General features: G+C 38.8%; 2 protein-coding genes across 2 annotated transcripts; one reads left to right on the top strand and one right to left on the bottom strand.

Moving 5' to 3' along the window:
* Positions 1 to 35,337: 35,337 nt before the first annotated feature.
* On the bottom strand, positions 35,338 to 35,917 carry LOC138884020 (uncharacterized). Its single transcript, XM_070164757.1, has 2 exons — positions 35,723 to 35,917; positions 35,338 to 35,586 (listed from the first exon to the last, which is right to left on the bottom strand). Exons 1-2 carry the CDS (start codon positions 35,915 to 35,917, stop codon positions 35,338 to 35,340), a joined length of 444 nt encoding a protein of 147 aa, XP_070020858.1.
* Positions 35,918 to 39,482: 3,565 nt separating this feature from the next.
* LOC104212369 (uncharacterized) lies at positions 39,483 to 43,096 on the top strand. Its single transcript, XM_009761595.2, has 4 exons — positions 39,483 to 39,854; positions 40,470 to 40,785; positions 42,329 to 42,436; positions 42,523 to 43,096. The coding sequence occupies exons 2-4, from the start codon at positions 40,489 to 40,491 to the stop codon at positions 42,829 to 42,831; spliced, it is 714 nt and encodes a 237-aa protein (XP_009759897.1). The 5' UTR covers positions 39,483 to 39,854; positions 40,470 to 40,488; the 3' UTR covers positions 42,832 to 43,096.
* The last annotated feature ends 28,993 nt before the right edge of the window (positions 43,097 to 72,089 follow it).

Below are 72,089 nucleotides of genomic sequence, written 5' to 3'. Positions count from 1 at the left end.
GCTTCATTTGTTCCAATATTTTTTGGCTATTAAAGAGAAATGCTATTATAGAGGATATATATTATAACATAACATAAAAGTCATTTCGGTGAAAAACTTGGATTTTATAGGGAACAATTGTTATATAGGAATGTTATAAAGAAGTCTAATTGTACTTAAACTCTTAACAAGAAGAAGATTCAAGGCAAATTTCAGAACATGCACCTCTATTTCTTCTTCTTCTTCTTAGTTATTTTATGCTAAAGTTTAGCCAAATTTTGTCTGAATCCTAGCTTGAGAGTTTCAATTTCATTCTCTGCAGTAAAATTTTCAGACTCGTGAGTCTGAAGTTTGATTTTAAAGTGATTAAATTTACAAAATTTATTTTGATTATTCTTTAAATAGGAATCCTCAGAAGTGGCAATTTGTGAACTTCGCCCAATGACCTTTAAAATGGATGATCTTGATTTTTGACCCTCACTTGTCCTATGGGAAGATTTTTAAGGTCAAAAGTCAAAAGGGTTACACATGCGACACGCAATAGGCAACACTTGTTAAACTTGAAGTTCAGCCTATGAGGCAAGTGAGATCAAAATATTAAGAGTGACACCAAATGTCCTATTTGTGCAAATTACGGGCGCCCCTTTTTAACCTGTAGCCGCTTTGTTTTTCTGTTTGTACCCGTACCCGTTTTTTTGTTAAAAGTCATTTAAAAAGACTATTTTTCCCTTCTTTATTAAAAGACTACTTTCTCTCCAAGTATACGCTAGTCCTCTACTGTCTCTGTCTCTCTCTCCCGCTATTCGCGTTTTCTTGATTTGCTCTTCTCTGAAATCAAAGGGTTTTCGTTGTTGTTTCGAATTTTCAACTGCTACTCGTCGTTGTTCCCACATTACGATTTAATCACAGGTACATTGCATTAACTTTCTGGGTTTTATTTTACGATTTAATTTCTGGTTTTGGGTTTGATAGTCATATATTTATGATAGGGTTTAGTTTGATAAGTTCATTAGTTTTACTTTTACGTTTGTATTTTTAGGTTTTTTGAACGAGTGTTTATGTTGTTAATGAAAATTCTATAAATTCTTCTGTGATTAGACGTTCAAATTTTTAAAAATTTTCAGAGTTAAATAGATGATAATGATACCTTAGATAGGAGCTGAAGTTTTTTTTCATGTTTTGGCATTATTTTTGATTTTGAATTTGTGTTTTGTTTTTTTGCTGAATGTTATGTGCTTGTATGGAGAACTAGAATTAAGTTTTTGTGTTTGTAACTGGTGAATTCCATCTTTAGGAACTGAAGTTTTTTGTGTTTGTAACGGGTGAAGTCCAGCTTTAGGAGATGAAATATTTGTGTTTGTTGCTAGTGAACTTCAGCTCTAGAGCTGAAGTTTTTTTTTGTAATTGTCGAACTTCAGCTCTAAAGCTGAAGTTTTTATTTTATACCTGTCGAACTTCAGCTCTAGAGCTGAAGTTTTTGTTTTATACTTGTCGAACTTAAGCCTTCTTAGGTGTTGAAGTTTTAAATGATCTTTTTGATAATGTCCTGATGTTATTATTTGTATCTTTTACTTTTTTGGGCAGATGGCTCCTAAAGCACCTAAAGATCCTAAAGCACCTAAAGATCCTAAAGTAGCTAAAGAAGGCAAAGCACCTAAAAAACCTAGACTACCTGTAGTAGCACCAGGTCCTTATGTCCCTAAGCCTCCACCTACAGTACCAGGACAAAAATATTTTGAGTTTACAAAATGGTTTAACTCTATGGGTTACTGGAAGGGGAACCATGATTTGAAGAGTTTAATTGCAAATTTCTTGACTCCTGCATAAAGGGATAAGCTTAATAATAGTGCATTTAGATACATTATTGCTATGGAGAATTTCAAATGCAGCATGAAGTTGGTTCATTGTCTGTGTCTTTCTCGAATATTCACGAATGATCGAGACTCCATTAGTTTCAAGATTTTTGGGCATGATGTTTCCTTCACCCTTGAAGACTTTCACATTATGTGTTGTTTGCGGATCACAGCACATAATATTGAAAAATCATTTAATCGAGAGAGCACTATTCTGAAGCGCTATTTTGGTAAGTCCAAGGGTGTGAGTTTGAAGGATATTCGAAGTTTTATGACTCGCAATGTAATTCCAAAGAATGTTGTGAATCATGCACACGTATGCGAGAGTGATGATGATGCAATTAAGCTTATGGAAATTCTTATTGTAGAGTCTATTCTGTTTGGGAAAAATACCGAGTCATGTGTGATTGAGGAGTATGCATCTATCGTTGAAGACGAGAAGCTTTGTGCTGAATATCCTTGGGGTAATGTGGCTTATGAGAAGCTCATTTATTCACTGAAACATGCATTGGACAAGCAGAACAAACATCATGCAATTGAGTATAAACTTACTGGATTTCCATATCCGTTATGTGTTTGGTTCTATGGGCACTTCCTAGATATTCAGAAGAAGTATGTAGCAGAGGATGAGTACATTAATATGCCTTAGGTCCCCAGGATGTTACGTTATGTATGCGTGGGAGAGCCTAAATATCCCGAACTTTATTATATGTTCAGAACTCATGAAGTAAGTTACTTTTTTTTATTTTTGTATTTGTGTTAATATGCTGATGTATTAGTTTTTTTCTCCTCATAATATACTTTTTTGTATTAAACAGAGATATCGCGACTTTAGGGTATTGGATATAATTCCTATAGAAGAGGAATTGAATTCAATGCCTTTAATTGAGAAATTACCGTGCAACCAGATTCGTTCAAATGTAGTTAATGCAGTTCCTTCAACTGGTAAATCACCACGTACTTTGAGTCGATCAAAAGAATTGAATCGAACTCCTGTCATTGGTAAATCACCACCTACAAAGAGTCGATCAAAAAAAGCGAATCAACCCATGACATTGGTGAATTACCACGTAGTCGGAATCAACCAAAAGAACCGAATCGAACTCCTTTTATTGGCGAAACATCTCGTACCAAGAGTCGTTCTACCTCGTCTACATCTGACTTTGATAACGATGAATTACTTGATACAATATGCTCTGTAAGTTTTGATCTGAAGTTTTTTGGGTTTGTTTTTGTAAAAGTACAACATGTTTTTTGAGCTGAAGTTTTCTTCTATATCTGAATTTTTGTTGTGTATTTATCGTAGAGGTTAATGACGGAGGTTCAGAGGCATGCAGAAAAAGAAAGAAGCACAATCGTGAATGAAGTTTTTGATAAGTTTAAAAAGGAGGAGTGAACTGCTATTATGGATGCGGTTTTTGTAAAAGTGAAGGTAAACTAATTTATAGAGAAGTCTTTTTATTTGTGTTGATTTTATTTCAGATTAATCATTGTTAGTAATTTTTTTCTAGGAATATTTCGATGAGAAGTTTGAACAGTTGTTTATGATTGTCAACAAATAAAATGGAATGGACGATGGGAATTTTGATTTGAGTAAGCATCAAGAATATGACAGGAAGAACGACTGTTACAAAGATCCATCGGCTTTTAAAGGCGATCAACATGTTCAAGAACAAGTTGAAGAGCACAGTTCCAGTGCAGATAGATTGAGCAGAGATGTAAATGATGAAGCACATTTATCAACTGAGAATATTGGAAGCAAGCAAGTGCACATAATCAAGTTGTTGAGACTGAAGAACATACTGCTCATCATACATTGCGTAAAGTCGCAGATGATAATGCTACACATAATGAAGCGGCTGTTGAAGGCGTTGAACATGTTCAACAACAAGGTGGAGAGGAACAATCCAATGTCTGTAGACAGAGTAAAGGTGGAGAGAAAGGTGCAGATGATCAAGTTGTTGGCACTGAAAAACATGCACCGAGTTGTGCTTTGGAAAGTGATATTGGAAATCAAGCACCTGTTGGTACTTTAAATCTGAAAGACAATCGTTATGCAGGAGTAATAGCGATTTGCAATGAACTTCTAAGTGGTGATACACAGGAAGTTGTTACTACAAGTACAAAGTGTAAGTTTATAATATTTCAATTATACCTTAGATAGGAGTTGAAGTTTTGTTTTCATGTGTTTGTGTTTTTTTGTAAAAACTACAACATGTTTTTTGGTGAATGTTTTGATTTGTAACTGGTGAACTTTCAGCTATAGAGCTGAAGTTCTTTTTTTTATAACTGTCGAACTTCAGATCTAGAGATGAAGTTTTTTTTTGTAACAACTGTCGAAGTTTTTGTTTGTGACTGACTAACTTCAGTCTTCTTAGAGTTGAAGTTTTAACTGTTTTTTTTATAATATCATGTAGTGAAATTTTCACTACAGGTATAATTTTTTTCTATGTTTTATATATAGAAAAACTAGTTGATCTATTCCCTCTCTTTTATGAATATGCAGTGGAAGTTGAAACTAGTCGTGGTTCAATTGCCACAACTCAAAAACTCTCTGATGATGCTCAATTGAATGAAGGTAGAGTTGAGAAAAACCTTCCAGAGAATACTGCAATGGCCGTCGATGTTGGTTCACAATTGAATGATGCTGGAAATGCTGATATTGAGAAAGGCGTGCAGCCTGGGGAAACCACATCGGAAGACAAACGTAAAGGTATTCTATAGATCATGAATTTATTATATTTGATCGAAGTATATTTTTTACATTTTGAAATTTTACATATTTTATTTTCTTTTTTTATGTTTTTGAATGATTTTTCAAAAAGACTGGAGGCAGCTCGAAAAGAATTGGGTGAGATTCTGCACCAATATGAAAAAGGAGAAATACATATATTCACACCTGTTGACTCACAAACAGGTGTGAAGTGTGTTGGTATTATTTTATAAAATTTAGCCAGTATTTTTTTTTGCATGAAGATACAAGATCTGTTGGAATGCAAACACCATCTGTGTCGCAACACTTAGACCAAATAATTATTTTTTTCAATTCGATTACTGGTTGTTTTATTGCCTAATGTGTGTTCTCTATCAGTTTTACTTATGTTTATATTTTCCTTGCTTTTGCAGATCTCATCTGATGCATTGGAACTGCTTCCAAAACCTAAAAGAAGGAAAATTTCTAGTTCTCCTATGTGTGACACCAGTGATATCCTCAACTTCAATTTATGTTCATTTTCACTTGGTAGTACACAAGGGGCTGATTCAGAAGGTAATTCTGTTGTTGTTGTTGTTCGTGAAAAGACAGAAGAACGTCGTGAACAGCAGGGAATTGGTCAAGCATCTCCCACGATAGCTGTAGTTTCCCCCATGCTGCTGAACAACATCATTTAATTGTGACGGAACAACAGGAAGAGCAAGCAAAATGGAAACAATATAAAAAAGGGAAAAGGATGCGTATGGAGAGTATTTGGTTGAGATCTCCTTATGTAGTTTATAAGAAAAAGCAAAGGGGGAAAGATTGGATAGTAGGAAAGAATAGAAGAAGGTGTCCCTTCCATTATGTTAATCAAGACAGTGGATTGATGCAAAGATTTAAAGAGTGGTTGGAGATGGATGCCAGTGAATATGATTCCAATCCATTCAGATTAGCTGGACTTGATATTCAAAAATCATTCTTTACCGAGCTTATGGATCCTGACTCTGATCTTGCAGATGAAGTAAGTTATTAAGTTTATTTTTTGAATTGGTTTTCAACTGTATTTCCCAAAAGTTCAGCTTATTTTTTATAGTATAACTTTATTCATAGTAAACTGCTGAAGTGTTTTAGCTTATTTGCTAAAACTGAATATGCTTAAGTTTTTGTCATGCTGTTTGTAGTTGTGTAATGTATTTTTTCTAAACTTCATAGTGGTAATTTCACATGTTATCATTTGTCGTTGTCCATTTGCAGCATATTGATGTGGGCGTATATTACTTGCGCAAAAAATATTGCTATCACCTTCCACGTTATACAAAATCAAGATGTGCAGTAGCAGATTTACTTTTCGATCAGTATATGACTATCCTGGATAGTATTCATCCTTTAGAAGAAAAGTTGAAGATAATGAGAAAAGGAAGCAAAAGAGAATGGCGGTTCTTAAGAGCAAATCAAAGAGAAAGAAGATATCCGAAGAACAGATTGAAAAAGAAGAAGAAACAGTTATTAAGCCACTTACGGACTTTTATTGGTATGAGGAAGAATCAACGAATGAAAAGGTGGCCAACTACGTAAAAGGCCTCGACCTTTCCTGTGGTATCTCACGGGCATCTGCCAAAAAAGTATTTTTTCCATTTCGACTTAAGCCAAGGGAGGGCCAGATATCTACGCACTACATTTTTGGAATTCTGGATTTTGAAGACAAATTTATATATGTGTATAATTCCATGGGCGATGCAACATACGAGCATGCACTTGAACATGTCAAAATTTATGTCCGGTTGATTCCATACTGTCTCAAATGCTTGAATTTTGGGGAACATAATAAATTTTATGGGGACAGTCCTGTGGAAAAATTTCAAATTAAGTGGATGAACACACCGAAACAGACTACCAAGTACGTGTTTCACATATGTTTTACCATGCATCTTTTGTTTATTATTTTTTGCCCTTGTGTTAACTATTCTTTAATTTCTTTTTCATGAGTTTTTTGTAGTGTTGATTGTGGTATATTTGCTCTTAAGTTTATTGATATCCGGTTGAAGAGAGAAGATGTCTTCAATTTCGATCAAAGTCAAACATTGGCATTCAGGAGAGAATTGGCTGCCAATCTTTGGGCTCATGGAAAGTGGAAAAAAGATAGCGGCTATGAAACTCCAGCAGAATGAGAAGGACATGATTATGGAGATTTTGAAGAGACTCTGTGTGAATTTTTTTATTAGAGGATTGGTTGTACATAATTTGGATTTTGTGAATATACATTAATTATTTTTTTAGTTCACTTTTTTGTCATACAAATATGTTTGTGTCTTTTATCATGAATTTTAAGTACATTTTTTGTTTGAAAAAACTTAAGCACGACTTCTGCTTTTTGAGCTGAAATTTTGTTTAAAAGTCATAAAAACTATTGAATCTGACACAAAAAACTTCTGCTTATCAGGTGATGAAGTTTTTGGAAATATACTAAAAAACTTCAGCACATTGGGCCGAAGTTTTTTGAAAAAGCTTTAGGATAAAAACTATTGAATCCAACAGAAAACTTAGGCTGATCAAGTACTGAAGTTTTTGGAAATATACTAAACAAATTCAACACAATGGGCCGAAGTTTTTCGAAAAAGCTTTAGGACTAAAACTAATGAATCCAACAAAAAACTTAGGCTGATCAAGTGCTGAAGTTTTTGGAAATATACTAACAAACTTCAGCACATTGGGCCGAAGTTCTTCAAAAAAAGCTTTAGGAGAAAAACTATTGAATCCAACAAAAAACTTCAGCTGACCAAGTGCCGAAGTTTTTGAAAATATACTAAAAAACTTTAGCTTATAGGGCTGAAGTTTCTTGTAAAAGCTTAAGACAAAAACAATTGAATCCAATAGAAAGATGTCAGCTTATCAGGTGCCGAAGTTTTTGGAAATATACTAATAAACTTCAGCCCATAGGGCCGAAGTTTCTTGAAAATCTTTAGGACAAAAACTAATGAATCCAACAAAAAACTTAGGTTGATTAAGTGCTGAAGTTTTTGAAAATATACTAAAAAACTTCAGCACATTGGGCTGAAGTTTTTCGAAATAGCTTTAGGACAAAAACTTTAACATATTTTGGTATTTTTTTAAGTTGATACTTATCTTTTTTGCATTTACTATCTACTTTTTGTCTTTTGTCAACTACTTCATCTTTCATTTAAATTTGTTTGACCATATAGTAAATGATCCGAAAAGTTATTTTTCAGGCTGAAGTTATTTTTTTACTATAGAAAAACTGTGGGTTTTACTAGGGCTGAAGTTACATTTCTTTTTGCATTTACAACATACTTGTTTTTACCACCTACTTATCTTGTTTCATTCAATTTCTCTGAACGTAAAACAGTAAAAATAGCTGAAAAGTTACTTTTACATTTATAGATATTAAATTGATTAGTTGAACTCTTTGTCTATATTAACAATCTCTTCACTTGAAAATTTCATAGTCATTCATAGAGTTCTATCATATTTCTTTAAATTTGTATTCATCCTTAGTCTTTCAGTTTTTGTTAAAGAAAAAATGTCTGGTGCAAGCGGAAGTGGAAAGCCTAATATGGATGAAATTTTGCAGAAGTGGGAGAGTTTAAAGTGTGAGTGGTACAATAACAAACCGATTTCTAAGCTTATGCTTTTGTGGAATCAAATAAAGGCTGATTGGGAGAGAATCAGACCACAGTTTTTTGCCAATCAATCATTCCAGAACAGGCTTAACATGGAACGTAGTTGTGGAAGTTATTCAACCTCGTTCGACAAGGTTGTGCATCAGTTTGATAGTTTTCAGTTTCCCAGCTGGAACGACTATTCCAAGCTGCAGAACAACCTGAAGACTCTTCTTCCTCTTATGGATAGAGTAATCGTCGAACAAAGTCAGCTGCGTGATCAATTCAACAAGTTAAAGATTGATCTTCTTGGATTCAGTGGTCTTTTGCCCGACTACCCTATAGTTATCTCAGATAGTGATGATTGTGAACACGTGATTTTTGCCCTATATGAGAATTACTCCCAAAAAATTCCAAAAAATAAAACAATTTTTTGATTGTTTGCAATTGTTGTGAATTTTGTGTTATTTTTCTTGTATTGTTTGCATTTTGTCTGTGCATGTTTATTTGCTAAATTAATAAAAAATACAAAAATATGTCGCATTTGCATTTAGGATTTAGGTTTGCAATTATGAGTAATTAAGTTTGTTTTACAAGAATAAAAATTACAAAATAGGCATCTTTTGCATTTTTAGCCTTTAATGTCCAAATTGTGTGATTGTATTTTAATTGTCATTTCATTTTATATGATAATTGTTGCTAGGAATTAATTAGTATTTTTAATAAGTTAATTTAGTTTGTAACTTAATTTAGAATTTTAGTTTTAGAAAGTAAAAGAAAAGAAGCAATAAAAGAGGAAGAAAATCGGATTGGGCCACCTTCTAATTTAAATCAACCATGGCCCAAACCAAATAAACTCCTACCGGGTCGACCCGACCCGGTCCGCCCCATAACCAAAACTAATCCCAACCCCCCATTTTCATTTTTTCATTTTTCCCAACCCCAAAACCCTAAAAAAAGCTACCCGCCCCCTGTTGCATCGTCTTCTTCGCAGCACCCTCCCTTGCCCCCTCACCTCCATCTCCAGCTCCAAGCCACCACCCCCATGGCAGCTGCTGCCTCACCATCTACCCCAAGCGACCCCTCCAGTAGCAACCAAGCAACCACCCCCATAGTTGTTGCTTCACTCAGCTTCGTCCAAACAACCCCTCAAGCTCCCATGGCTGCCCTTCTCACGTCCACCACGACCACGTCGTCACCACCCCAGCTCCACCATGACGACCAGAAGCTCACCCATAACACACACAGTCGTCTTCAACAGCCTCCCCATCGTCCCTATCATCCCTCATGTCCAGCTCCAACGACCAGCTCCCATGGTTGCTGCTTCTTCTTCTTCATCTCCGCTGCCTCGTCGTCCTCAACCAGCAGCTTCATAACCATCGTCGAGGTCGTCCTCAACCAGCAGCTTCATCCCATCGTCGAGGTCGTCCTCAAACAACCAACTTCATCCTCTTCATCGAGCTCACCCCAAGTCGCCGTAAAAAACTATCGCCAAACCACCAGCTCCCTCACGACAAGCAGCGCTACTGCTGCTGCTGTTGCTTTTTCTTCGTCAGCAAACTCCGTCGCCAGGCAGCACGTCGAGCTTCATCTCACGTCGAGGTCGTTGCCAGTCTTGGTTCGAGTTTTCCGTTTCCGTTCAAGTTCGTTGTTGTTCATTTCCGGTTAGTTAGTTTAAGTTTCCTTTCTGTCCATATTTTGTTTGATATTCTCGGATCTGAAATCAATATATGTTTGTTTCTTTCTTGTTCGTGGTTTATCATTTATTGATTATTTCTTCAGTTTGTTTTTATTCATTTAAAAGAATTTAGTTTTAATATAGAAGTGTATTAGTTTAATAACTTGAATCCTTCATCTTGGTTGTAATATTGTTAGATTTAGTTTGAGGTTCAATTGATTATTGAGTTTAGTGATTTGAATATGTTTGTTTGTTCTGTTTAAATTTAATTTGAATTTGAGCTCAGTGATTTGAATATACTTGTTTGTTATTGTTGTTGAATCTGACAGTAGGTTTGTTGTTAAAAAATATTGTTCAGTCAAAATAATTCCAGTTGTTTCTTTGTTGTTCATCATTTAGTTTAAATTTGATTGATGAAATTTGATTAGGAATTGGTTATAGCTATTGTATTTTGGTTAGATTGATTAGGTGAATTGGTTATAGCTGATGGGGGTAGAATGGTAAATTGCAGTATTTTCAGGGATAGAATGGTAAATTGCAGTATTTTCAAGGGCATTTTCGGGATTTTAAATAATTTTTAAAAAATAGTTAATGAGTGCTCCGTCCACTAGGTACTAATAATATTAAATTAATATATTTTTTAATACGTAGTGGGGGAGAAGACATAATGGTGGGGAATTAATACATTGTTTAATATAGTGGGGGACAAAGCACGCGGTAGTGGAGAATAATGGAATTAAATAAAGAAAAGATATGTGTTAGTGGGAACTAATATATTTGTTTAATATAGTGGGGAACAAAATATTAAGTAGTGGAAGTTAAAGGGGGATGAGTGGAAGATGGTGAGATTTTAATTTTAAAATGCTTGAAGTTTGGCTATAAATAAGGGGTCTGAATATTGTTTAGCTAGATACTATTGGTTAATTTCAGCATGTAAATGGTCTAGGATTAAAATTAGATTGCCAAGTTTTTTTTTTAATTTGACAAACTGTGAGCATGCCTAGTATAATGTAACTAGGTAGTAACATGTGAATGAGATGGCTCAGGTCCAGTTTTGTGCCATACACGTTGGGCCTGGGTCCACGTTGGCCAACGGGCTGTCCATATTGTGTTTACATTCTGATTTAACAAATTGCGTTCGGAACCCGACTATAACAACTCGTAAGCATGTAAATAAATTAGGACCTTTTCTCTTTCATTTTTAGAGACAAATTTAATAGAAAAAATGTAAGCACTTTAGGATTATCCTTTTAAACTAAAATGAGATGAGCCTCACCCAATAAAACGCACAAGTTGCGGGGCCCTCAATAAATGGTTAATAATTGTGTAAACTTCGGGATCGTTCGTTTAGCAAATTTCACGGCCTTACCCAAAATAATGATACGCTAGTCACTTTAGGCGCCTTAAACAATTTACTTTCTTAAACTCGGGTGCACATTTATGTGACCCAAATCCAAATCTCAACAGAGTCGAAATGTGTCGATAATCACGGGTACATTGATGTGACGTGGTTCGAGATACGTTTTTACAATGTTGTAATTCTCTGTTAAAATAATAATAATAATAAAAGCGGTAAAAAGTTTAAAGTTTGCACATAAGTTCATGATTGTATAAAATCAGATAACCAAGTCGAATATGACAGTTGAGCGACCGTGCTAGAACCACGGAACTCGGGAATGCCTAACACCTTCTCCCGGGTTAACAGAACTCCTTATCCGGATTTCTGGTGCGCAGACTGTTAAACAGAGTCAATATTTTCCTCGATTCGGGATTCAACCGGTGACTTGGGACACCATAAATCTCCCAAGTGGCGACTCTGAAATAAATAAATAAATCCCGTTTCGATTGTCCTTTAATTGGAAAAAACTCCCTTCCGCGCCCCTTTGCAGGCGGCTCAGGTGAAAAAGGAGGTGTGACAGCTCTGGCGACTCTGCTGGGGCTCTGCTGGGGAGGTAACACCTAGAATCTCTGGTTCAGGGTTCAGAATTCGAGCTTAGATAAATTGTTTTATTTGGCTTTATCTGATTTTTACATGTTTGAGCCTAATGTGCTAAATGCTGCTTTTACTGCTTTGATATTATCTGAACTGTATATAAACTGTGCCGAAACCCTTCTCTTCTTACCTCCGGGGATGTGTTTGCTGGTCGAGACTCCCTATTCTGTTAGTGTCAATACCCGAAATAAGAAAGAGGCCGGACAAGTTACTAAGCTGGATGACCTTTTGGTTCCCGGTACGTAGCCCCCTCCTCGACTCGAGTTGTCCGCTCGGGTACATAATATAGAACATATACCTAGGATAAACCTAGTATAACAAAACCTCATGACCGGATCCCTAGTAGGAACGCTTATTTGCATCATGTTGCATTTGACTTAGGGGACTCAACACAGGGGTTGGGTCCGTCTAGGACAAGCAACCTGAAATGAAAAAGACCATCCTGCTGCATCCTGTTTGTTTTGCACATTTATTAACTTTAGATCCGCATACTGACCGGTTTCTGAAATCAGGAATTTTTGAAAAATTGTGAAAAAAAACATAGCAGTGTAGGGAGATAACTACTTGTGAGCACGTGATTTTTGCTTTAACGAAAAACTACTCCAAAATAAATCAAAAAATAAAATAAATTTCTTTTACTGTGTAATTTTTGAATTTGCGTGGTGTTAAATACTTGTGTTATGTCCGTAAGTGTTTACATTGTCATAATAAAATGAAAAAATAAAATAAAATACATATTGCATGAATATAGGATTTAATTATGCATTTAAGAGATAATTTAAATAAAATCACAAAAATATGCATTTATTCGATTTTAAATATGTCACTGTGTGATTAGTGTTTTGTCTATGTGTTAAATAGTTGTTAAAAAAGTAATTAATATTTTTGTCAGTTTTTTTTTTGTTTTTATAATTTTAATTAGGATTTTTAATAAATGAAGAATTAAATTGGAAATTAAAAAAAAATGGAATTAAATGGGCAAAAACGGATCTGGGCCAAAATTTCTAAACAAAATCAGGCCCAATCCAAATGACCATGTCCGGTCCAATTCAAAGCAGAATCAAACGACGTCGTTTGGTTACCCCTTATCAAGGGCCGTTGGATTAAATCCAACCAACGGCCAAGATCTCATCACCCTAACCCAAGACCCTTACCCGATCCAATACCCGGTTCAACCCGTCCCCCTAACTTAAACCAAACGACACCGTTTGGATAAGTGAGTATATCTCAGCCATCCATTCTACTTGATCCAACGGACGATACCAGTCCACCCCACCCCTATATAAATCCCAAGCCTCTACCCGGCCCCTAACTGAACACCCCCCTCCTACACTGTTCATCATCGTCCCCCAAACCCCCACTCCTTACCCTAGCCGCCCTAGGATTCCACCGCCTGAAACCCGGCGGCATCAACGCCGCCGGTCACCAACTTAACACCCTAGGACCCCCTGAACACCCTCTATCCGAATATGTTACCTGCTTGGTTCGAATCTCCCTGGAGGTTCTCGAATCTTCATTTGAAGATTCGAGCCAAGTTCAGATCTAGACCTAACAGTCCCAAATCGACACCACAGCTTCCCCTAGTCACCCTGAATATGGATCTATCGTTTGTTTGGTTCGAATCAGTTCGGAACTTCTCGAATCTTCTTTTGAAGATTCGGACCAAACAAGAACAGAATCAGATCCGTTTCAAACTAACACCAGATGACCCCTAGGATACCCTCACCCTCGTATCATGTTTGGTTCCCTGCAAATCTGCCCAGAAATGTTCGGATTTAAGATCCAAGAACATGAAACCCTAAAAATTTCCAATCTTGGAATTTTTCCGATTTCAAGTAAAAGATTGAGGTTCAATCGACCTTAGTCAAAGTATTTTCAGTGGAAAATACTTCGACTAAGGTCTGTTTGATTTCAAACAAAAATCCGAAGCCGAGTTGAGTTCGAGTCTGATTAAAATTCAGAGGTATTTTTCTATTATTTTGTGTATTCTAAGCGTATTGTTGTCTGTGTCAATAGCTTTTTGATTTTTCATATTTGTTTTGATCAATTCTGTCATTTCTGTCTCCTACCTATTTACTTGATCCGAATGTGAATTGTTTCTATTGGTTTTGATTATTTACAATGTATGTAATCGACTCGATTAAGTTCGTCGATTAGTTATATTATGAATTCTCGTTTATGATAAATACTGATTGAAACAATCTGTCTACCTATTGTTTGTTGACAATTGTTATAGATAGTTAGTTAATTAGTCTTTTAAATCATGTTTGTTTGTAAATCAATGAGTCCGTCAAATGGATGTTGTGTATGTATTGATTTCTGGGCAGTTAGTTTCAGGTAATGCATATACTGTCAATACCCCTGCACTTATGCTAAATTCAATTTCAATTCAGATTTTGTTCTGTTAAGTTCTGTGTATTGTTAAAATGTTTGTGTACAAGTTCAGTGTTCGAATCTGAATTTAGTTTTGTCCATTAGCTATTAGACATTGGGTGTTGGATCAATTAGCTATCATTGAATAGACAGAATGTTTGTTTGATTTAGGACTTGGTTATTAGCTGCTAAACAGGTTTAATTCAGATAATTTGGTTAAGGTTTAAGCAATTTTGGTCTGGGGCAGTAATAACAGTAGTATTAAGGGATTTTCAGTGAGTATTTGAGAAATGAAACAGTAGGGTAATATAATAATAATAGTGTGCTTATAATGGAATGTTAGTGGCTATAATTTAGGAGATAATGGGAAACAAAGGGTAATGGAATGCTGGAAATCAGGAAAAAGTTCACTCAATGGGATTTAAAGTAGTTAAAAGCAGATTTTAGATATGATTTTCTGTTTTTAAAAGATAAAAGGGGGTCCAAGAAGCACTTAAAAAGATAAAGACCAGCCCTGTATAAATACATGGAGCTGGACAGCTTAAAGGGGGCAGACTTTAAGAGATTTTTGGGAGGAGAAAAAATCTGAAAAGGCAGATTTTGAGAGAAAAACAGAAATCTGAGAAGAAAGAAAAATAGTAAAGGAAACAGAAAATAGAACACTCACATACACACTCACACACAGATACAGCAGCAGAAACAGAAAATCAGAAAAAAAATGGGAATTTGAAACTGAAAAGAAACTGAAATCTGAAATGTTGTTCTTTTGTTGAATCTGTTCAACTTTATGTGATTCCACTGTTCAGTTAAAATCTGATCTTTTAAAATACTGTATTGTGCATCTGGTTTCCTCGGGTCATATTATCGCTCAAATCTGTGGAAATACTGCTATTCTGTTGAATTTGTTACTGCTGCTACTGCTGGAATTTACTCCTTATACCTCCATTTCCAGGTACATATCTTCTTAAATTCTATGTTGGAAAGAGATTCGGCATGCTAAATCAATGAAGTTTGAGTTGCAGTTCTATTTTTCCATTTATCTAAGTTTGTTATTATAAATTTCAGTTTTGTTTCATGTTATTTCATATAGAGGTATGCTGGACATGTTAATTATCAGTTGATCATTTTCCTTTGAAATTCATACAAGTATTGTAATAATTTTATCTATTCCAGAATTTCATTAAGGTATAGTTATGGTTGAATTGTTAAGATAGGGAATATGGCATGAGGTTGGTTATTAATTAAGTCTTACGACATTGTTAGACAGGTATAAAGTAGTCCGGGAATATAAAGAAATGAGTGGTTAGTGTATTTCGATTGTTTGGTTGTGGATTAAGGCTAGACGATGATTGATTGTACTTAATTCATATATGGCATAATAATGATTATGGTTAACACCAATAGTTGGAAGTTGCATTATTATCCTCCATTATGTTTGCAAACGTCGAAACAGGGTGAATAATGTTGTAGGAAATATTACTTTATTAAGTCAATTAGGTAGATTTGTTCTCTTTCTTAAAATAACAAATGGCCTAGGAGGTTATAATGTGAAAGTTAGTAACAAGGGTTGATTATATATACATTTACGTTTAACCATAAGCAGAATCAATTATAATAATTTCGCCTATTCGATTAAAAACGAATATATGAGAATAAGTTGAGATGTACATGTACAGATTGCAACACTTTAAATCAATGGTAAGCAAAAAATAGAAATTGCATTAAGTAAATAATAAAAATTCTTGGAAAATATTTCTTTCCTTTATGAATCATTCATTTTCGGTTTCATATGCAATTTATTCTTTGGCATATATATATATATATATATATATATATATATATATATATATATATATATATATGTCATATTTGTTTTAAAGATAGTATTAATCATATTTTTATTCTGTCCCTTGAATTCGAATAGTGGGAATGAATATAATTTATATTCGGAAATTATAATCAATGGGCAACATTTAATAAATTGTGGATTCTTTTCCAAGAATTAAAGGATATCTTAAATGAAGATTTCTCATAATATAATAAACAATTTATGGAAAAATCCCTAATATCATTGCAAATATTTCGCGCAATTAGGGATACGTTCGCGTACCCTGATTATATTTTAAAAAAAAAAGCAAAATTCGGATTATGCGTACGCGCAATTTCGAACGAATATTTAATAAAAGGATTTTTCCAAAGGCGTTAAATTAATTTCATAAAAATCCGTGAAGTGCGGTTCAATATTTAAGAAAAACAAATATTCTTGATTCAGCACAATCTCGAAAAAAAATGATTGCTTAATAAACTATAACATGGACAATTTTATTGTGTACACGTACGCGTGGCATGATCCCCGATAATTATAAAAAGTATATAATACGAATATACGTACGCGTAATTCGTCCATATAATTGTAAACAATAAGTAAAAAAGCGGTAGTAAAATCATGCAATAAAAACGTATTTAGTAAAATCAAGATAATTAAGCCAATAATAAAAACAGTTAAGCGACCGTGCTAGAACCACGGAATTCGGAAATGCCTAACACCTTCTTCCGGATTAACAGAATTCCTTACTCAGGATTTCTGGTTCGCAGAATAATAAACAGAGTCATATTCTCCTCGATTCAGGGATTATAATTGGTGACTTGGGACGCCTTAAAATTCCCAGGTGGCGACTCTAAAACAAATAAACAAATCCCGTTTCGACTGTCCTTCAATTGGAGAAAACTCCCCACGCGCCCCGCGGGCGCGCTAAAAAGGAGGTGCGACAGCTCTGGCGACTCTGCTGGGGACAAAAGTATTATTGTAACCCAGAACCATTGGTTCAGGGTTTAAAGAATTCGAGCTTAAAATAGCTGTGTTAATTGGCTTTATTTACTATATGATTTTCAACTGTTTATATGCTAATATGCTAAATTTTTTTTACCGCTTTAATATTATTTGAATTGTGAATATATACAACTGCTACGAAACCCCCTTCTTTCTGAGTCTTCTGAATTTATGGTGTACACGTGCGCGTGGCCCACCTTTCTGTTAAAGTCATACCAAATAAGACGGAGTTGGGACAAGTAACTAGGCCGGGCAGACTTTCGTGCTCCCGGTACGTTACCCCCGCTTCGGCTCAAACTGTCCGTTTGGGTAAGCCAGGTTTAGAACAATCAACCTAAGGTTTTGCACTTAGAATAACTCAGCCATGTACCGGATCCCTAGTAGGAACGTATATTTGCATCATACTCATTTGGCCTTGGAGACTCAACACAGGGGTTGGGTCTGTCTAGGACAGGTGAACCCAAAATTAAAAGACCATCATGATGCATCCTACTTGCTACATGTGCATTCATTTGCCTCGAACATGTTTGTTGACCAGCTTAAATAAAATAATGGTGAGCAGAAAGGAATAAAATGGGTTGTTTTAAAAATTTCGAAAAAAAATATAGTTTTAAATTGTAAAATAAAGGTATTTAATAAATAAAAGAAAAATTTCGAAAATGATTTTTAGTATAAATTTTCCAAAATGAATTTTGACTTTATTAAAATTAAATTTCAGATACAAAATGAGCACCACACAAAGCCCCTCATCCACAAGTACAGAGGAATTTCTATGTCAGCTTCAAATGTGGTGGTATGATTTAGGCGAAGACGGTCAAAAATGGGTCGTCAAGCATTTGGGAAATCTCACGGACATTATGAAAGTTGAACCTCGTGATGATCTGATTACGGCGTTGGTAACTTTCTGGGATCCTGTTCACAATGTTTTTCGTTTCTCTGACTTTCGAGCTTACTCCTACATTAGAGGAGATAGCTGGCTATGTTGGTTTTGACGGAAGTTTAAGAAATCAAAGCTTGATATTCACAAAGGCTCCTTCAATACATCGATTCTTCGGTCTTCTGAACATCAGCAGTCAAATCAGGAAAAGCAATGTCATCAATGGATGTTGTTCCTTCAATTTTTTGTATTCCAGGTTTGGAAAATCAGATGGGTTCGAAATTCATGAGAAAGGCCTTACTAATAAGCAAAACAAAGACACTTGGCAGATGCACCGTCGATTTGCTTTCATGGTGGCTTTTCTAGGAGTCATGGTCTTCCCAAATAAAGAGCGAACAATTGATATTCGCACCGCAAAAGTTGTGCAAATCCTCACCACTAAAGAAAATCACACCCTTGTCCCCATCATTCTATCAGATATTTATCGGGCTTTGACTTTATGCAAATCAGGAGCGAAAGTTTTCGAAGGATGCAAAATTTTGTTGCAAATGTGGGTGATTGAACATCTCCAACAACAGCCCAAGATCATACAGTATGGGTCGAACAAAGCTAATTGCATCGAGAGCTATGAGGAAAGAACAAAAGATTATCAAGCTCCAGAAGGGATAGAAGCATGGGTATCTCATCTAAAGGCTTTAACTGCAAATCAAATTGAATGGACTCTGGGATGGCTCCCGATGAGAGAAGTAATACATATGTCAACCTCAAATAGTTATCTACTACTATTGGGATTGAGAAGCATTCAGCCGTATGCACCACTAAGAGTTTTAAGGCAACTAGGGAGATATCAAATAGTTCCTGATGAGGAAGATTTGAGTATGCAAGTAATCGAATTACACCCAGAAGCCACTATTCCCGAAGCTTTACTTCAGCAAATGTGGAATGGGTGCCGATACTTGAAAAGTGATACTCAAGTCCTAGACACTACCAAGGGTGAGATAAATCCTGGATATGCAAGGTGGTTCGAAAAGCGGTCTCGCGTGGATGATGTACCAGAACCCTGAGCTAAAAAGGCCAACAAAAAGACCCCATGTTCAAAACTTCAATGATAAAATCCAAGAGCGGTTGATCTGGGGAGAAAAAGAAAAAGGGTACAAAGCAACTATCCATGCCCTAAAAGAAAATCTAAGAAGCCTCAGTTTGGAGAAAGATTTGCAAGAACAAGAAGCCGAAGGCGAGAAAAAGAGTCTAGCTTGTGAGAATGAAAATCTTCATGCTCGATTCCAAAAAATGAAAAGAGTTTCTGAAACGCCAAAGAGGAGCTGGAAGGATCAAAAAACCATCGCCAATCTCTTTGAAAGAATGCAAGATTATGATTCCATTCTTGCGGAAAACGAAAGGGCATTGAGCAAAGCAAAAGAAAGGATCCAACAATTAAACGAAGAAGCCAGATCTAACAAGGAACGCCAAGATAGGCAATCCGAAAAAGACAAGGCACAATTCAAGAAGGAAAAAGACTATTGGATGCGATCAGAAGACCAGCTTCGTGCACAACTAGAAGAGGCAAGAAGATGCAACAGAGAATACCAACAAGCAGACCTCGACAGGGAAAGATCACAAGCAAGATTAGAGCAGGCCAGACTCCGAGCTCTATTAGAATCAGCTTTAGATCGTGAAAACCGTGTCAGAGACATAGCCACCACTCGTCAGCAGCAATTGCAAGACCAAGACCAACGTCTCCAAGGTTTCAGGGCACAAATCCACGACTTGGCAGTCTTCACATCTCAAAGTTATGTAAACTGCCAAGGAATGGATTATGAAAGGTTTACAGAGCATGCGCCCACTTTTGCTCGTCATCTAGCAATGGAGTTGGAAAGGATGTATCGTACGCTGGGAGGCCATCCAGGTCAAGCCCCACATTGAGCAGATAATCCAATATTAGAGAACAAAAGTGGAAAGTGGGGCATGTTGTGAGATGTTATGAATTGTATCTTTTATTTTGATTTAAGTGTGTGTGTTTCAAGCTATTTTCTTAAAAGTTTGCAAATGTAATTCCATCTTTGTGTAATAAATAAACATGATTGACTTTGGTCCGAACTACGCAAGGTCTGATTCATGATACATAGGCAATCTCTAAGACTCGACCACCACGATAAAGATATATATAGTAAATAAAAGCGAATGACAATTTTTCAATTTCAAGAAAGCTGGGACGACACAAGCAACCGAGCGAATGCATAATAGAAAGGGATTATTTGTCTAGGAGCATTGCATCTCAACGTGTGATTATATATGTGTTAAACTCTCAAAACTAACAAGTTTGTTCATTTTCAGAATTCAAGCAGTTAGTTTCTCTAAAGAGTATACTGGCATATTATCACTATCACACAAGATCAAAAGGACCAATACCCGAAAGTATGTCTATCCCAGATGTTGACACAGGTATGGAGATAGAAGAGATGGATGTCGGGAAAATGAAAGAAGAGATGTTTAAGCTCAAGCAGCAAATGGCTGAGATGTACCAAGCTTGGTCTACAGGACAGTTACCCCCATCTTACCCAAATAACCCTGCTCCATCAAAGACCCAAATTCAGGATAATATCACCACTGAACTATCCCCAAGTTTCCCCATTTATCAGCACTACCGAGGCACCACCTCTCAGACACCACAGTCTCCACCTCCAAAACCAGTTCCGTACCTTCCTTCACCTATGACTCCTGTTTTCGTAGCACCTCCCCCTTCTACATTTCACCAATCTCCTAGTGAGCCTACATTTCAGGCCCAAGACAACCAATATTACCCCCGGAGCCCACCTTCAAAGCCTCCGAAATCAATTCACCTGCTCCTCGGTTTGATCTCCCAACCGAAATTGACAAGCCAGCCAAAAATGCTGAGCAAGAAGAGATGTTCCGGAAGGTCAAGAGTCTAGAACAATCGTTCAGAGACATGCGAGGATTAGGTGGGCAAGTCAGTGTAGCCTACAAAGATTTATGCTTATTCCCCAATGTACAATTACCAGTTGGCTTCAAGATGCCCAAATTTGACCTATACAGCGGGCACGGCGACCCAGTAGCCCACTTAAGGGGTTTCTGTAGCAAGATGCGAGGAGCTGGGGGAAAGGATGAATTATTGATGGCTTACTTCAGTCAAAGTCTAAGCGGATCAGCTTTGGAGTGGTATACACGCCAGGACCATGGAAGATGGTACACCTGGGATGACCTGGCACAGGCATTCGCATACCATTTCCAATACAATCTGGAAATCATCCCAGATCGATTATCTTTGACCAAATTTGAGAAGAAACACAATGAAAGTTTCAGAGAGTATGGTTTTCGGTGGAGAGAACAGGCAGCAAGAGTGGATCCTCCTATGAAGGAGAGCGAAATGGTAGATTACTTCCTCCAAGCTTTGGAACCAACTTACTATGCCCATTTGGTTTCAGCGGTAGGGAAATCATTCAACGAAGTAGTGAAGATGGGAGGTATGGTGGAAGAAGGCCTCAAGACAAATAAAATCATGAGCTATTCAGCAATTAAGGCAACTACTCAAGCTATTCAAGGCGGGGTAGGAGGAATCGGAAGAAAGAAAAGGGAGGAAGCAGCCGTAGTTGATTCAGGAATTTGGCCGGGACCCAGGGGTTCACCGCTTTACTATAATCAGCAACGACCTCGCCAATCAGCTTACCACCATGATTCATCCCAACACTACTATCACCCTTCAGAGCCTCATTTTGCCATTAACCATGCTCAAGCATACAATCAGCCACCTGTTCACACCAATTGGCGTGCTCCTGTCACATCAAATACTTACCCACGAGCCTATCCCGGACCAAGTTTCAGGCCTAGGCCAGCATTCAGGGGAGAAAGGGAACAGAAAAAGAAAACTTACACTCCATTGGGAGAGTCTTACACTAGTCTGTTCCACAGGCTGAGACAGCTAGACATGCTGAGACCAATACAATCCAAACTACCCAATCCTCCTCCAAAGAATCTGGATTACACCATTAGCTGTGAATATTGCTCCGGTGCACCAGGCCATGATACGGAGAAATGTTGGCATTTGAAAAATGCAATACAAGAGCTGATTGATACTAATAAAATCGAGGTTCAAACCCCCGAAGCTCCAAATATCAATAGAAATCCAATGCCAGCCCATCAAGAGGCTAATATGATAGAAATCATACAAGCTGATGGGGAGACAAAGAAGCCGTCACAAACTGTCATGATGATCAAGTCTCATGAAACCAAGCCAGATAAGCAGTTAATGGAGGAGAAGCCGGTGTCTAAGCATAACAAGAATGGTGGTGAACCGTCTATGATAGTCGATGAGGGATCATCGAACAAAGTTGCCGCAAAACAAGAGAGGACAAAGGTGATAGTACCAGGGGTTGCTAACAAACCCGTCGTAATTGTGGAAGGAGCACGTACAGATCGAGTTATTATTGCACCTGTAATTCAGCTGCCAATCATCAACAACAAAACCATCCCATGGAACTATGAACGGATGACCGTAATGTACAAGGGCAAAGAAATCAAGGAAGAAGTGTGTGAGGTGCAAGGCTTGACTCGTTCGGGAAGATGTTTTACTCCCGAAGAGCTGAGAAAAACTAAAAACAATCCAATGCCAACAAAGAGAGCTGTGACGGAAGAAGAGGCGGAGGAGTTTTTAAGAAAAATGAAACTCCATGATTATTCTGTTGTGGATCAATTAAAGAAGACCCCCGCTCAAATTTCATTGTTGTCATTACTGATCCATTCAGAGGAACACCGTCTGGCGTTGATGAAAATCCTGAATGAAGCTCATGTTCCTGAAAAGATCTCTGTAAATCATTTGGGCAAAATAGCCAACAGAATCTTTGAGACAAACAGAATTACATTTGCTGATGATGAATTACCTGTGGAAGGTACCGAGCACAACAGAGCTCTTTACCTCACCGTGAAATGTGAAAACTCCGTAGTAACCCGGGTATTGGTTGACAATGGGTCCAGTGCAAACATATGCCCTCTCTCCACTTTAAACAAATTAAAAATTAAAGAGGAGAGGATCCAGAAGAATAGTATCTGCGTACGAGGATTTGACGGTGGAAGCAGAGATTCATTTGGCGACATAGTGTTGGAACTAACTATAGGGCCAGTTGAATTCACAATGGAATTCCAAGTGTTGGACATATCTGTTTCTTACAACTTGTTATTGGGTCGACCATGGATCCATGCTGCTAAAGCAGTCCCGTCAACACTACATCAGGCAGTCAAGTTTGAATAGGATCATCAAGAAATAGTCGTGCATGGAGAAGAAAGTTTGAATGCTCACAACAACACCATTGTACCGGTCGAGGGAACAGAAATTGACCAAGGACCATGGGTATACCAAGTGTCCGACACGGTGTCGGTAGAGAAAATTCCAGAAGGAAAATACCTTTCGAATCCAAAGATATCCTCTGCATCAGTCATGATAGCTTATGAAATGCTGAAGAATGGCTTTATACCCGGCAAAGGTCTGGGCTTATCTATGCAAGGAATTGTACAACCAGTATCTCTCCCCGAGAACTGGGGAACATTCGGTTTAGGGTTTATACCCACCGCCAACGACGTAATAAGGGCCAGGAAGTTGAAACACCAAGCGTGGGTTCTTCCAAAACCAGTACCACATCTGTCAAATTCTTTTGTCAAGACCGGCGCTAAAAATCGCCCGATAACAGCAATTCCTAAATCCCGGGTCAATCCTGAGAAGGAATTAATTGAAAGGTTCGAGAAATTGTTTAGTGATGTGAATATGTTGGAAAGCGGAGAAGGGTGTAGCAACGCAGAAGTTCAATTCGTTGGGCCAGAAACAAAGCTCAATAATTGGAAAGCCACTCCTCTCCCAATTCGAAAGGAGTCTTGGTAGTTTATTTTGATTTTCTTTCAGTTTGTTTGGGTTATTTCAAGGTTGTAATCCCAAAGTTTATCTTACAGTTGGTTTGAAGTGTGCAAAACCTTGTTATCTTTCATCATCCAATAAAAAGCAGTTTCCTTTTTATTATCATTCCTAATAGCTTTCTTTTCTTTTTCTTCTTTTCTGTACAGTTCCTTTTACGCTGGCTCTAGTGATATGGCATGCATGAGGAATCCTCAGCCCAGTCTTAAAAATCAATCTGGTTCCGAAATATTAATTCAAGAAATATATTGTGATTATGAATCAGAATATGATGAAGATGAGGTTTTTGAAGAGATTAGTAAAGAGTTAATTCACTTTGAGGAAAAAATCAAACCTAACTTGAGTGATACCGAGGACGTCAATATAGGGGACACGAGTAATGTCCGGGAAACTAAAATAAGTGTCCATCTCGAACCTTAACCCTGCCAAGTGCGCATTTGGAGTTCCATCCGGAAAGTTGCTGGGATTCATAGTCAGTCGACGAGGCATTGAGCTAGATCCGTCAAAGATCAAAGCCATCCAAGAACTGCCACCCCCAAGAAACAAAACTGAAGTAATGAGTTTGTTGGGAAGGTTAAATTATATCAGCAGGTTTATTGCTCAGCTCACAACAACCTGTGAGCCAATTTTCAAATTGTTAAAAAAGGATGCTACAGTCAAATGGACCGATGAGTGTCAAGAAGCGTTCGACAAAATAAAAGGGTACTTGTCAAACCCACCCGTATTGGTCCCGCCAGAGCCAGAAAGACCTTTGATTCTTTACTTAACGGTTTTGGAAAATTCATTTGGTTGTGTATTGGGGCAGCATGACCTTACTGGCAGAAAAGAACAGGCCATCTACTACCTTAGCAAGAAGTTCACAGCTTATGAGGTTAAGTATACTCATCTGGAAAAGACATGTTGCGCCCTAACATGGGTAGCTCAAAAATTGAAACACTATTTGTCATCCTATACTACTTACCTCATTTCTCGGTTGGATCCGTTGAAATACATTTTTCAAAAGCCTATGCCAATAGGAAGACTTGCAAAGTGGCAGATATTGCTCACGGAATTCGACATCATCTATGTGACTCGAACTGCAATGAAGGCTCAAGCACTGGCCGATCATTTAGCCGAAAACCCGGTCGATGAGGAATATGAGCCGTTGAAGACTTATTTTCCTGATGAAGAAACAATGCATATCGACGAGGTGGAACAAATTGAAAAACCTGGCTGGAAACTTTTCTTTGATAGAGCCGCCAACATGAAAGGAGTCGGAATAGGAGCTGTAATCATTTCTGAAACAGGGCATCACTATCCTGTTACGGCTCAATTGCGATTTTATTGCACCAATAATATGGCTGAATACGAAGCTTGCATTTTGGGGTTAAGGCTAGCTGCAGACATGGGTATCCGAGAAATCTTAGTCATGGGAGATTCGGATCTTTTGGTACATCAAATTCAGGGAGAATGGGAGACCCGAGACTTAAAGCTCATCCCGTACCGGCAATGTCTACATGATCTTTGTCAGCGGTTTCAATCAGTGGAATTCCAACATATTCCAAGAATCCATAATGAGGTTGCCGATGCATTGGCTACCCTAGCATCAATGTTGCACCATCCGGACAAAGCTTATGTAGATCCAATACATATTCAAGTCCACGATCAGCACGCTTATTGCAATATGGTTGAAGAAGAATTTGATGGTGAACCATGGTTCCACGACATCAAGGAGTATATCAGAATGGGGATATATCCCGCACAAGCCACAGGAGATCAAAAGAGGACCATTAGGCGATTAGCAAATGGATTCTTCTTAAGCGGAGGAGTTTTGTATAAAAGAACACCAGATCTCGGATTATTAAGATGCATAGATGCCAGACAAGCTACAACTGTCATGTCTGAAGTACATTCAGGAGTTTGCGGACCCCACATGAGTGGATATGTGTTGGCAAAGAAAATCCTCCGAGCTGGTTACTATTGGCTTACCATGGAGAGAGATTGTATCAGTTTTGTACGCAAGTGTCATCAATGCCAAATACACGGAGATTTGATTCATTCTCCACCATCCGAGTTGCACACAATGTCGGCACCATGGCCTTTCGTTGCTTGGGGCATGGATGTGATTGGTCCAATTGAGCCGGCAGCATCCAATGGACACAGATTCATTCTGGTAGCTATTGATTATTTTACCAAATGGGTTGAGGCCAAGACATTCAAATCAGTAACCAAGAAAGCTGTGGTCGATTTTGTCCACTCAAATATCATATGTCGATTCGGAATCCCGAAGGTGATCATCACAGATAACGGTGCTAATCTCAACAGCAACTTAATGAAAGAAGTATGTCAACAGTTTAAGATTACACATCGTAACTCTACCCCATATCGGCCCAAGGCGAATGGAGCAGTAGAAGCAGCCAACAAAAACATAAAGAAGATACTTCGGAAAATGGTAGAAGGTTCAAAACAATGGCATGAAAAATTACCATTTGCATTATTGGGATACCGCACTACTGTTCGCACTTCAGTAGGAGCAACTCCTTATTTGTTGGTATACGGCACTGAAGCAGTAATTCCTGCAGAAATTGAGATTCCTTCCCTTCGGATCATCGCCGAAGCAAAGATTGATGATGATGAATGGGTCAAAACCCGTCTGGAACAGTTAAACTTGATTGATGAAAAACGATTAACCGCAGTATGCCATGGTCAATTATATCAAAGAAGAATAGAAAGAGCATACAACAAAAAGGTACGTCCTCGGAAATTTGAAGTAGGACAGCATGTTCTGAAATGTATTCTTCCACATCAAGTTGAAGCAAAGGGCAAATTTGCCCCGAATTGGCAAGGACCATTCATTGTGACCAGAGTATTATCAAATGGTGCACTATGCTTAACAGACATTGAAGGCAAATGCATAGATATGGCGATCAATTCTGACGCAGTAAAGAGATATTATGCATAACTTTTTGAGTGTTTATATTTAGCATTATTTCGAAGATTGGAATGACAAAGGCAATTTATTCTGCTATCCAAACACTATACCATTTGCTTCCCCTTTGAGCCATACTTGTTTCTTTCCTACCCTCTCTTGGAATCAATAAAAATCAAGTATTATTAAAAAAAAAATCATCATTATTATACGGGTGAACTACGTTTGACCTGATTCCTCAAAGAAGGATACGTAGGCGCTTCACGGCTCGGTCATAGGGTGCACAATATACATAAAATGTGCACAAAAAGAAACATCAAGCAACCCCAATCAAGGAACTGGGGCAAGAATTGTATTGAAAACAAGAAAAGACTCCAAGAGTCGTAATTTTAAACACATACCAAAATTGTTTAGCTTTTCCATTCCTAACCCTATACCAGAAAGACCTTTCGACCAATCTTAGAAAAATGCTAAGTCAAGCAAATAAAGATGGTTCATAACATTCTGGTACAAACAAGAAAAGAAAGTAAAAACGAGAGAGTCTTATAGGTGAAAACCCAAACGGGCACCATAAGGAGACGGAAGTTGAGAGAAAAGTAAAATGAGAGAGTCTTATTGGTGAAAACCTTTGTAGGCACCATAAGGCGAAAAGGGAGTAAGAAATGAACAAATGAGGAAGGTTTATTGGTGAAAACTCTTTGAGACGTTACAAGTCCAACAGGTCTGTGTAATGAAAAATGAAGTTGAGTTATGAAAATTTTGGCAAAAACAAAAATGAGACAATTGAAAGGAGATTGATTAAAAGACTGGGTTGATTAATCCGAAATGCATACCCTGATCATTGGTGCCAGTAACTCCAATCAGATAAGTTTTTATTCTTTCTCAAACAGTCATCCAAAATTGGATTTTTCTTTTTATAATTGTCGAAATCAACGTATTTCGTCACTAATAATCTTACTTTTCTAAAAACTTTGAGATAAGTTTTATTCCAAACAAACAAGAAGGAATGTCAAGGTATGCTACCAAGATCCAAGGCTACAAAATACAACCACGAAAGGTGGGAGATAAAAGATATGGGTATAAGAAGGGTGAAATCAAAAGTGGATCAGCAAAGTCAGAAGGGACATATGATTACAGTTAAAAAGGTTTTGAAGGAAAACATACAGAGGGAAATCCTATAGTCGAGAATCAATTACAAAGACAAAACAATCTTTTCAACCATTCTAAAGCAACAAAGAGAAACGAAGAGAATCATCACCATCGGCAAGAATACCCCAGTCAACCACCCTGCTTTAAACTAATGAAGTTTTCTTTGATTTAAAACAGGGGCAAATACAATATTTGTGTCAGGAAATACATGATAAAGAAATTGAAGAAGTCAGGCGTCCACCTGGAGAATGAGGACAAAGAATCGAAGAAATCAGGCGTCCACCTGGAGAATGAGGATGAGAAAAGAAGAACTCAGGCGTCCACCTGGAGAATGAGGATGAGAAAAGAAGAAGTCAGGCGTCCACCTGGAGAATGAGGATGAGAAAAGAAGAAGTCAGGCGTCCACCTGGAGAATGAGGATGAGAAAAAGAAAGGTCAGGCGTCCACCTGGAGAATGAGGACAAAGAATTGAAGAAATCAGGCGTCCACCTGGAGAATGAGGATAAAGAAATTGAAGAAGTCAGGCGTCCACCTGGAGAATGAGGACAAAGAATCGAAGAAATCAGGCGTCCACCTGAAGAATGAGGACAGAGAAAAGAAGAAGTCAGGCGTCCACCTGGAGAATGAGGATGAGAAAAGAAGAAGTCAGGCGTCCACCTGGAGAATGAGGATGAGAATTAAAGAAGTCAGGCGTCCACCTAGAGAATGAGGATGAGAAAAAGAAGAGGTCAGGCGTCCACCTGGAGAATGAGGACAAAGAATTGAAGAAATCAGGCGTCCACCTGGAGAATGAGGATAAAGAAATTGAAGAAGTCAGGCGTCCACCTGGAGAATGAGGACAAAGAATCGAAGAAATCAGGCGTCCACCTGAAGAATGAGGACAAAAAATTGAATGAATCAGGCATCCACCTGAAGAATGAGGACAAAGAATTAAAGAAATCAGGCGTCCACCTGGAGAATGAGGATGAGAAAAAAAAGAAGTCAGGCGTCCACCTGGAGAATGAGGATGAGAAAAGAAGAAGTCAGGCGTCCACCTGGAGAATGAGGATGAGAATTAAAGAAGTCAGGCGTCCACCTGGAGAATGAGGATGAGAAAAAGAAAGGTCAGGCGTCCACCTGGAGAATGAGGACAAAGAATTGAAGAAATCAGGCGTCCACCTGGAGAATGAGGATAAAGAAATTGAAGAAGTCAGGCGTCCACCTAGAGAATGAGGACAAAGAATCGAAGAAATCAGGCGTCCACCTGAAGAATGAGGACAAAGAATCGAAGAAGTCAGGCGTCCACCTGGAGAATAAGGACAAAGAATCGAAGAAATCAGGCGTCCACCTGGAGAATGAGAACAAAGAATCGAAGAAATCAGGCGTCCACCTGGAGAATGAGGATGAGAAAAGAAGAAGTCAGGCGTGCCCCTGGAGAATGAGGATAAGAATCGAAGAAATCAGGCGTCCACCTGGAGAATGAGGATGAGAAAAGAAGAAGTCAGGCGTCCACCTGGAGAATGAGGATGAGAATTAAAGAAGTCAGGCGTCCACCTGGAGAATGAGGACAAAGAATTGAAGAAGTCAGGCGTCCACCTGGAGAATGAGGACAAAGAATTGAAGAAGTCAGGCGTCCACCTGGAGAATGAGGACAAAGAATCGAAGAAATCAAGCGTCCACCTGGAGAATGAGGATGAGAAAAGAAGAAGTCAGGCGTCCACCTGAAGAATGAGGACAAAGAATTGAAGAAATCAGGCGTCCACCTGGAGAATGAGGATAAAGAAATTGAAGAAGTCAGGCGCCCACCTGGAGAATGAGGACGAAAATTGAATGAGTCAGGCGTCCACCTGGAGAATGAGGATAAAGAAATTGAAGAAATCAGGCGTCCACCTGGAAGAATGAGGACAAAGAATTGAAGAAATCAGGCGTCCACCTGGAGAATGAGGATAAAGGAATCGAAGAAGTCAGGCGTCCACCTGGAGAGTGAGGACAGAGAATTAAAGAAGTCAGGCGTCCACCTGGAGAATGAGGATAAAGAGAGAAAAGAAACAGTCAAGGCACCCACCTGAAGAACAAGGGAATGCAATTGAAGTGATGAAATCAAAAGCTCGCTCATATGAAAGGAGCACATTTAGAATCAATAAAGCAGGGGAGTCCAACAGAATCCCCAGCAAGAAAACAACAAGAGTCCCAAAAGAAAATACGGGACATAATGAAAAGAATACGGAACAAGCCAAATGCCCAAGAGTCACCAAGATATCAAGACAACAAGAAACGCAAGGGCATGATCTAGATAAGATTTTTACAATTCCTGTACCATAATCTAGTTTAATTTTTGTATTTCCTTTAAAGTAAGGTGTAATAAGGAGGTCAGCAAGCAGTAATAGCAGCACGAAGCAGCAGTAACATCACAGTCCCACGGTAGTCCCAGCTACCCAAAACTTCCCGAACTACATTGACCTGATTCCTTTATAGCCAAGGATATGTAGGAAACCTTTGAAGTAGAGGCTCAGTTAAATCTTTCTAAAAATGCTTCCCACGGAGTATTCGAACGGGCAAAAATCGCTTGTATCCGCTCACTTTATCTTTGCACGAAAACTCTTCGAGTTTCCGCACAAAGAGGGGCAGCTGTGAGCACGTGATTTTTGCCCTATATGAGAATTACTACCAAAAAATTCCAAAAAATAAAACAATTTTTTGATTGTTTGCAATTGTTGTGAATTTTGTGTTATTTTTCTTGTATTGTTTGCATTTTGTCTGTGCATGTTTATTTGCTAAATTAATAAAAAATACAAAAATATGTCGCATTTGCATTTAGGATTTAGGTTTGCAATTATGAGTAATTAAGTTTGTTTTACAAGAATGAAAATTACAAAAATAGGCATCTTTTGCATTTTTAGCATTTAATGTCCAAATTGTGTGATTGTATTTTAATTGTCATTTCATTTTATATGATAATTGTTTCTAGGAATTAATTAGTATTTTTAATAAGTTAATTTAGTTTGTAACTTAATTTAGAATTTTAGTTTTTGAAAGTAAAAGAAAAGAAGCAATAAAAGAGGAAGAAAATCGGATTGGGCCACCTTCTAATTTAAATCAACCATGGCCCAAACAAAATAAACTCCTACCGGGTCGATCCGACCCGGTCCGCCCCATAACCCAAACTAATCCCAACCCCCCATTTTCATTTTTTCATTTTTCCCAACCCCAAAACCCTAAAAAAAAGCCACCCGCCCCCTGTTGCATCGTCTTCTTCGCAGAACCCTCCCTTGCCCCCTCACCTCCATCTCCAGCTCCAAGCCACCATCTCCATGGCAGCTGCTGCCTCACCATCTACCCCAAGCGACCCCTCCAGCAGCAACCAAACAACCACCCCCATAGTTGTTGCTTCACTCAGCTTCGTCCAAACAACCCCTCAAGCTCCCATGGCTGCCTTTCTCACGTCCACCACGACCACGTCGTCACCACCCCAGCTCCACCATGACGACCAGAAGCTCACCCATAACACACACAGTTGTCTTCAACAGCCTCCCCATCGTCCCTATCATCCCTCACGTCCAGCTCCAACGACCAGCTCCCATGGTTGCTGCTTCTTCTTCTTCATCTCCGCTACCTCGTCGTCCTCAACCAGCAGCTTCACAACCATCGTCGAGGTTGTCCTCAACCAGCAGCTTCAACCCATCGTCGAGGTCGTCCTCAAACAACCAATTTCATCCTCTTCGTCGAGCTCACCCCAAGTCGCTGAAAAAAACCATCGCCAAACCGCCAGCTCTCTCACGACAAGCAGCCTGCTGCTGCTGTTGCTTCTTCTTCGTCAGCAAACTCCGTCGCCAGGCAGCACGTCGAGCTTCATCTCATGTCGAGGTCGTTGGCAGTCTTGGTTCGAGTTTTCCATTTCCGTTCAAGTTCCTTGTTGTTCATTTCCGGTTAGTTAGTCTAAGTTTCCTTTCTTTCCGTATTTTGTTTGATATTCTCAGATTTGAAATCAGTATATGTTTGTTTCTTTCTTGTTCGTGGTTTATCATTTATTGATTATTTCTTCAGTTTGTTTTTATTCATTTAAAAGAATTTAGTTTTAATATAGAAGTGTGTTAGTTTAATAACTTGAATCCTTCATCTTAGTTGTAATATTGTTAGATTTAGTTTGAGGTTCAATTGATTATTGAGTTTAGTGATTTGAATCTGTTTGTTTGTTCTGTTTAAGTTTAATTTGAATTTGAGCTCAGTGATTTGAATATACTTGTTTGTTATTGTTGTTGAATCTGAAAGTAGGTTTGTTGTTAAAAAATATTGTTCAGTCAAAATAATTCCAGTTGTTTCTTTGTTGTTCATCATTTAGTTTAAATTTGATTGATGAAATTTGATTAGGAATTGGTTATAGCTGTTGTATCTTGGTTAGATTGATTAGGTGAATTGGTTATAGCTGATGGGGGTAGAATGGTAAATTGCAGTATTTTCAAGGGCATTTTTGGGATTTTAAATGAGTCTTAAAAATAGTTAATGAGTGTTCCGTCTACTAGGTACTAATAATATTAAATTAATATATTTTTTAATACGTAGTGGGAGACAAGACATAATGGTGGGGAATTAATACATTGTTTAATATAGTGGGGGACAAAACATGTGGTAGTGGGGAATAATGGAATTAAATAAAGAAAATATATGTGTTAGTGGGAACTAATATATTTATTTAATATAGTGGGGGACAAAACATTAAGTAGTGGAAGTTAAAGAGGGATGAGTGGAAGATGGTGGTATTTTAATTTTAAAATGCTTGAAGTTTGGCTATAAATAAGGGGTCTGAATATTGGAAGAAGGGGGGATTCCAAAAATATTGGGAGGATTCCGAAAATATTGAGAGGATATAGGAGATTGGTTGAATATTGAGGAAAAATTTCGAAGGAGATTCGAAAGAGAGAGTAGTATACACCCGATATACAATCTGCATACACTGGATATACAGAGGGGTCAAGATTTAAGGGTTAAACATTAACTGGTCTTTCAATCTAAAAAAGATTCACTTTGTTTCTGCCCGTTGATTGTTGTTGGTGTTTCTGGATTTTCATTTGATTTGTTTCCTTGAGTTTGGTTGGTTATTTGCTACTACTTCATTGGTTGTTGCTGGATTTCTGCTCGGTTTTTAAATCTGTTGTTGGGTGTTGCTGTTGTTGTATGCTACTGCATTCCTGCTGATCTTCCTTTTCTTTTGCTTCCAATATCAGGTACACAACTGACACGCTGGTTACTGTAAACTGAAACATGAAGCATGAATATGAAATGAAGAGTTGAAGTTCTGAATTTATCTTAGTTATATTCTGAACTTTAGTCGTATATATACATTATTTAGCTTCCTCTAATCAGAATCATGTAGTTGTTTAATATATATAATGGAACATCTGATAGTAGTTTAGTGGACGAACTGTCTATGTATTGCTAAAAAAAATGGTGTAGTAACTCTGTTCAGTTAGTTCATTATTGTTTGATGATTATCATGTCTCAAAAAGCATGTTAGCTGATTTAGACTATTTTTAAACATTCAACAGTTAGCTCATTAAACGAATAGACTGTTTCGGAACTTGTAGGAATATTGTTTAGCTAGATACTATTGGTTAATTTTATCATGTAAATGGTCTAGGATTAAAATTATATTGCCAGGTTTTTTTTTTTAATTTGACAAACTGTGAGCATGCCTAGTATAATGTAACTAGGTAGTAACATGTGAATGAGATGACCCAGGTCCAGTTTTGTGCCATACACGTTGGGCCTGGGTCCGCGTTGGCCAACAGGCTGTCCATATTGTGTTTACATTCTGATTTAACAAATTGCGTTCGGAACCCGACTATAACAACTCGTAAGCATGTAAATAAATTAAGACCTTTTCTCTTTCATTTTTAGAGACAAATTTAATAGAAAAAATGTAAGCACTTTAGGATTATCCTTTTAAAATAAAATGAGATGAGCCTCACCCAATAAAACACACAAGTTGCGGGCCCTCAATAAATGGTTAATAATTGTATAGACTTTGGGATCGGTCGTTTAGCAAATTTCACCGCCTTACCCAAAATAATGATACGCTAGTCGCTTTAGGCGCCTTTAACAATTTACTTTCTTAAACTCGGGTGCACATTTATGTGACCCAAATCCAAATCTCAATAGAGTCAAAATGTGTCGATAACCGCGGGTACATTAATGTGATATGGTTCGAGATACGTTTTTCACAATGTTGTAATTCTCTGTTAAAATAATAATAATAATAAAAGCGGTAAAAAGTTTAAAGTTTGCACATAAGTTCATGATTGTATAAAATCAGATAACCAAGCCGAATATGACAGTTGAGCGACCGTGCTAGAACCACGGAACTTGGAAATGCCTGACACCTTCTCCCGGGTTAACAGAATTCCTTATCCGGATTTCTGGTGCACAGACTGTTAAACAGAGTCAATATTTTCCTCGATTCGGGATTCAACCGGTGACTTGGGACACCATAAATCTCCCAAGTGGCGACTCTAAAATAAATAAATAAATCCCGTTTCGATTGTCCTTTAATTGGAAAAAACTCTTACGCCCCTCGCGGGTGCGGACCTTTGCAGGCGGCGCGGGCGAAAAAGGAGGTGTGACAATGATGATGAGATATTTAGAGAAATTGAGGAGTACTGTGATGATGACGATGATGATGGTGATGATTGCTAGTGTTTGTAAACCTTTTTTTATGTTTTCAATGCTATGCTTTTATGTTTACTTCAGCCCATAGAGCTGAAATTTTTTAGGTTAATTTTGTATAACTTCAGCCCGGAGAGCTGAAGTTTTGTTTGTAAATGTATGTTGTTCTGACCTCTTTTTATATCAATGTAATTGTCACCCTCTTTGTTCTTAGCTTTCTATTGCATTATCTTTGTTATTTGTTGGTATTTGCTTTATACTTCTTAGTTGCTTAGAGATGCTACAACTTTTGTTTGTACATGCGTTTATTTTTGTGTGTTGTACGCATATGTGTGTGTGTGTGTGTGAGTGTTTGTATGTGTATGTTTGTTTAAGGATATGTATTTCACATACTGTAACCTGAAGTTTTTTCTCGCATAAGTCATTGCGTACTTTTTTAAAATGCAACAAAACCTGTAAGCATGCGCAACAAAAATGAGTGATTTGTACTTTAGCAGTATATAAAATTTTCCAAGAGCTTATTTTTTTATTCCTATGAAAAAATCACATTTGAATTATGTCATACAATAAAGAAAGTCTAAATTCAGACCAAGGATTATTGAAGCTTGAAGTATTTTTCAATTTGTTTCTTGGAATATGGATGAGGTGCTAGAGAAGACAAGTAAGTTGTTCTGTTATGCCCAACTTGTTTACATCGACTGCATTTGATAGACTTGAATGATACTGATGATTCAGTCGCAGGTATATGCCTCTTCTTTTGTCTTCTTCCTTGTAAAATCTCTACATCAAGAGGTTTTGTGATCTCAGATTGTACATTTTGTGGTATTTCTCATGATTTTTGATCTCCCATGGTATTCACATGTCCTTCATATGTTTTCAACCATGTTTCCCTTGAATACCAATTTGAGCAGTAATCAGATTTCTGCAAATATCTCTTATTAATAGCAGCAATTACATGTGGACAGGGCAATTCATCAAGTTGGAATTCCAGGCAGTCATAAGTTCTCCTCTTTAAGTCCACAATGAATTCAATTCCTTCACTATTTATTCTAAACAACATTGAGTCAAGGTTGAACACCTAACAAGGAATAAAAAATTAAGACAAATTATATTAGTGTATTTTTGCTTCAAAAAAAAAAGTATGAAATTTTTTAAATGTAAGAAGTAAATCACTGCAACAGATATAAAAAGCTGAAGTTGATAAATATACTCACAAACATTTTGCAAGCCAAGTCCATCTTCTTAGTCATCTCTTCTTCTGCCCATATTGATACTCTGTGAAAAGTTTCATTTGCCTTTTTTCTCCGTTCATAAAACCACTCTCCCAGCTTTTCTTGGATGAAATCTAACATTCTTAAAATAGGCATTTCTCTCCCTTTTAGTAAAATGGAATTCATTGATTCTACCATGTTTGTTGTTAGTATATTATAACGTCGTCATGGGAACCACGATCGATCCCATCTCTCGGGAGGCTCTTCCATTATGTAATTGTATGTTTTCTTGTCAATACTTTTGAGTTGGGACATTAACTGATTAAAATCTTCATGTTTGTATGACCTTGCAACACTTTGAAAAAGATTTATTACTGTGACCTTTGCATGTCTTTGCTTTAAATTTTTCTCAAAGTGATAGAGGCAGATACCATGGTGAGCTTCAGGAAATTTTTTTTAATACCATTTGTGATCGATTGGTTTCTATCTGATAAGAAAACTAGTTCACGACGGACTTGAATTGATTTTCTCATTTCCCCCAAGAACCAAATGTATGCCTCATTGTTTTCTGAATCTGCTACACCAAAACATAGAGGAAAGATTTGATTGTTTGCATCCTTTGATACAACAACAAATAGAACACCACGATATTTGACTTCAAAAACATTGCATCTACTGCAATAACGGGTCTACAGTAGGACCAACCAGCTACTGATGCCGCAAGAGCGAAGAATAAGTAAGCAAATCTCTACATTGAAACACAAAAAAACAAATCATAAGGTGTGAAGTTTTTCAAATAGTAACATTTGAAACTTCAGGCTGATGGTTAGTATTGTTTTGCTTACCTATTCTGCGCATCTCTTTTTTTGCTTGTGTATGTTCCTGGGTTTCTGGCCACCATCATGTGTAGGTATGAAGGAAGAATCTGGTAGTTCTCTTCAGGTGTTCCCCTTATGCAAACAACATTTTTTTGAATAGCACGCCATGCCTTGAGATAACCAATGTCAATTCCAAATTTTTTTTTCATTTCATTTTATACAAAGGCTGGTATAACCTCTATCCTTTTGTCTCGAACATGTTCTATAATTTGTTCACTTATAAAATTTGATGTAGCATGCTTCTGATATGATTTTCTTGCATCAACTGAGCATTTATGGATGTTATGATATTTTATCACCCTGAACAGCATGGAATGGTAGCACGTACATTCCAACCACATTTGTTCACGATGCATTTCAGTTCGTATCTCTTGGAACATGATCTAACAGCAGTGAATTCAACTTTTTGATTTATCTCCAAGCTGCAAAAAAATTTAGTCATGTTTTGTTTGTTCTCAAAGATTGATCCAACTCTTACTTCCTCAGGCAACGCATCGTGCCTAAGTATTTTACATGGTGAAGATTCTTTTACCTTTCTCCTCACTCTTTTTCTTGATTTCTGAGAAGCACAAGAACTTTCAGCAATTTCTTCAATTCTATGTGATGTTATCGGTATAAGCTCCATGTTTACTTCATCTTCATTGTTGTTTATCATTGCAGAAGGTGAAAAAAAGCTTTGTTGGAGTGTGTGTTGGTTGTCAATTTGCATTATTAGCTGTCCTTCTTCTTCTTGGCCATCGACAAACTGGTATGAATTTATTGGAGTAGGGGGTAATTGTTGCAGCACTATGTATTCTGAAGCAGCTGTAATGTTAGAAGGTTGTTGCCCGTTGTCTACTTCCATTATTGGCACTCGTACTTCATGTTGATAGTCAGCAAAAGGTTCTAAATCTATCGCATATGCAAGAGATTGGTTGAATGCTGCTGATTCTGAAGGTTGTATTTTTTTGATGACGAAATGACAATTCTTGTAGGCTGAATCAGTTGTAAGCAAATGTATTCATGTATTGAGTTCTTCATCTGAAGTTACAAACATTCCTTTGCTTGTATTTAGTTTGATATCAAACCATACTTTTAATGCATATCTGGTTGAATCAATATTTGCAACTTCACTAATTTTCTTCAGGAAAGTATTGAATGATATGTCCTTATTAAGTAGAACAAGTTTTGTATCATGATCCAAATATTTGAAATCAGGAGTCCAACTCCTATTAAAAGTTATAACAATGCAAATCGAACTCATCCTTCATATTTAGTGGCAAGTATTAGGAAAGTGAACAGAAGAATTTTTAGGTTGTTTGTGCTGAAATTTTTACAAATAAACTAAATCACTTAAGCATCTTCTGCTGAAGTTTTTTTTGGAAAAAGATGTATGACATAATTAATGAATCCTGCAAAGAAAACTTCAACTTATAAGTGCTAAAGTTTTTAGAGATAAGCTTAATAACTTCAGCATATTAGCTGAATTTTTTTTATGATGGTGATTCATCAATGCAGGGGAAAAAAACTTCAGCACCTAGACCAAAGTTTTTTGGTGCAATATGATTTTTTAATTTAGTCAGTGTAGGAGGAAAACTTTAGCCCTCCTGATTAAGTTTTTAAGTAATAACTAAAAAACTTCAGCACCTAGGCCGATGTTTTTTTGGTGCAATATGATTTTTTAATTTGGCCAGTGTAGGAGGAAAACTTCAGCCCTCCTGCTTAAGTTTTTAAGTAATAACTAAAATACTTCAGCACCTAGGCCGAAGTTTTTTTGGTGCAATATGATTTTTTAATTTAGCCAGTGTAGGAGGAAAACTTTAGCCCTCTTGCTTAAGTTTTTAAGTTACTAAAAAACTTCAGCACCTAGGCCGAAGTTTTTTTGGTACAATATGATTTTTTAATTTGGCCAGTGTAGGAGGAAAACTTCAGCCCTCCTGCTTAAGTTTTTAAGTAATAACTAAAATACTTCAGCACCTAGGCCGAAGTTTTTTTGGTGCAATATGATTTTTAAATTTAGCCAGTGTAGGAGGAAAACTTCAGCCCTCCTGCTTAAGTTTTTAAGTAATAACTAAAAAACTTCAGCACCTAGGCCGAAGTATTTTTGGTGCAATATGATTTTTTAATTTAACTAGTGTAGGAGGAAAACTTCAGCCCTCCTGCTTAAGTTTTTAAGTAATAACTAAAAAAATTCAGCACCTAGGCCGAAGTTTTTTTGGTGCAATATGAAATTTTAACTTTATGTTTTATGGTTTTTTACCTAGTGTACGAGGAAAACTTCAGCTTTTAATTATTGACAAAAAAACTTCAGCAACAAAACAATCATATAAAATTTAATATAATTTCTTCTTCGTTGTGTTATTTGCCAGCTCGTTTACTAAATAACTTCAGCTTAGAATGTTAGAATTCATCGTCAAATAGATTTAGAATTGCAAATTCAGCATATCAGTGAAGTTTGTCAAACAACTTCAATCAATAAATCAGAAAATATATAATTCAAAAACTATTTTGAATTCTGGAGATGAATTTGAATACTTACATTGTATTTGAATTTGAATTTGAATGCGAGACGCGTTCTCAGGAGAGACGGACTGATGGAGGAGATACAGAAGAGATCTGGAATTTGAATCTGGGAATACGGAGGAGAGACGGACTCTTATATGTTTTGGAAGAGGTAAAATTGTCATATTATTACGGATTTTTTGTTAGTTGATTAGAAAATCAATAGTTTTTAAAAACAAGATATAGATTAAAAGGTGACATAAAAATAGTGTACGAGTGCAAATCCCCTTTCGCATGTATAAACACAAGAGCCCAACCGAAGGACCCAAAGCCCATTAGTGTCGTAGCACTTGAAGACAAGCAACGCATTGAATTTTGTAGTCAACAACGTAACACTCACTCATTGTCAACTTCCATAACCGTTTCTAGGACAAGATCCCCTTCCACCTGCCCCATAGTTCCTTCCCCTGCAAATAGCCGGCTTTCTCGTGTATTTCCCCTTCAAATTTTAAGAATCCCAAAAACCCATCACACCTCGAAATTACCAAAACAAATATTTTCAACAACCAAATTTCTAAAACCTTTAATTCCTGACCCCTTCAGTTTCTTTTTTTCTTCTTTTAATCCTTGATATCTATTACTAGGCGTAATAATTAGTTTTCCACATAAGGAAACGGTCTTCTTAATACTATGATCAATATCAAGAAAAGGTTCTAAGGGATTGATCAACATCTGATTTTTTTTTCTCAGGCGCTGACAAGGGTAACTTTGTTTTTGTAAGTTTCCTTCCTATTGATTCCTTGTTTTGACTTTTGGAATTAGCATAAATTCACGATTTTTTGTGTTTATAAACCAACATCTTATTGGTTTGCTTGTCATTGCCCCTTCCTTTTATCTTTCATGAGCCGAGGGTCAACCAAAAACAGTCTTTCTGCCTTTCTGAACATAGGGGTAACGTCTGCACACAATATCCTCTCCAGACCCCACTTGGGATTATATTGGTTTTTTGTTTTGTTGTTGTTGTTGTTGTTGTATATCCGAGGAGGAGGTTTGGGGTTCTCAAATAATACCATGAATCCTCTAAAATTTCAATTCAGGTTCTAAAACTTAATTAATTGAGTAATTGAATAACTAAAACATAAGTTGTTGATGAATTGATGGTAGCTAAATTAGAATATTTGATGTCCTCTTAAACCATAATTAATGGATTGAAGGTTGTCTCCCACCCTTGTTGTTATGATTTTCATTTGTGTTGTGTTTCTTTGTTATGAGTTTAATTATGGTTCTAATTGCTTACCACAACTTAGAAATGTTCCAAAGCTCTTACCTTTGGAACATTTCCTCTATAAACTAATATTTTCTTTTTCTTTTTTGTTAATGTATTAAAAAAGGGGATAAATTTTGGTGAGGATGGGAATCATGGTGGCGTTGATATTGGTATCGACGATGATGGTGATGAGCAACGTGCACGCTGGAGATACGAATCCTGTTTTTGATCCTTGTTCGGACACAAAAATTCAGAGATTGGATGGTTTCACTTTTGGGCTTGCGTTTTCTTCTAAGGAATCGTTCTTTTCCAATGGAACGCAGCTCTCTCCTTGTGACCAACGACTCTCCCTTTCTGGCAATTCAGCTCAACTGGCTGTTTTTAGGCCCAAAGTGGATGAGATTTCACTCCTCACAATCACTAGCAGCGACTTCAATCCTGTAAGTCCTCATACATACTAAATTTTATCTCTTATTTCTCTTTGACTGGTTGTTAGAAAGAAAGCGAATAGTATCTCATAAGGAAGTGTCTCTTGTGGATTTCTGGCCACTGTGTCAGGACGAGCAAATATGTTGATCTCATGGTATAACATTAACTTAATGTCTAAACTGCATAGAAACAATTTTTGGAAGTAGACTACAGATCTATTAACAAATTTTAATATGTACATTTTGCTTGGTTTCTTACATGTCTAGGTCTTCATATTTTCACATTATTAGACCATGTTTTTAAGACCTCTTCATATTTTTCACATTACAAACAAAGAGATTAGACTTTGTTTCTCTTCCTCTTTTGATAGTTAGCAAACTAAAATCTTTAATCTTTTGCCTTGAGGACTAATTATCATTTGGAGTGCATTTTACTTGAATGATTCTGTCTCCACCTATGATATAGATTCATCTTTTATTTGGGTAGAAACGACAAGGTAATTCAATAGGAATTTGTCACCTTCTACCTAACTGTCTAACAAACATGTTTGGTAGTATTTCTAGGTTCAAACAAAGATACAATAGACAAAAGTATCTCAAGCTTTTGTTTTCTCCTGCTCATTACCAACCTATTTCATCTAACTTATGTTCATCCATTGAAAAATTGAACCAACTAGATGCTTAGACCAATCATGGGAACCATGAATTCTTTCCCTTGATTAGTTTATAATAATTCTTTTTGCCACTTGAAAGATAGTGACTAGTGTCGACTTTCACCTCAACTATACAGATTATTGAGCTGCCAACAACAACAACAACAGCATACCCAATTTAATTCCACAAATGGAGTCTTGGAAGGGTAATGTGTACGCAGACCTTACCGCTATCTAGTAAGGTAGAGAGTCTGTTTCCGGTAGACCAATCTTTGGAATTCTCTTTTGTGGGTTCTCTACTCTTTGTGAGCTTTATCTTGAGTAGGAAAATAATCGGCATTCATGCTTCCCATAGAAATGTTCGTTCTCTGAATTAAATGCTAGTGTGGATAATATCTGCCTGTCAGATGTAGCATATACAAATAGGTGGATACAGTTGAGCAAGAATGATGAAGCTTTATGAAGGAATAGATAATCTGTAGAAGCCCTATCTTGAGTCCAAGTCGCTCTGATCAAAGTAAAAAACATAAAAAAAAGTACGAGACTGGAGAATCGGCCACGTTCTAAGATTATGCAATGTTTGTCATGAAATATAGTTCAATATTACCAAATCTTGGGCTACGAAATTGGGTGTGATCCCATCTGTTTCTTTATTAGCGGGCAGGATTACCTTGGCAACATGTGCTGTGGACTAGACGTGCTCGGTGCATTAGTCCAGGTGCAGGCAAGCTGGCCTACACCAGCGATATTCAATAGAATTTTGCGAGCATTTTGACTAATTAACTGTCAACATGTTCTTCAATCACTGTTCAATATGCTGGTCTTTATAATGTTTTTTACTAGTAGTAATAGTTACTATTCAAAAAGCACTATCATCTTTAATGATTGTTCAAATTTCTCAGAGCAAAGCTGGTGGTTATATGGTTGCCTTTGCTGGACGCAAATATGCTGCCAGATCACTGCCCGCTTTTGTGGCAGACAATACTCACACCATTACAAGCTTCACTCTGGTAAGTCTTTGGACATCTCAAGTTTTGTTAACAATAGTAAAGCATAACGCTTTGTTGCATCAATGAGCTTTGTCTTGTGTGTTTAGGTACTTGAATTTCAAAAGGGCACTCTGCAGAACTTATTTTGGAAGAAATTTGGCTGCGGTTCATGTACCGGGGGTTCTTTTGTTTGCCTTAATAAGACTGATTGTGCAGTCCCAAATAATAAGTGCAGTGGCAATGGTGGATCCGTTGACTGCAATGTGGGAATACAATTGGCATTCTCAGGCACAGATAAGAATGACGACGTGCTAAACTCGTGGTATGAGGTTAAAAACCTCCGACAATACTCCCTCTACGGCTTGTTTCAAGATGTCAGTGATTCTCTCACAAGTCCATTTAAGAACCTGTTTTAGGACCACATAATGAGTTCTTGTTTGTATAATGACCATCAGATTTCTGTTGTGCTTCTCCACTTAACTAGAATAATTATGTCCTATGCTCATTAATCAGATCTATGTTCGAGAGAATAACTTGGCGATTACTACACAGAATCTAGCCTGTTTTTGCTTGTACAGATCTTTTAATGGTCCAAGAATTACCCTTAGGTGCAGAAAGGACATTTTGTAGTTTAAAATTTCTCATTGTTTAACATGAAATCTGATTTATTGGTGTTTCCCATTGTCCTGCTTCCTTTCCTTTTTCTTCTAGATTTGGGGGGGGGGGGGGTAATCCAGGAAGGTGGAAAATGGTTTCTTGTTTTGATCTATTTCCATCATAGTGAATGCAGAATTCTTGGCAAATGAAAGTTACTAACATGAAGAAATTGGTTCATTTGCTTATTACAAGCAACAAATTACAATTCACCTACCATATAATAGCACATGCTTATGTGTCCTTGTGTCAGGGGGTGGGTCGGGTTGCAGGGGAGGTAGAGGGGTAAAGGGAGCCTATAGGTTGAGAATCGGGTCATGGAACATAGGTTCACTAACGAGTAAATCCATAGAGTTGGCGAAAATCCTGCAGAAGAGGAAGATTAATATAGCGTGTGTCCAGGAGACTAGGTGGGTCGGATCGAGGGCGAGAAACGTGGATGGGTATAAGTTGTGGTACTCTGGTGTCCTGAGGGGTAAGAATGGAGTGGGTATCCTGGTAGGTAGCCATCTTAGGGAGTCCGTGGTAGAGGTCAGGTGGGTGAATGATAGGCTAATGACTATTAAGTTGGTGGTGGGTGAGGGTACTTTAAATGTCGTTAGCGCGTACGCACCACAAGCAGGCTTGGATGAGGATATTAAAAGGCAATTTTGGGAGGGGTTGGATGAGATTGTTCGTAGTATACCGCCTTCTGAGAGGTTATTCATAGGAGGAGATTTCAATGGTCATATTGGGTTATCTGCAGGTGGGTACACTGAGGTGCATGGCGGATTTGGTTTCGGAGAGCGGAACGGAGGGGGCATTGCGCTGTTGGACTTTGCCAAGGCTTTCGATCTAGTCATTGCAAACTCGAGTTTTACGAAGCGGGATGAACATTTGGTTACTTACCAAAGTTCGGTGGCGAAGACTCAGATTGACTATCTCCTCCTCAGGAGATGCGACAGAAGGTTGTGCGAGGACTGCAAGGTTATCCCAGGTGAGACCCTCTCAACGCAGCATAGGCTTTTGGTGATGGACATTTGTATTAGGATAAGGAGGAAGAAGAGGTCAGTACAAGGACGCCCCAGGATTAGGTGGGGCGCCTTAACTAAGGATAAAGCTAAAGAGTTGGAAGGAAGGTTATCGGCAATGGGAGCTTGGAGAAGTAGTGGGGACGCAAACACAATGTGGTCGACGACGGCGGACTGTATAAGAAAGGCGGCGAGAGAGGTGTTAGGGATATCTACGGGCCACTATGGTGTACACAAAGGAGATTGGTGGTGGAATGCGGTTGTCCAAGGTAAAGTGGAAGCAAAGAAGGCGGCTTACCTAAGGTTAGTAGGGAGCACTGACGAGGAGGAGAAGAGAGAGAACAATCAAAGGTATAAGGTAGCTAGGAAGGAGGCGAAGATGGCAGTGACGGAGGCTAAGACGACAACTTTTGCTCGTCTGTATGAGGAACTAAGGAACAAAGGTGGGGAGAAGAAGTTATTCCGACTCGCTAAGGCGAGAGAGAGGACAACTCGGGATCTGGACCAAGTGAGGTGCATAAAAGATGATGACGGCAAAGTTTTGATGGGAGATGACCAGATTAAGAGGAGGTGACAGACCTACTTTCATAAACTTCTAAGTGAAGAAGGGGATCAGGATATTATACTTGGGGAATCGAGGAATGCCGACAGTCACCATGAATTAAGTAATTGTAGGGACATTGAGATCGATGAAGTCATGGAGGCAATGCGTAAGATGAGAAGGGGCAGAGCTACCGGGCCAGACGAAATTCCGGTTGAACTGTGGAGGTGTGTGGGTAGAGCAGGCTTGGAATGGCTTACTGCATTGTTTAGTGTTATATTCAAGACTAATAGAATGCCTGAAGAGTGGAGGTGGAGTACAATGGTCCCGTTGTATAAGAACAAAGGTGATGTCCAGAGCTGTAACAACTATAGGGGCATCAAATTACTAAGTCATACCATGAAAGTTTGGGAGAGAGTGGTAGAAATGAGAGTGCGAAGGACGGTGTCTATTTCAGACAACCAGTTCGGGTTCATGCCGGGACGATCTACCACAGAAGCTATCCACCTTATTAGGAGGATGGTGGAACAGTACAGAGATAAGAAGAAGGATCTCCACATGGTGTTTATTGATCTGGAGAAAGCGTACGATAAGGTTCCTAGGAAGGTCTTATGGAGCTGCTTAGAGGATAAAGGGGTCCCGAGTAACTATATTAGGGTGATTAAAGACATGTATGATGGAGCTAAGACTCGGGTTAGGACAGTAGGAGGCGACTCTGAACACTTTCCAGTTATTACGGGGTTGCACCAAGGGTCTGCGCTCAGCCCATTCCTATTTGCCCTGGTGATGGATGCACTGACTCATCATATTCAAGGGGAGGTTCCATGGTGCATGCTATTTGCTGATGACATTATTCTAATTGACGAGACAAGAGGCGGCGTCAACGAGAGGCTAGAGATTTGGAGACATGCTCTTGAGTCTAAAGGTTTCAAGTTGAGTAGGACGAAGACGGAATACCTCGAGTGCAAATTTGGAGTTGAGCCGATGGAAGCGGGAGTTGAAGTGAGGCTTGACTCTCAAGTCATTCCCAAGAGAGGTAGTTTCAAGTACCTTGGATCGGTTATTCAGGGGATCGGGGAAATTGACGAGGATGTCACACACCGTATAGGGGTGGGGTGGATGAAGTGGAGGTTAGCGTCGGGAGTCTTGTGTGACAAGAAAGTGCCACCGTTACTAAAAGGTAAGTTTTATAGAGCAGTGGTTAGGCCTGCCATGTTGTATGGAACTGAATGTTGGCCGGTAAAGAACTCACACATCCAGAAGATGAAAGTAGCAGAGATGAGGATGTTGAGGTGGATGTGCGGGCATACAAGGATGGATAAGATTAGGAATGAAGATATTCGAGAGAAGGTGGGTGTGGCCCCCATGGAGGACAAGATGCGGGAAGTAAGACTCAGATGGTTCGGGCACATTCAGAGGAGGAGCACTGATGCACCGGTGAGGAGGTGTGAGCGACTGGCTGTAGTGGGCACGCGGAGAGGTAGAGGAAGACCTAAGAAGTATTGGGGAGAGGTTATCAGACAGGACATGGCGCGACTTAGGATTACTGAGGACATGGCCCTTGATAGGGAAGTATGGAGGTCGAGCATTAAGGTTGTAGGTTAGGGGAGAGTGTGAATATTTCTACAGCACAATAGAGTGAGACTATCCAGTTAGGAGTTAGACTAGGAATGTCATTGGTCGTCTATTGATGCAGGGCTTTACCTTCTAGTTGTACTATACCAGCCATCTATTTCATATTTCATATTTCATATTTCGTATTTCGTATTCTGTATTTCATATTTCATATCTCTTATACATTGTTGTTATTTTTATCACGCATTTTTATGGTACTAATATATCATCTCCTATTATTTTTTTTTAGCCGAGGGTCTCCTGGAAACAGCCTCTCTACCCTTCGGAGTAGAGGTAAGGTCTGCGTACATATTACCCTCCCCAGACCCCACTTGTGGGATTATACTGGGTCGTTGTTGTTGTTGTTGTTTGCTTATGTGTCCTTGTATTTAACTAGGAAAGAGGACTTGACATTTTTAGGAGGTAGTTTTCAACAACAACAACAACCCAGTAAAAATCCCACAAGTGGAGTCTGGAGAGGGTAGTGTGTACGCAGACCTTACCCCTACTCCGGAGAAGTAGAGAGGCTGTTTTCGATAGACCCTCGGCTCAAGAAGATAAAAAGAGACAGTGGAGCAATATCAACAACGGAAGCCAGAAAGATAATACCAGCAATGTAATAACCAAAAATAAAAAGAAAAGCAATAACAATAAGCAGTAACTTAGGAGGTAGTCTTCATTTGCAGTAATTATCAGAAGAAGATACCACCCTATTTCTGTGCTTGGGTACAGTGGAGAAGCACAACTTTGGATTTGGTACTGATTAAAACATGATCACTCAGCTGCTCAGGCATTCCCAAGATATGTGCAATCATTGCACATCCAGAATAGTCTTAAGAAAACATGATCCCTAGGCTAATGATTGACATACCTTCTCTTTCAGGTCCATCACAAGGATTTAAAACTAAGATTTATTTCATCTTTGGTATCAAACAGGAATTTTGAGCAAATTGAACACCTTTCAAGTGTATCAATATCATCACATGAAATGGTAGATGCATGAATGTGATGTACCAAGAAATCTGCGATTCCAAATGAATTAGGCGTCAGTCTCCTTGCCACTCACTGCCACTAAATCACCACCCCCAAGTCACATTGGTGCTTGCCGTTGCAAGGTCAGGGGCTAAAGCATAGGTGTTTTGTATTTATTGAGTAATAACAAGTTGTAATTATATAGCAGTATATAGCATTATTAGAAAGCATATCTTTCAGGACACCCTAAAGCTCTTATGTTATCATTTTGATGAATATACAAACCAAAACTATAAAAGTTATATATGTACACTAACAGTGTAAAATTTTTTATACTAGCAATATCATTTATCAATTTCTCTGTTATCAGGTATTATTCAATTTTCCAAGTTAGCCAAACTTGTAATAAAGAGTTACTTATTATTGTAAGTCAACTTAACATGATAGTATAAAAACTCTATACTTAATTAGTGCAATAAGACTTAAGCCTATGCGAAGCAAGCCTACACCCTAGACTGGCTTCAGGCCAAAGTGATGAAAAAGCGAACGGTCGTCTATCGTAATATAATATAAAAAGATCCATGAGAGAAAGCCTAGCCCTATCTTAACCTTATGATCCTAGTCAGCTCATCTCTGCCTTGAGGCCAATTTAGATTTGAAATTCCTTTTTACCAAGGGAAGAGAGCGTGGATCAGATGTCCTCTTGGATGTTCCAAATCACCATCAGTCTCGATCACCTATGTGTGAAATATAAAGGACTTATTCCTACAGAGATTTCCCTTGGTCTAATTCCGCGCCTTATGATGAAAGGGGAGTCGGCGTGGTGTAAAGTAAAGATTGGAGGGAGTAGAAAAATTTTCTTAATCATCAGGCTACCCTCAGATTTTTTCCTCTAGATATTAATGAGGTGGGTGGGAAGGATAGAGACCAACTTATTATATATGGACACGAATATTCCTTGTCATTCTAATTTTAATATAGTTCCAACGACTATGATTTTTAACTTGAAGTAGATACTGCTTACCCTTTAATCGGATAACAATTGAATTTATACGCGATTTTAAGGATACATGATATAACTTAGTACAAATTAAGAAGAATAAATTAATATTGAAATTGACGATAAATAAATAAATGCAAACCACACAAATTGAATAGCCTTGGCCCTCGAGTTCAGTCACCCTTGAACCAAGAGATGTTTCCACTGACTTATGAACAGAGTAGCAAGATAATAAAAGCTAGAAAATGATAGTATATTGCTTTGTATTGTGTAAAAATGATGTATTTTACAAATGATCATACCCCCTTTATATAGTAGGGGAATCCTACTCTTGATACAATTATATATGAGGTAAAAAACCTCATGATTAGCTAATTAATCGGCCTCTTCTTGATACGTGCCGGGATTTCCGTTGTGATCCTCGCCCGATTGCGGATATTTCGGCTTTCTGTTATTTGGCTCGGTAAGTTTCTCACGATCTTTCTCGATCTCTATCTTGCTCGGTCTCGATCTTGGCCGATCTCGATCTTGATCGGTCTCTGGGTCACGAGCACAACGACCTATCTTTGCACCATGGTTTGGTATCACACAAGGTTGAACAGTCATACAAAGGGCAAGCCCGATTTTGACCGTATATAGATAATCCCCTCATTTCTCGGAGAGAAGATGGCAAGAAACATATGAATTTCCGAGCCCCGTCTTGATGGGCCATGACGTAGGCCATGAACGTCATTGGTACACCCGATTATGACGTAAGCAACAAATGGACATCGATACATACCACCGGTCCAATTACCAAGGCATTAAATGCCTATCAATTGCTGGTCGGCCATCATGGGTTCTGAACCGTCACCGACAAACTATAAATACTGTAACCTTCCTCTATTCAAACTTTACGTTCAAAGCTCCTCCTATTCTTGTTTCTTTTCAAAAAATCCCTTTGCTTTGGAACTCTTGCACCCAAATTTCTTGAACTTTTAGCAAAATGCATACCATCCTCCCTTTTCTTCTACTCTATAATGGCAAAAACTTTTAAAACTGTACAGCAAAAGGAGGTCGCCTCTTCATCATGGAGCACCAACGATGGACCTGTAGAGGAATATCCCCTTAAGGATTTCATTCCAGCAGGGTGCCCTACTGTTGCAGATTTTAAGATTGAAAAGACCTCCTCGTTATAGGGTCAATGCTAATCGGTATCGAGGTACATATGCAAAATTATCGATGATCTCCTTACCAAGGTTAAGGAGGATTGAAGCTCGGCCGATAAGCATGTGGTGGTACCATCGCCCGAGGAATAAATCACTACCTACGTGGAGGGTTTTCTAAGTGTTTATACTTACCTCTTCACGTTGGGTCTCTTAGACCCTATCATCGTCGCCTTTTGCAAGAGGTACGACGTGACCCTTGGCCAGATTCATCCTTCCTTCTAGAGAATAGTGATTCTCCTTCGATTTTTCATAAGAAAAATCGAGGGATATCCTTTCACCCTCGATCAACTTATGCGCCTTTAGAGTCCCCGACTCTATCGATGAGGGTTGATCAAGCTTACTCGTCAGGCCAGTAAGGCCCCATTCTCGAGTATAGACGAGGCTCGGGATTGGGGTTGGATGGGCCGATTTGTTCGAATAAGGACTTCGGACCTGATCCATATGTCGTTTCCTAAGAAATAGAACACGAATCGCGAGTAGTACTTTGCCTTGAATGTTCAATCTTGCTATTTTATCTCTTATCTTCTTCTTCATCAATGTTTTGGTGTTGCAGTTATGGCCCAGGTGTCGGACGTAGTTCCTGAACTCAAACAATGGGTCGAGGGCCTGGTGTCACAGAGACCATACTCCGAGCGTGCTTGGATGGAGTTACAAAGGGTCGATGGGAGGCTCGTAATCATGGTAATTTTTCTCCTCTGATTGAATACTGTTTGATTTACTCCTTGTACTATGGAATTCTTATCCGCTTTGTTTTCTTTTGTAGGTATCCCCAAAAACATTGCTATGAGGCCTCTATCCGGTGATGAGGATGTGCCTCTCGAGCCCCCTTCTCCAAAGCAGGGTGATAAAAAGAAGAGGAAAAGGGCATTGAGTTCCCAGAACTTGAAAAAGAAGAAACCGAATAAGAGGTTTCACAAGCCCTGGGGAAAACACCGGTGTTATGTCCTCGGACTCAATCTGCCGATTAAGGGAAGAGTCCGAAGAAGAAGAAGAAGAGAAATCCCAGTTGGTGGCCCGTGTACAAGCAGGTGTTGTGGTATAAGGGTCCTTTGAACCTGCGGATGCCAAAATCGAACCATCCCCACACGAAGAGGTCGATGAGGGAGTCTTAGCTGAAGCTCCCGAACTAGAAAAGGTTGAGGCCACCCTACCACAAGCTAGGGGGTCGAGAAAGAGACCGAAGGCAATGCTTCTGGAGCAGAGGAAAGTGTCCCGAGAGATGAACTTGGGGCAATCAACATTACCGGGTCCCCTTAGATTTCAGATGTCATGATTCGCTAGGCCGGTATATTAGAAAGTTGTTCTTACGAGAGGCCTCAGGGGAAACTGATATCCACAGCTTCTTGGATAGATTTGAGTTCGCTGCTTTGAAGACGCCACCGGGCTTAGTGCCATGCTGGTGCCAAGGAAGGTACCGTCTTCAGGTGCCACCGAGTCTTCATCGAGCCCAAAACTGGTGGATCAATTCCCAGCCCCAAGTGTTAATCCTGACCGAAGACGGTCAATAACTTTCTCTATCGTGGAGGGGTTGCTAGTTACCTTCGGTGCTTGGTGACCGAAGAAGATCAGGTAGTGATGGATAAGGTGGAAACCCCCTGCCTATTCAATGAAGCCCAACAAGCATTAAATCGGGTAACTTTGCATGTCTTTATTCTCATATATTCTAACTTTTAAAGTTGTAAATAACCATAACATCTTCCCTTATGCTTGCAGGCTTCGGTGTTGCATCATGAAGCTTTCCTCCGATACCAGGAGGAATTAACTCACCATGAGGCCGAGGTTGGGGACCTCACTAAGAAAAGTGACACCTACAAGCTTCTGAGTGAGAAGCTTTAGGCCGATTTAGTAACGACTCGGGATGAGCATGCTGAGATGGCCGAGCAGGTATTTCGAGTGCTTCACGATAGTGAAGACAAATTAAAGATAGTGATTAATGATCCGATCCTACAGGTCCGAAAAAGGCTTGAACAAATCGGGAGCTTAAGACACAGGTAGATATAATTCGATCTGAGGTTGAGGAGTTCAAGAAAAATATGGACATCTTAGCCTCGAAAAGGGAAGCTGCCCAAACACAACTAGAGTCAGCCGAGATCCAGCTCCAAGTTGCAAGAGAGAAAGCCTCGGTGCAGGTCAAAAAAATCGAGGAGCTTCAGTTTCGATTGGACTTGGCTATTTCTAATAAGGCAAACTTGGCCAATGAACTCGAGGCGGCCAAATCTGAGGTGGCCGTGTCCAACACCAAAATAGATGCTAAAGTGGCCAAATTTAAGGTTGACGTCGAGGCCATCCAGGTGCAGGCCAAAAACATGGTGGATGATTCAAGGTGGCAAGCTTGAAGGGAAGCCCTCGAGGGAGTCCATGCTTAGGGCTTCGATATACTGGCTGAACTCGAGAACGCCAAAGCAGAAGAAGCCAGGGCTCGAAATCTGGCCTTTCTCGAGGAAGATTCAGAGAGTTTACGTGAGTTTAAAGGTGGGGAAGATCCCGAGGGCTGAGAAGCTGCCTCCGATGAAGACTAGGCCACTTAGGCCTTGATATTTTTTGCTTTCTTTTGCATCTTTTTGAGGTCGTTTCGGCCATTGTAAATTTTTTAATTAGGCCATTTTGGCCTATGTAAAATACTATTGGCTAAATATATACAAGGCTTTCTTTTCCCTTTTGGCTTTCAAATTTTTTCTTTGCTTTATTACTTGTATTCACAAAGGTCAGAATACCTTAACATAAAATAGCTTAGGTTGTGTAAGTTCAAACAACCTTGTCTTTACATTATTTATTTTTGAGTCATCTTGGAGGTTCAGTGTTACCGGGAACCTTCTCCCAAAGTAAGTAATTCGGACTATAGTTTGCCGAGGGTAGCCTTTAAAATCGGTTATGAAAGTTTCAAAGGCCTATTGTTTGTTACGGTTCTCGGACGTCTCTGAGTCGTGTTGAAACGGCCGTAGCGTTTTAATTCGAGCATAGCCTAGTGAGCTTGCTTTCCCGAGTTATCAAGGATTGCCTAAGATAGCAGTCCCCGAGTGGGTCTGACCGTGGCCTTTAAAATTTGGGGGTTGCCTAAGAAGCCTTATGCCCCTGATGATTAATAGTTCGAACGGTTCGAGTTTATTTTTCGGACGGCAGTCCCCAAGTGTGGGAGTGATCATCCGAACTGTATTTATAATCGGCCCTTGAGCTCGTTTCCTTAAGAGATCGAAAGTACAAAATTATAAAGTTGAAATTTTTCTAAAACATAAGATAATTGCAAGAAATGTACTTCTCTTTATTCTTGTAAAAAAATAGTTATACATGCGTACATGTTTTATGTAGGGATCGAGCAACCTATATGGGCACAGTTTGTTTGACTATTTGGCCCTTACAACAAATTTTACCTATCGAGACCCTTCTGTTACGAAGTAATTTCCTCGCAAAAAGTTGATATCCAAAAGTAATGCCCTCAGTATTCAAGGTTGATTATAGAGGAACCTCGGATACGGTTAGTGCTGTCTTCGACATCGATTCGTGATTGGCCTTTATTTCTAAGTTAGCACGCTCCACTGTTGCCTCATTAAAAACCTTACCGAAAAACCCAATTGGGACAAAAATAGTTCAAGGGAAAAAGAGTGCAATGCGTACTTTCAGACCTAATGACTTCATACCGCTCCTTGTCGACCACCTGCAAGAGTTAGTACGAAAATAGAAAGAAAAGAAATGGGGTCATACCTTAGCTGTAATATCGTTTAAGGTTAGTTATGTTCCAATTGTTTGGTAGTTGTCTCCATTTATCATTCCGAGCTTATAGGATCCTTTCCCTATGACCTCGAGAATTTGGCATGGTCCTTTCCAGTTCGGACCCAATTTCCCTTTGTTCGGGTTTCGGGTGCTTAGTTGTCTCCATTTATCATTTCGAGCTTAGAGGATCCTTTCCCTATGACCTCGAGAATTTGGCATGGTCCTTTCCAGTTCGGACCCAATTTCCCTTAGTTCGGGTTTCGGGTGCTTAGTGTGACCTTCCTTAGTACTAAGTCCCCGACTTTGAAGTATCGAAGGTTGGCCCTTCGATTGTGATAGCTCTCGATCCGTTGTTTTTGGGCGGCCAATCGAACAAGGCCAGCTTCACACCTTTCATCCAATAGCTCCAGGCTCGTATTCATGGTCTCGTCATTTGATTCCTTTGTTGCATATCAAAATTTAATACTCGGCTCCCCGACTTCGACCGGTATTAGAGCTTCAGCGTCATAAACCAATGAGACTGGGGTAACCCCGATACTGGACTTCGAAGTTATGTGATATGCCCAAAGAACTTCGGGCAGGATTTCTTTCCATTTTCCCTTGGCGCCAATCAACCTTTTCTTGAGGTTTTGGATTATGATTTTTTTGGTCGATTCGGCTTGTCCGTTCCCACTAGGGTGATAAGGTGTCGATAATATCCTTTTAATATTACTGCCTTCGAGAAATTTTTTCACTTTACTACCGATAAACTGTTTTCCGTTTTCACATGCAATTTCGGATGGCATCCCGAACCGACATATGATGTGGTCCCAAATGAAGCTGATGACTTCCTTCTCCCTGAACTTCTCGTATGCCTGTGCTTTAACCTACTTAGAAAAATAGTCAGTCATAAAAAAGACAAATTGAACTTTACCTGGTGGCGATGGAAGAGGGCCGACGATATCCATCACCCACTTCATGAATGGCCATGGCGATAAGACCAAATATAACAGCTCCCCGGCTTGGTGAATCATCGGAGCATACCTTTGGCAATTGTCATATATTCATACGAACTCTTTTGCATCATTTTCCATGTTGATCCAGTAATAACTGGCTCTGATCACCTTTTGAACCAATGATTCGGTGCCTAAATGATTATCGCAAAATGCCCTCGTGAACTTCCCTCAGAACGTATTCGGTATCTCCCAGTCCCAGACATACTGCTAGTGGGCCATCGAACATTCTCCTAAACAAGGTTCCGTCCTCGGACAAGCTGAATCAAGCTATCTTAGTGCGTAGGGCCCTCGATTCCTTGGGATCTGAGGGATATTTCCCGGTCTTCAAATACTCTATGTATTTATTTCTCTGATCCCAAGTTAAGCTCATGGAGTTTATTTCGGTGTGACCTTTCTCTACTACCGACCTTATGAGTTGCACGACTGCCCTTGAGTTGAGATCATCGTCTTCGATCGATGACCCTAAGTTTGCGAGGGCATTGACCTTACTGTTTTGATCTCGGGGCACGTGCTTCAAAGTCCACTCTTTGAACCGATATAACATTACCTATAACTTGTCTAGGTACCTTTGCATTCGTTCCTCTCTCACTTCGCATGTTCCGTTTACTTGGCTTACTACAAGGAAGGAGTCACACTTGGCTTCGATCACCTCCGGCCCCAAGCATTTGGCTAGTTGGAGACCTGCAATCATGGCCTCATATTCGGTATCGATGTTGGTCCATTTTACAGTTCTAATAGATTGTCTAACTATATTGCCCGTGGGTGGCTTCAGTACGATGCCAAGTCTGGACCTTTTTAAGTTCGAGGCATCGTCCGTAAAGAGGGTCCAGATTCTCGAAGACGTTCCCGAGTTTACCAACAACTCTCTTTCGACTTCGGGTATTAGGGCCAGCGTAAAGTCAGCCACAAAATCTGCCAAAATTTGAGATTTGATGGTTGTTCGGGGGTTGATATTCGATATCGTACCTGCTGATTTCTACGTCCCATTTGGCCTATCATCCCTAGAGTTCTGGTTTATGCATTATATTTCATAAATGGTAGGATGTCGCAACACATATAGTATGGCACTGAAAATATGGTTTCAGTTTTCTAGAGGCACTTAGCAAGGCGAGTGCCATTTTTTCTAGGCAAGGATATCTAGTTTCGGCTCACTTAAGGTCCTACTAACATAATAAATTGGAAATTGCGTACCTTGTTCTTCCAAGACTAGGACTCCACTTACCACTATTTCTGATACTACTAGATACAAGTATAGTTGTTCGTTTTCCCTATGCATGTGATCCAATGGCAGGCTCGATAAATATCGCTTAAATTTTTCTAAAGTTGATTGGCATTCCGAGGTCTATGTGAAGTTGTTTTTCTTCTTCAGCAACGAGAAAAAGCAATGACTTTTGTTGGAAGACCTCGAGATGAATCGCCCCAGTGCTGCAATATTTCCAGTTAGCCTTTGTACGACCTTGACATTATCCACTATCGTGATATCCTCGATAGCTTTTATCTTGTCGGGGTTGATTTCGATTCCTCGGTTGGACACCATGAACCCGAGGAATTTACCCGATCCGACTCCGAACGCGCACTTTTCTAGGTTCAACTTCATGTTGTACTTCTTCAATATACTGAAGGTTTCCTGCAAATGCTTTAAATGATCCTCTGCTCGCAGGGACTTAACTAACATATCATCAATGTAAACTTCCATGGATTTCCCTATTTATTCTTCGAACATTCGGTTTACTAGTCGGTGGTAAGTGGCACCGACATTTTTTAATCCAAGTGGCATTACGTTATAGCAGTATGTGCCATACGTAGTGATGAAAAAGGTCCTTTCTTGATCATCCGGGTTTATCCGTATTTGGTTGTACTCGGAGTAGGCATCGAGAAAACTAAGGATCTTGTAGTTGGCACTGGCATCGATCACGCGATCGATGTTAGGCAAAGGGAAGGAACCTTTGGGGCATGTCTTATTTAAATCTTTATAATCCACACAGATTCTTAGTTTTTTTCCTTTTTAGGAACTATTACTACGTTTGCTAACTATTCCAGGTATTTGACCTCCCAGATGGACCCTAATTTAAAAAGTTTAGTTACCTCATCCTTGATGAAGGCATGCTTGATCTGGGACTGGGGTCTCCTTTTATGTTTTACCAGATGGAACTTCGGGTTCAAGATCAGCTTGTGAATAATGATCTCCGGTGGGATCCCTGTCATATCGAGATAGGACTAAGCAAAACAATCCATATTAGCTATAAGAAATTGAATGAGTTTTTTCTTGAGAGCGGGAGTTAACCCCGTGCCTGGGTATAGCTTTCGATCGAGCAGATGTTCGACCAGCACGACCTGCTCCAGCTCTTCGACAGTTAATTTGGTAGTGTCGGAATCATCGAGAGCTATAAAATATCGAGGAACCCCGTAATTGTCGTCTTCGTCAATCCCTTGCTTGTCTGATTGGGTTGAGGCTGACATCGATGATTGCTATTTGGCTTCCTATTTGGCTTTCGAGCCTGAGTCCTTTGTCGATGAGAGTGTTGATATTAGAATTACTTCATCGACGACAAACATCTCCTTTGCGGCGGGTTGTTCCCCGTAAACCATCTTTATCCCTTCTAGTGTTGGAAACTTTAATACCTGGTGAAGGGTCGAGGGTACGTCCCTCATGTTGTGGATCCATGGTCTCTCGAATAGGGCGTTGTATCTCATGTCCCCCTCGATTACATAAAACTTGACCTCCTGCATGGTACCGGCTATGTTTACCGTCAACGTTATTTCTGCCTTAGTAGTTTTGCAAGCCATGTTGAATCCGTTTAGCACTCGGGCCGCAGGTATGATCTGGTCCTGTAGGCCGAGCTGTTCTACGACCCTCGATCGAATGATGTTGACCGAGCTACCTGAATCAATTAGCACACGTTTAACTCGAGTTTTATTCATGAGTAAAAAAATTACTAGTGCATTGTCACACCCCTTTTTTACCCCTCCAAAAGATAAATGTAAATATTATGTGTTGTGGATTGTGAGTTAAAGAGTTTTTCCAATTGAAGTGACAAATTTGAGTAGGAATTATTTATTTACAGAGTCGACCATTGGAATTAATTTTTTGGTGTTCCAAGTCACCTTTTATATAAATCCCTAGTCAAAGAAAGGTTTGACTCTATTTTTATCGGTCTGCGGAAACAAAGTTTGGGTAAGGAATGTCACACCTCTTTTTTACCACCCCCGGAGGGGGTATAAGAGAGTTTTTTTTTTCAATTTAAGTGACAATTAAAACGGGATTTATTATTTAAGTTCATAGTCGCCACTTGGGATAATTTATGGTATCCCAAGTCACCGATTTAAAATTCCGAATCGAGAAAGTTGACTCTTATTTATGGTCTTCGAACACAGAAATCCGGGTAAGGAATTTTGTTAACCCAGGAGAAGGTGTTAGGCATTCCCGGATTCCGTGATTCTAGCACGGTCGCTTAAACTATTATTAATTGGCCTATTATCTGATTTACTACATGTTTTAAACCTATTGCATTTTTAACTTTCTTACCGTTTTTAATGTTTTTAGGATAACTCATGATTGTCATATACTTACGAACTGCGTCACATGAAATGCACCCGCGATTTACAACATGCATATTTCTATTATTATTCGAAATTACGGTCGGGTCACATGAAATGTACACCCGAATTGGAATTTATGTATCGTAACCATGCCACGAAAACCGTACGCATAGCCATGATGATTTATTATTTATCGCGCCTAAAGCAACTAGCGCATTTGAATTATTTTCCTAATCTTGAAGATTGTTGTGATACTAAATTTATGGACAAGATATTATTGAGGAGTAAATAGGCTAGCTAACATGATCTATTACTTGGGCCAAATTCCTTATGATTCAAGACCCGCCGTATGGCACATTCTTATTCCTCGCCAAGAAAGAAACAACTCCAAATTTTCCATCTACCCAATTAAAAGCATTTATTCAAGAACCAAGACTACATACATCACAATCGAAATAAAAACTAATTAAAACAATTCAGATGAAAACTAAGACATGCTACTCAAACAATGTATAATAACAAATCAATCAACACGAGCAACAAGCTATCGCAACAAAATGAAATGAGAATGAAAATTGAGAAATTGACCTTTTATTGATGAACAAAGCTGAAAATTGCAAATTAATCAGGCTAAACAAAGCAACAATCCTTAGACTGAAATACTAAAATTGCGAACCGGAACCTCGAATCAACACTGTTCCAACTCCTAACATTCGATCGATTCTGAAGCTGTGCGCAAACTTCACCGACTCGCAGCTCCAACGAGTTGAACACACTCAACTCCACGCTTTGTATCCTCCAGACGCCGAGGAATATTAACACCAACACTTTCAATGTAATCACCAAAAAAGGAAGTGAAGGGTCGAAAGAAGTGAAGGATTGGGACTTGCACTGATCGACGAATTGGTTCAGTTAAATCAATTTTGTTGCGTCCACCGTATTTCATTACCCCATATTTTTGTGTGCATTTTTTATAGAGTATTTTTTGGGGATCAGAATTGGAGAGCAAGAGTCCAAAGAAAATGTGTGTCGTGTATTATCTTTTTTTTTTAGTCAAAAAGTGTATTGTGCATTGTCTTCTTTTTAGTCAAAAAGTGTGTGTTGTGCAATGTCTTTTTGTGAGTCAAAATATGAGGTTGGTTAAAGAGAAGATATGGAAAGATCTTGTCACATAAAAATTTAATGGTTCTTGCTTTAATTATTTCTTTTAATAGGATAAAGTAAAAGATACTAGCTATATATTTTAAAATCAAGAACGTATAAATAAAGTCACTAATGAAGAATAACAGAACCAATAGCTAATTTAACACTACAAAGTTTACTTTTTTTTTGTTTTTTGTTGAATTTTTTTTTTATAAACAAAAACAAAATATGTACTTCTAAAAAAATAACTCCTTTGTGATTTTTAATTTTCTTAAATAAAACCTACAAAGGTGAAATAAAGACTAAAATATATAAATTAAACTTTAAAATATTTATACTAAAAAATATGAAGATTGAAATATGGTCAAAAATTAGGTGCTCCCATGCATCATTATAGGGTTGCATGGTTCATTCTGCATCATTGTCGTTGAAAGATAGATTCCCTTATGTTAGGTAATCTTGAGTTCATTTTCCCCTTATGATTGATACTTTGGTGCGTTTTATGATTGGACCTTGAGGAGCATCAAGCCCTCCAATGATTATATGGATGACGTGTTGGGCCTCGTCTTGTTCACTTTGTTTATTGGAATCTCTATTTCTGAAATGATTCTTAGCTCGGTCACTCAGAAATTATCGAAGGTGACCGTTGTTGAATAACCGGGCTACTTCTTCCCTCAATTGTCGACAATCCTCCATCATGTGGTCATGTGTGCCATGATATTTTCATATTTGGTTGGGATCCCTTTGTGTTGGATCAGTTTGTAAAGGTCGAGGTCACTTGGTTTCTTTGATGCGCCCGATAGCCGATACGATGAAAGCATCATCAACATTAAAGTTATACTCTGAAAGTCGTGGTGCCTCTTTGGGTCCGATAGGTTTTTTGAAGTCGCTCTTGCTCATGAGCCCTTGAGAGATTTGACCTCGATCACTTCTCCTTTTATTTCGTGCAAAATTTTGCTCAGATCCGCTACTCCTACGATCTCCATTATACGGTTGATATCGATCTCTGTTCGACTTTGGTTCTCGGTCAATATCCCTCTTGATTCGATCGATGGGTTTGATAGGATAAACGGACCCTGAAGGAGCCCCAAGTTGATCGTCCCCAACCCTGATCTTTGATTGATACCAATTATGTACATCGGCCCAAGTAACAGCCGAGTATTCTATCAAATTCTTCTTCAATTGATGTGAAGCCACTGAGCTTCGAATATTGAGTCCTTGAGTGAAAACTTGAACAACCCAATCTTCGGTGACCGGTGGTAAGTCCAACCATTCGATTTGGAATCGAGACATGAATTCTCTGAGCATTCTGTTGTCCTTCTATCTTACCTTGAAAAGGTCTTACTTTCTGGTTTCTACCTTGATAGCCCCGGTGTGTGCCTTTACGAAAGAATTTACAAGCATAATAAATGAGTCAATAGAATTAGATGGTAAATTATGATACCATATCATAGCTCCCTTTGACAAGGTCTCCCCGAATTTCTTTAGCAAGACGGATTCGATCTCGTCATCCTCTAAATCATTCCCTTTGATAGCACATGTGTAAGAGGTGACATGCTCGTTCGGATCGGTCATTCCATTATACTTTGGAATATCGGGCATGCAGAACTTCTTGGGGATTGGCTTCAGAGCCGCACTTGGGGGGAAAGGTTTTTGTACGAACATTTTGGAATTCAGTCCCTTCAAAATTGGCAGTGCCCCCGAGATATGATCGACCCTGGAGTTATAAGTTTCCACCTTTTTGTCGTTTGCCTCGATCTTCTTTTCCCCCCGACTCAATGCGCTTTGTCAGTTCTTCGAGCATCTTCATGATTGCAGGATTGATCTCCTATTCTTTCTCGTCTAATTTTCTTGAGACATTCGACCTTGTGTACAACTTCTTGGGATGGCTCGAGCTCGACCCTGCTCGGTGGGTGATTCTGGTTTTGTAGCTAGGCTATTACCGCATGCTGAGCTTGTAACATTTTGAAGATTACCTGCAGGCTGATCCCGCCATCTTCACCACTACGTGCGCTTTGAGCGGCTGATCAAGCATCCCCACGAATGCTGCCTTCGGGATCGACGGCCAAATTTCCATTGATGGCTACATGTGAACTGACGTCGATAGGATCTATAGCCGGAACTCCATCGAAGCCAACCGGGGGTACATCGTTCCCTAGTGCTATGTTATCATTTTCGCTGTGGTGGCCGAGATCATTCTCAACGTGTAGAGATGCTGACTGAGAGTTTGACATTTTTTAGTCCTGTAATCAAAGATACTCCAAAGAACAAGTGTAAAATAGTGTGTGTCACAGAAGTTTGTACCGGGTAACCACTATTATCCTTAGACCTAAGGTGAGCTATGTGACTAGTTTTTTACTATATCATTATTTAAAAGGGAAGAAATAAAAGCGAAAAGAGTGCAACCGAGTCCTAGTTTTGGACAACTTATATATCCCAAGTTATCGGGGAATCAGGTCGCGTGTAGTTCAAGAAAAATGAAGGAATGATGAGTTACATGGTTGAGTAAGGTTCTGTCGAGGGTCCGGTCCGTAGTCTTGTTATTACATCAAAATCAAAAGAAACTAAACAAGTCTATCAGCTATGAGTTACAAAATTCCTATCTATAAGTCTTCTAAAACTTGATCTTGAGTCTTGACTGGTTCTTCATGCAGACTTTTGATTTGAACCTTGATGCTTGCCAACTGCAGGTGCTAGTTCATTCTTCTATGGCTTCTTCTGATCAAAACAGGAAAATGCAATACTCATGACTTCAGTCATGTCTTAAGCAGTCCACATTATTTCATCTGCTTTTCCATTTTGATACTTCTCTTGGTCATCTCAAAGCATGTGCCTCGAGGTAAGACCTACTCAAACATTAAAACAAACAAACGAACAAAAATTTTCTGCCCCAATTTTCATTAGGAAAATTTCGTCAGTTATATGTAACAAAAACTTCTAAACTACTTCTTTATTGAAAACAATAAAGATGATTTTTATTTTTATTTTTGGAACAATGTTCCTTTGTGGTCAAAAATATGTCTCAACTAAGGATTAATATACCTTATGTTGGAAAATATAGCTAGGGATTGGTGTACCCTATACTGATAAGGAGATCATGGAATGGCGATCCTATGTCTAAAATATCATCAGCTAGGGAATGATGACCCTATGTTGGAAAAACTCATCTTGGGATTGGTGTACCCTATACTGGAAAGCTCGGCTAGGGATTGGTGTACCCTATACTGGCAAGGATACTAGGGAGTGATGACCCTATTTCTGCAACTAGGGGTTGACACCCTATATTACGGCAAAAAGTATGTAATCGGGGGTCGGTGCCCTGTATTACTGGAAAAGGAAATGTAACTAGGGGTTGGCACCCTACATTACAAAAAAAATGTAACCAGGGGATGGCGCCTTGTATTACTAAAAAATTGTTGAATCCCCCTCGGTGAAAAAGTTCTATCTGGGCTAAACTACAAAAAGCAAGCCTGAGCAAAGAGTACTTCTACACGGAAATATGAGCTGGATCCCCTAGGCAAAAGGTTCTACCTGGGTTAAGCTACGAAAATTAAGCCTGGGCGAAGAGTGCTTCTACTCGGAAACTATAAGCTGGATCCCCCTAGGCGAAAAGGTTCTACCTGGGTTAAGCTATGAAAACTAAGCCTGGGCAAAGAGTACTTCTACCCGGAAATATGAGCTAGACCCCCCTAGGGAAAAAGGTTCTACCTGGTTAAGCTATAAAAACTAAGCCTGGGCGAAAAGTACTTCTACCTGGAAAAAGGAGCTGGATCCCCTTAGGCGAAAAGGTTCTACTGGGTTAAGCTATAGAAAACAAGCCTAGGCAAAGAGTACTTCTACCCGGAAATATGAGCTTGATCCCCCTAGGCGAAAAGGTTCTACCTGGGTTAAGCTATGAAAACTAAGCCTAGGCGAAGAATACTTCTACCTGGAAACTATGAGCTGGATCCCTCTAGGTGAAAAGGTTCTACCTGGGTTAAGCTACAAAAACTAAGCCTGGGCGAAGAGTACTTCTACCTGGAAATATATGCTGGATCCCCCTAGGCGAAAAGGTTCTACCTGGGTTTAAGCTATGAAAACTTAGCCTAGGCGAAGAGTACTTCTACCCAAAAATATGAGCGGATCCCCATAGGCGAAAAGGTTTTACCTGGGTTAAGCTATGAAAACTAAGCCTGGGTGAAGAATACTTCTACCTAGAAATATGAGCTGGATTCCCCTAGGCGAAAAGGTTCTACCTGGGTTAAACTACGAAAACTAAACCTAGGCAAAGAATGTTTCTACCCAAAAACTATGAGCTGGATCCCTCTAGGCGAAAAGGTTTTACCTTGGTTAAGCTACGAAAACTAAACCTACGCAAAAATTGTTTCTACCTGGAAACTATGAGCTGCCCCCCCCCCAAGGCGAAAAGGTTCTACCTGGGTTAAACTACGAAAACTAAACCTACGCAAAAAGTGTTTCTACCTGGAAACTATGAGTTGGACCCCCCGAGGCGAAAAGGTTCTACCTGGGTTAAGCTACGGAAAACAAGCCTAGGCGAAGAGTACTTCTACCCGGAAATATGAGCTGGATCCCCATAGGCAAAAACGTTCTACCTAAGTTAAGCTATGTAAAACAAACTAAGCGAAGAGTACTTCCACCCGGAACTTTGAGCTGGATCCCTCTAGACAAAAAAGTTCAACCTGAGTTAAGTTACGGAAAACAAGCCTAGGCGAAGAGTACTTCTACCCGGAAATATGAGCTGGATCCCCCTAGGCGAAAAGGTTCTACCTGGGTTAAGCTATAAAAACTAAGTCTGGGCGAAGAGTACTTCTACCTGGAAATATGAGCTGGATCCCTCTAGGCATAAAGGTTCTACCTAGGTTAAGCTATGTAAACTAAGCCTGGGCGAAGAGTACTTCTACCGGGAAATATGAGCTGGATCCCCCTAGGCGAAAAGTTCTACCTGGGTTAAGATACGAAAACTAAGCCTAGGCGAAGAGTACTTCTACCTGAAAATATGAGCTAGATCCCCCTAGGCGAAAAGGTTCTACGTGGGTTAAGCTATGAAAACTAAGCCTGGGCAAAGAGTACTTCTACCCGGAAATATGAGCTAGATCCCCCTAGGGAAAAGGTTCTACCTGGGTTAAGCTATGAAAACTAAGCCTGGGCGAAGAGTACTTCTACCTGGAAAAGGAGCTGGATCCCCCTAGGCGAAAAGGTTCTACTGGGTTAAGCTACAGAAAATAAGCCTAGGCAAAGAGTACTTCTACCCGGAAATATGAGCTGGATCCCCTTAGGCGAAAAGGTTCTTCCTGGGTTAAGCTATGAAAACTAAGCCTAGGCAAATAGTACTACTACCCAGAAATATGAATTAGATCCCCTTAGGCGAAAAGGTTCTACCTGGGTTAAGCTATGAAAACTAACCCTGGGCGAAGAGTACTTCTACCCAGAAATATGAACTAGATCCCCCTAGGCGAAAAGGTTCTACCTGGGTTAAGCTATGAAAACTAAACCTGGGCAAAGAGTACTTCTTCCTGGAAATATGAACTAGATACCCCTAGGCGAAAAGGTTCTACCTGGGTTAAGCTACGGAAAACAAGCCTAGACAAAGAGTACTTCTACTCGGAAATATGAGTTGGATCCCCCTAGGCGGATAGGTTCTACCTGGGTTAAGCTATGAAAACTAAGCCTGGGTGAAGAGTACTTCTACCCGAAAATATGAACTAGATCCCCCTAGGCGAAAAGGTTCTACCTGGGTTAAGCTATGAAAACTAAGCTTGGGCGATGAGTACTTCTATCCGAAAATATGAGCTAGATCCCCCTAGGGAAAATGTTCTACCTGGTTAAGCTATGAAAACTAAGCCTGGGCGAAGAGTACTTCTACCTGGAAAAAGGAGCTGGATCCCCTTAGGCGAAAAGGTTCTACTGGGTTAAGCTATAGAAAACAAGCCTAGGCAAAGAGTACTTCTACCCGAAAATATGAGCTGGATACCCCTAGGCGAAAAGGTTCTACCTGGGTTAAGCTATGAAAACTAAGCCTAGGCGAAGAATACTTCTACCTGGAAACTATGAGCTGGATCTCTCTAGGTGAAAAGGTTCTACCTGGGTTAAGCTACAAAAACTAAGCCTGGGCGAAGAGTACTTCTACCTGAAAATATATGCTGGATCCCCCTAGGCGAAAAGGTTCTACCTGGGTTTAAGCTATGAAAACTTAGCCTAGGCGAAGAGTACTTCTACCAGAAAATATGAGCTTGATCCCCCTAGGCGAAAAGGTTCTACCTGGGTTAATCTATGAAAACTAAGCTTGGGCGAAGAGTACTTCTACCTAGAAATAGGAGCTAGATCCCCCTAGGCGAAAAGGTTCTACCTGGGTTAAGCTACGGAAAACAAGCCTAGACGAAGAGTACTTCTACTCGAAAATATAAGTTGGATCCCCCTAGGCGGATAGGTTCTACCTGGGTTAAGCTATGAAAACTAAGCCTTGGCAAAGAGTACTTCTACCCGAAAATATAAACTAGATCCCCCTAGGTGAAAAGGTTCTACCTGGGTTAAGCTATGAAAACTAAGCCTGGGCGATGAGTACTTCTATCCGAAAATATGAGCTAGATCCCCCTAGGCGAAAAGGTTCTACCTGGGTTAAGCTATGAAAACTAAGCCAGGGCGAAGAGTACTTCTACCTAGAAATATGAACTAGATCCCCCTAGGCGAAAAAGTTCTACCTAGGTTAAGCTACAAAAACTAAACCTGGGCGAAGAGTACTTCTACCGAAAATAGGAGCTGGATCCCCCTAGGCGAAAAGGTTCTACCTGGGTTAAGCTACGAAAACTAAGCCTGGGCGAAGAGTAGTTCTACTCGAAAATATGAGCTAGATCCCCCTAGGTGAAAAGGTTCTTCCTGGTTTAAGCTAAGAAAATGAGAGATATGGACAGTACTATGCATGCTGAAAATAAAATAAAATGGAGATTTTGAGGAATTTACCTTCAGTGATATTCATCTTTTGGGAATCGCCATTCTGCACAGCTTTATTCTTGCTGCAAACAAAGAAAAATTGTAAATTTTCAAAGTGGTAGTCGGTTTGTGGACTTGATGCCCTTACCGAGGCAGGATGCCTTTTCAATGTATCTCCTTGCTTTAAACTAGAGCCCTATAAATCAGTCTTGTCATCCCTTATTTGCCTTAGTTTTGGAACAGAGTTAGACCGAAGGGATTCAAAGAAAAACAAACAATAAAATTGATAATGAATTTAGGCAAGAGGTCTCCCTTTCGGGGAAAGAAAAGGACTTATCTGGAATACATGCACACTTCAATGAACATGACATGCCTTTTGGATTGGATGCCTGATCTGTGTAAATCGCCCGACTCTCAAAAATTCATCACAATTTTTGCCTCAAAATCGAGAAACCTTGCCGAGGACTGTGTCGATGCCAATGGCTGTGAGGATCATTTTTTCGATCAGTGGCGCCCTTTGTGGGTTTTCACCAACTGACCTCTCTTATTTCTCTTCTCACTATTGCCTTATAGTGCTCTTTGTGAGTTTCACTAACAAGACTCTCTCATTTTGGTTTCTCTCATTTGGTTGTATAAGATCCAAGTAACTGTATCCTCCAATTCTTGAACATTCTCGTCGATTGATCAGAAGGACTTAAGGATTTGGGTAAAAAGAACTTGGATTAAATTACAACTTTGGAACCTTTCAGGCAAAATCATCGCCGAACCATTGTAATATCTGCCCCAGTTTTCACTTTTGAGGAATGTAGGTTTTTGTTCTGGTGCGATTGAACCCCAGAGAGAGGTTGACTATGTATCCTTTCGGAATCAAGTCGAACGTAGTTCAAAAACATGAACTTATTTTGATTTTTGTTTTATTTATATTCTGTTTTGTTTTTATTTTTTTTCTTCTTTTTTTATTCATTGTTCATTTCATTTTATTTGTGTCCTCTTCGTTTTTTTTTTGTTTTTTTTTCACTTTCAGGTTCTAAAGAGGGTAATCAAAGAAAGATAATCGGCTCAAAATGGTTAGCAAAAAGGTTAATGATGCTGGGTAGCGAGAATGAAAGCCTTCGTCATCCCAATCAGAGAACAGTAATGCCACATAGAGGGTCAAACATAGTACCTTTTGACTGCATCCGCATTGACGGTTGTTTTAGGAAAATTTCCTTCGATGCTTCTGAGGTACAATGCTCTCTTTTGGAAGTACTCTTGTTGCAATGTATGGACCTCTTCAATTTAGAGCATACTTTCCTTTAGCTTTTTCATGATGCGAGAGAATACGTCTCGGAATGAGTTGCCCCAATCCAAATTTCCTAGGCCGCACTTTCTTGTTGTAGGCATGGGCAATTTTTGTTGGTACAACTGCCCATGGCAGACTGTGGCCAATTGCTTTTCATCAATCAATGTCAATTGTTTCAATCGGGTTCTTGACCCAATTTTTATCCTCAATCTCAGCTTCAACAATGATCTGAAGAGAGGAAATCTCAACTTCATTCCAATTTTCTATTTATTTTCTTACAAGCCTTGTCTTCAAGACATTCTGTTACTTAATTCATTATTTTGGGGTCTGACAACATTTTAGGATCTGGGCATGAAGTCCGCAAGCATGTCATGTTATTAAAATCTGCATTAACAGAACTGAAAAGAGAATAAGAAGAGTGACAAGATTAAGAAAAAAGACATTCCTGGATAATGAGATAGAAGGGTTTACATTGGAAAGTAAGATAATAAAGTAAAACATCCGGATCGTATTCTGAAATAATCTAAATGCATAAAGGATAGCAAGACCGGTTACCAAGACTCTCATCTGATAGGTACCTCGGCAATGACTGCAATGGCCTTCAGTGCCGGATCAAATTTCTCATCTTCACAAATTATTCTGACTACTGGCACAATGGTGTGAGTAGGCAAAGGACTGTTCATCATATTAGGGGTCTCTTCATCACTAAACACTATTGCCTTGACCTCGATGAGGTCTTCCACTGCTCTTTTAAGAGTCCAACAACTTTCTGTATCATGTCCCACAGCTCCAGAGTGGTATTCACATTTAGCATTATCCCGGTGCGAGGGGGACTCGGGATTTGGTCGGTTCGGGACAACTGGTTGATGCAGACCCAGCCTGACTAGCTTTTGGAACAAGCTCGAGTATGATTCACCAATAGGGGTGAACTAATTCCTTCTGAGAGACTCTCTTGGGCGAGGATTGTATTGGGGATCATTTGGTTGGGAATTATATGGAGCTTGGTAGGAACGGACATTTCTGGAAGATAGAGCTTAGTATTGTGTATAATACTGTGGCCGCGTGTAAGGTTGTACGTTCATCACCGGATAGGGAGGCGATACCACGACATATATGCCAAGTGGAATGACCTTAGAAAGTATATATGATTGGTGGAATGACCTGTGGGCCCCCTTGACCTAGAAGCTATCATGGCTCCCTCTTCTCTCCTATTTCTGTCCGTCTTTTTTTTCTTTTTTTTACTCAATATTTTTCTTTTTCTTTTTTTTCCTTTTTTTCCACTCAGTTTGTTTATGGATATGATCGAATCCGATGGTGATTGCCTACGTATCATGACGCCGCATGAATTAGATCATTACGTAGTTCAGAGGATCAGGAATAAAGTAAATAAACTAACTTTTTTTTCAAATACAAAAAGCTCCTAACAAGGAAAATATATTTTTTTGGTAGAAAGAAAGACTTCTACAGAAGAAAGAATTTTTGAATTCTTTATTTTTATTTCTAATTTATTTGATTTTTTTGGAATTATTGAAAGAAAGAGGTCTACAGAAAAAAGATTTTTTTCTGAATTTTGATTTTTTTCTTTTTTTTTTTTAAAAAAATTATTTATTTATTTATTGCAATTTTTAAAAGAAAGAACTCATTAAAAGAAAAAAATAAAATATTTTTTTTTTGAATTTTCGAAAGAAAAACTTCTAAAAAAAATATTTTGGAATTCAACTTTTCTTTTGAGAGTTTTAAAAAAATTGTCTTTTTCGTTTTTTTTAAAATTTTCGAAAGAAAGAAAATAATTTTTTTTAGATTTTACTTCTTTTTTTAAAAAATTTCACAAGAGAGACTTCTAGAGAATAAAGAATTTTTTTTGTTTTTCTAAGGAAAGAATTCTAAGAAGAAATTAAGGAAAGGGAAAATATATTTTTTTTTTGAAAATTAGGGGCCGGAACCGATGAGGTTTGCCTACGTATCTCACATCCGGTGAGAATCAAACCCGTATAGTTCAGTCCAAGACATGGAAAAACGGATTATTTGTACCAAAAACGGGGGAACGGTTTTTTTTCTTCGCTCAACTAATTTTCTAAAGTCGGTCAACAATGTAAGCAAGCCTTCCAAATAGTATAGCAAGTAGCACATAAGTGGACATGATGGTCTCAAAGAGGATACCTGTCTTATACGGACCCGATCCTTGTGCCGAGTTTCGCTAAGTCAAATGCTTATGATGCAAATAAAATGAACCTACTAGGGATATCCGACATGAGGTTTGTTCATCTAGGTTTAAATCCTGATGGATGAGGTATCTAGACTGGCTTACTCGAGCGGACAACTCGAGCCGAGTAGGGTCAGCGTACCGGTAGCATTGCTTTCCGGCTTAACTAGTAGTGCTCCCCGCCTGAACACGTGTGACTAAAAATCCTTCACTAGGTGGCAAGTACCTCGGCTATCTCAAAGAAAGTGGGCTATGCCAAGCAAATGCCCAATTTTAATTTCAAGAAGACTTAGAAGGGGTGCGTAAGAAGACAGTTTATAATGTACAGTTCAACAATATCAAAGCGGTAAAAAGCAGACAAGTAGCACATTAGCCCCAAATAACATCACATTATATACAAAAATTAATAAAGCCAAAAAAAGTCAATGTACAGGCTCGAATTCTTGAAGTCCCCAGTAGAGTCATCAGAACTGTCACACCCCCTTTTTACCTCTCCAAAAGATAAACGTAAATATTATGTGTTGTGAATTGTGGGTTAAAGAGTTTTTCCAATTGAAGTGACAAATTTGAGTAGGGATTATTTACTTATAGAGTCGCCACTTGGAATTGATTTTTCGGTGTTCCAAGTCACCTTTTATTTGAATCCCTAGTCAAAGGAAGTTTTGACTCTATTTTTATCGGTCCGCGAAAACAAAGTTTAGATAAGGAATTCTGTTGACCGAGGAGAAGATGTGAGACATTCCCGAGTCTCGTGGTTCTAGCATGGTCGCTTTATTGACTACATTTAGCTTAAAATAATTTTGGATAAATTGTAATTTTTATGATTTTTATGCTTTTCCTATGTCCGCTTTTATTGCTTGATTAAGGCGTTACGGGATTATCTTGAAACGAGTCACTCGTATGTGTACCCATTTTGTTCGGCGCATTAAAAATCATGTCACACATGGGTGTACACAATTAATAATACTTTTATTAAGATTCTTTTGCCCAAAGTTGTCGAACGCATACTTCGATTTTAATTTTGGAAGTCATAATTGTGTCACGTGAACGTGTACATAATCACGATAATTTATTTATCAATACGCGTCTAAAGCATACTAACGATTTTTAAGAATTTTTTTTTAAAACTAATTTTGAGATTATTGTAAGGCTAAAGATTATGGAAATTACTTTGTGGATGAAATAGTATGATTCTACCATTACTAATATTAAGAGAGTCATTCATGCTATGTAATTTTCAGTAGTACATTAAAACTAAAAGTTTCACTTCTAGTCTAATAAATAAGATAATAATTTTGATAACTATGTAAGGCCCGTGAAAAAATCGTGTGGTGATACTAACAGAATATATCTAAACATTTAACTAACTTTTCTAACTTTATCTAATAATCCACATAATCTTATAACTTTGAATTTTGATTACGAAAGGAAAACAAATGTACTAAATTTTCTTGACTTCCATACCAGTGAAACAAACCAAATCAGTTAGAGAACAAAGCAATAAAATCAATGTCAAAGCTGGTCATAAAACATTCACAATATGATAATAGAGCATGAAACTAATATAAAAACAATGGATAAAAAATGGATCTTGTGATAAAATTATCTCCAAGGCAAACTATATAGCAACAAAAAAAAGCTTCAACACAGAGCCGATGAGCATTGAATCATCACAGAACCATGACCGAGACTCCAACGACGGTGGCAAACTCGACGGACAGAACTCTAGTGCAACGTCACTTAGATATGAGCTGGTGTTTTGCTGGTTTTAAGAACTGGTTTAGTGAAATTTTTTGCTGGGTTTCATGGAGGAACAAAGCTGGTTTTTAAAGATATTCTCCTCTTGGCCTCTTTAATGAAGGCTTGTGTGATGACCTGCCATGTCATCATGGCACATAGGTGCCAGTTGGCATATATTTTTGCCATATGGAAGGGTTAGATAAGTTAGGGAAAAGATCTTGGTGGAGTATTCTAGAACTATGGAGGATTTCCTTAGAAAAGTTTTAGATATTTATGCATTTGTAGGAAGGTTCTAGAGAAATGTAGAGGTTTCTTAGGAAGACCCTAGAACCCTATAGAATTGTTAGGAAAGTCCTTAGAAGAATCTAGATGTGTAGAATATTCTAGAGAAGGGACTTAGTTGTAAATATGGAAGGACTTGTAGAACAATTATTATTTACACACTAGCCCCTAGGAAACTAGTATATAAAGGGGGCCATTCATTTGTAATTCATCAAGCAAACAATTCAAGTTCTCTTTAATACAAAGCTTCCTTTAACAATTCTCTTGTGTTCTTTCTTCCATTCTCTTAGCGATCTTGAGTGTAGTAAGGCTGACTTGGCATAGCAAGAACGTGAGCAAGTTGTGTAAGATCGTGAACGAGTTGTCAAGTGCCGCACATGTACTTAGTTAACAACTAAGGATGTGACAACGTGGTATCAGAGCGAAGGTTTCAACTAAGGGAATGGCGAACGACGGAGAAATTAACGCTGCCAACACCCAAGCCAATGTCATCCAGGATGCTGCTGGCAAGATCGGCCGTAGCAAAAAGAGGAATGCCACCAACAAGAACCAGGAGGTGCCACCTGAGGTTGTGTCAAACGAAGGGCTTACATCCCAAGAATCATCTGCCACCAAGGTGAGCGAGGATGAAGTGGAGGTCCTTCCAGAGGACGTCTCGCTCGGTAAAGAGTGGGTGATGAAGATGAACGCAGGGATGGACGCCATGGAGATCTTTGGCCAACGCTTGGGGAAGGTGGAAGGCACCCTTAACGTTCTTGAGGGGCACACTCTTGAAGAGATTGAGAGTATCTGAAATGACTTGGAGGGACGTACACAGACTGAGATGGAATTAAGGCAAACCATCACTGCCTTAGA

This window comes from Nicotiana sylvestris, chromosome 12, assembly GCF_000393655.2.
Source record: "Nicotiana sylvestris chromosome 12, ASM39365v2, whole genome shotgun sequence".
Lineage (NCBI taxonomy): Eukaryota > Viridiplantae > Streptophyta > Magnoliopsida > Solanales > Solanaceae > Nicotiana > Nicotiana sylvestris.
Note: the sequence above shows the minus strand (reverse complement) of the source record. Positions and strands in the feature narration are given on the sequence as shown.

Excerpts from the sequence above, each read along its gene's own strand:
- LOC138884020 (XM_070164757.1), bottom strand. The coding sequence starts at position 35,917 with ATGGTAGAATCAATGAATTCCATTTTACTAAAAGGGAGAGAAATGCCT. Across the intron at positions 35,587-35,722 it reads ACTTGGCTTGCAAAATGTTT|GTGTTCAACCTTGACTCAAT; the intron begins GTGAGTATATTT and ends ATTCCTTGTTAG.
- LOC104212369 (XM_009761595.2), top strand. The coding sequence starts at position 40,489 with ATGGGAATCATGGTGGCGTTGATATTGGTATCGACGATGATGGTGATG. Across the intron at positions 40,786-42,328 it reads CTAGCAGCGACTTCAATCCT|AGCAAAGCTGGTGGTTATAT; the intron begins GTAAGTCCTCAT and ends CAAATTTCTCAG. Across the intron at positions 42,437-42,522 it reads CCATTACAAGCTTCACTCTG|GTACTTGAATTTCAAAAGGG; the intron begins GTAAGTCTTTGG and ends TTGTGTGTTTAG.